Here is a 72,089-nt window from a genome sequence, read left to right as displayed (position 1 = left end):
TGCTAAGGGCCATGTGTAGACCTTGAGCCATATGTTGGACCACCCTGACCTAAAAGAAGAGTTTTAAGGGTGCTGGGGATTGTAGCTCTGTGAAAGGTAGGGGGCATGGGCTTGATAAACGTACAGTGTGTCCACAGCCTCTGTCATATACAAGACACAGTAGGGGAGGGCTCTTGGCATTGTCCAGGAGGAAATTAAATGCCCTGGGTGGGTGGTAAAATGGGAAGAGGAGACCTGGAGAAAGTGAAAAGTATTATTAAGAACATAGAAAGCCTGTTGGATCTGACCAGAGACCCACCAGGTCCAGCATCCTCTTCCCACAGTGGCCAGCCAGATGTCTCAGGAAAGACCATGAGCAGCAGATGAGCACAACAGCACACTCCCAGGCAGAGAGTGCATCTTGGCAAGCACAGCACAGCATTCCGACGGATGCTTTATTGGCCTTTAATAATCATCAATGAAGATGGTTCTTTTTTGATGCTGCAGAAGGCAGATGGAGAATATGTGCTGATGCAAGCAGCTGGCAACATTACAGGAACCGAGGAGCAGTTGATGAACAAGCTTGGGTTTGATAGTGAGGAAGAGAAAGACAACTCTTAAGAAAGGAGCCAGGAGCCTGCAATGCAGTTGGATAGCTGTGTGCGCTTATTTTCACTGGGAGTACAGCACTGTACCTTACATTCATAAAAGGTGATGGATGACTTTGACGGAGATGATGACATTAATTATCAGCAACAGAGACTTACCATGGTGTGCACATAGTCATCTATAACATACAGAGGCAGCAAGGAGAACTTTCACCCCTTTTTCTCTTCCACATATTTCTGATTTATTCAGGGTGTTGGAAACTTGCCAAGTGGTTATGTGTGCACCATGATGAGGTCATCCTCAGTAAGTGGTTCTCTGGAATTACCCAAGAAAGCCTCTGTCCCTGTGGGAGCTCTCTGAGCTTCTTCAGGGCTCCATGGAGCATTGAACTCGACTGATAGCTTCCAAGTAAGACAGATGAGTCTTGATGGCGGCGGGGGTGGGGGAGACTCCAGGATTAGGTGCAGTCAGCCTACAGAGAAGAAAAGATGCACCCATATCACAGGTACTATACCTCTTATAGATGTGCAGTTGCAGGGTGTGAAACAGCTCAGACTGCTCACGGTAGACTGCTTCTGTCTGTCTCCCTCCCTCCCTTGCTCCTTCCACCCTACTTCTCTCTCTCTCTGTCTGGCTGCTGACATAATGAAGCCTAAGATAGGGATGCTTAAAGAATTTGATATTTGTGAATTCTGATATGAACTGACATGATCTGCACACCCCCCCCCAACTTATCCACTGGCTTTTGTGCTTCTTGAGTTTTCTGACGATGTTTACAGCACACACATATACACACAGTATCAAAGTATGGAAGTACTATAGAAATATGGTTTTTTAAAGAGAGATAAAATGTCTTTTAAAATGCACATTTATGAATATATATTAAAATATCCTTTTAAGCCAATGCGGTGGTGGTTTTTAAAGTTCACTGATCTATGCCAAAATGGAGCAAAACAGACTTAGGGGTGAACACATGTAAAAAAAGGCCACAGACTGGAAATATACTGATTCGCTCACCCTTAATGTACCAGCCTCAACTCCATTGCTGTCTTTCCCTTCTCTGAAAAGTACATACTGTTGGGTGTGGAGGACTCCCAGGACCTAAATGGGGTAATTGTCCCCCTGAAGGACCAGGTGTGCAGCTGTCCATGGAGGCGCAGGTCAATTCTGTGTCCAGGGCAGCTGTCTACCAGCTCCATCTGGTCCGCAGGCTGAGACCCTACCTGCCCACAGACTGTCTTACAGAGTGGTGCATGCTATGGTTTTCTCCTGCTTGAACTACTGCAGTGTGGTCTATGTGGGGCTACTTTTGAAGGTGACTCAGAAACTACAACTAATTCAGAATGCAGCAGCTAGACTGGTGACTGGGAGTGGCCGCTGGGACCATATAACACCAGTCCTGAAAGACCTACATTGGCTCCCAATACTTTTCCGAGCACAATTCAAGGTGTTGGTGCTGACCTTTAAAGCCCTAAATGGCCTCAGCCCAGTATACCTGAAGGAGTGTCTCTACTCCCATCGTTCTGCCCAGACACTGAGGTCCAACTGCGAGATGTGAGGTTACAGGGAACCAGGCAGAGGGCCTTCTCGGTGATGTCAAGGAAACAAATAACTATCTGACTTTTAGAAGACATCTGGAGACAGCCCTGTTTAGGGAAGTTTTTAATGTTTGATGTTTTATTCTGTTTTTAATCTGTTGGGAGTCACCCAGCGTGGCTGGAGAAACACAGCCGGATGGGCGGGGTATAAATATATTACAGTGGTACCTTGGGTTAAGAACGTAATTCGTTCTGGAGGTCTGTTCTTAACCTGAAGCACCACTTTAGCTAATGGGGCCTCCTGCTGCCTCTGCGCCGCCACTCACAATTTCTGTTCTCATTCTGAAGCAAAGTTATTAACCCGAGGTAATATTTCTGGGTTAACGGAGTCTGTAACCTGAAGCGTATGTAACCTGAAGCGTATGTAACCCAAGGTACCACTGTATTATTATTATTATTATTATTATTATTATTATTATTATTACATGGAGGGAGAAGTTGAATGAGTGAAGGCTCAACTTAATTCTGTCAGATCCTACTTTTACCTTTGGGAAAGTAGAGAGTGTATACAAGCGCTTTCTCTGTCTCTCTGTAGGAGCTGATCCTGAGGGGGGAGAAAAGTGACTAGAGGGGGTTGCGCTCAAAGCACTCCCTCCAAAATCTGTATGTGCCTTTAAGGTTGTTGCTCCCTACTGCAGAGGTTAATTTCTAGGCGCGAGGAAAGGTTTACATCTGCCTTGAAGTTATTGTCATTTGGCAAGGAAGCCCTGCCTCATAATTCCAGATATATGAGGGTGCACTTGGGTTAAACTAGAATCCATGGGACTTACTTCTAAGTAAATCTGTGTACGTGCGAGTTGCCAATCAGCATGAAGGCCAAGTATTTTGGCTGAAAGAGTTGTCCAGTAAGCTGATACAGTTGTACACAAAAATTGACTCTCTTGCTCTTTTCCTCCCTCTCTTGCCTTGGGAAGCCAAATTGTTTCACAAGACCCAAAGCCCTTCCCAACCAGAAAATCTCCCTGTGGTTCTATTTGACATTCCTATCATTTTAACAACAGGGAGCCTGATTTCATTCTGCTCCTAGCAGAAAAAAAGAAAGGGAAAGAAGGAAAAAGGTTTTGTTAAACTTCACTTGCTAGAAAGAGCCAGTGCATTGCATCCCACAGATCAGCCCATCTTTGTATTTTCACCAGAGATAACCCCGATTGGTTGGCTTAAGGAATTTACTGCAACAGAATGTGGTGATGGTCACTAGCTTAGATGCCTGAGAGAGAGAGGTTGTGACCAATTAGGGGATGATAGATCTATCAATGACTGTTAGCTATGATAGCTAAATGGAATTGCCATGTTCAGCTGTACAGTATAGCGCTGCATGCCATACATGTAGCCTTGAATACACTGCATGAATAATATAGCCTTCCTGCACTAATCAGAGACTTTGAACCATAGGACCATAAAATTGTAGAGTTGGAAGGGACCATGATGGTCATCTAGTCCAAACCCCTGCAATGCAGGAATCTTTTGTCCAATGTGGGGCTTGAACCCACAACCCCGAGATTAAGAGTCTCATGCTCTACCAACTGAGCTATCCAAGCTTCCCAGAGTTATCTGGCTGGCTCCTCCTAGAAGCCGGATGGTAGGCTAGATGGATCCTCTCTCTAATCCAGCAGGGCTTCTATTATTCTTAAATTTAAATTATTCAAATTTTAAGTTACCCTTCCCCATCAGGTGTGATCCTAGGTCAGTTTATAAATCTATATATTTACAACATTTAAATGATATTACAAAAACAATAATAACCTGCAGGAATAAAACCAAAAAAGTCTAATTAACCATGGACGATTGTTCCAATGGCCTGATTACATGGTGTGTCTTGAGACCATGCCTATACTGAGACAAACAGGCAGACTTCAGGGTGGAGCCAATTCCACAAATGGGGTGCCACAACTGAGAAGCCCCTCCATCCCCTGCTTCACCAATATGGGCCTCCCCAGCAGATCTTGAGCCCCAAACCAGTAAATATGGAGAGATGTCTTCCTTCAAGTAACAGGGACCCAAGTCATTCAGAGTTTTATATGTTAATGTCAGGACCTTTAACTGGGCCCAGTAGAATGTACAAGTAGCTAACAGAAGATCGGAATGATATGGTTCTCAGTTAGAAACATTGTTTAGATATCTAGCAAATGCACAAGTGCAAAGCACTCAGCTACACTTTTCAAGCTCTGGGTGCCAAGCAAAGGTCAGAAAGGAGGACAAAAGAGGTCAACGATTTGCATACAATTCACACATGCATTTTCCAATTTACAGTTGCAGGTGCAAATTTAGAAAGAATTAACAGAATTAAAATATAAATATAATGCATCTCACCTTGGAGAGGAAAACTTTCACCAGGTGGCCTGTGTCACCCACCCAGTTGCTGGCCAGGTACTGATGATGTGCAACTTCAAAGCCCTTCCTTTCCCTTCATATGCATTTCATGATCTTATACCAGACTGAAACCAGACAGCCTTTCAAAGCAGATTGTCCTCTGCAAAGTTAGATACATGGCCATCATACTGCCAAAAGCAAATAAATATATAAGTATTTGAAAAGCAATGCTTTGTCTAATACCCCCTCTCCCCCCAACTGGCAAAGCTTTTGTTTTCACATGAAAGAAAGAAAGAAAGAAAGAAAGAAAGAAAGAAAGAAAGAAAGAAAGAAAGAAAGAAAGAAAGAAAGAAAGAAAGACTTTCTGCACTGTATAAACCTCTATATAGGCTCTAATAATTATATCATTTCCCCATACAAAAAGTCTGCTAGAGAAACAAGGGCACTTTATATTTACTTTAAAACAGTGGACACTGCTGAACAATAAAAAATACAGCCTTTGTTTCCAATCCCTGGCGAGATTGCATAATAACCCCACCCAGTTTCCAAAGTTCATAAAGTTGAATTTCAGTAAAGAACAAAGTGCCTGGGAACTCCTCTTCGCATTAGTTCTGTCTGTAGAGTAGTGAACTTTGTCCAGAGCACAGGGCAGCCTGTTGTTCAAAGATGTGTGTGTGTGTGTAACTGATTTGGCCTCTAGGGTAAAGAGACAGCAGCCTTTGGCTTCCTTGCTATTGTCAGTTCCTTCCCTCAAGTCACCTGGAGGTGTTCCTATGATTCATTTAAAATTTGGCTGCACTGTACGCCCGGTGGCATTAAAATAAAACCAAATTAATTTAAGAGAGGAGGTATTTCAATGGGTTGTATCCTTTACTAACCTGCCAAAATGAGGACATTGAGGTTTTAGGGAATGTATGGGTGAGAAAGGTGAATGCAGTAGCATGAAAGATGAGTTCCATGGTATGAATTGCATATGCAGTTGTTTGTATTCCAAAAAATGATCTCTCTATCTAACCCAGGACTGAGAGGGGGCATGTTGGGCCAGGCTTAGTGCCAGCATGCTGCATCCCTTGACAGTGCACACTGAGGTCTATTGCTGCATTGATGCTTGGAGCACTATTTAAATTCCCCACTGTGCCACAGAGATACTTATGGCACTGTAAGAAATTAAAATGGTGGGCTCAAGCCACACCCAGCTGTCATTTCTCCTCAGGTCACTGCTGTGGATACATGACCTGACTGTCTCCAGGTACTGGTGAATGGGACAGAACAGCAATATCTGGAGGCCTACATGTTCTCTACCCTTAATCTATGCAATGTTGGAAAGTGTATAACTGTAACTACCTTGTGAAATAAAAGTGTCCTCACCTCCATTGAGATTGTCCTCTGCACTCTTGTCCAGAAAGGTGGGGTGAACTATAAGAGAGCAGAATGCAGTGGACTAAGGTTTCCTCAGTTGATAGATTCACCACTGCGGTCACATTTCTGGTGAGCCAATGGCAGAAACAAAGCTTCAGCTCTCATACAGACCCAGCATGCCACAAATTACTAGGAGGACAATGCGAGATTTAAGGCAACGTGGGCAGTGCACAGGGCACTGAGTCGAGGGGGCACAGAAATGAGAAGATCCATTTTGGGGCACCAAATTTGGGCCTTGCACAGAGCACCATATTACAAGTGATTATCAAAGTCAGCCCCTGATGAGGAGTCCAGGAGGGCTGCAAAATGAGAGGTCATTTTCTTGGGAGCAAGGAGGGGTAGCTTAGGAAAAGTAAACGCTTGCTCTAGTCTCCAGTGAAGGTCTGAAGTGCAATTCTGAAAGACCTAGACCTAGAACCTTGCAGTTTCACTGCATGGAAGAGATCAGTGCAAAGTAATAAGGAACAGACTGAAAAGATCTGGAAGTCATTACCCATAATGATTATATTAGGAGGGGGAACTGGCGCAAAGTCCACAAAAAGCCCAGCTTTGGTCCTTTCTCTTTCTCTCCCCCTGCCTCCACCTCCCCGATGCTTTCAAGTAACAAAGAACAACTGGCACTCATTTTGACTTCTGTTCTGAGTCATCAAAAACGAGAGAGGAAGAAAGGCTGGCCTCCTGTCCAGCTGTGCCTTGTCCACTTGCTATGGAAACACACACCTGGGTTAGAAACAACAAGGGACTCCAGAAAAGCAGAAAGTGCTGCAGACCAAGATGGGAACACCTTTCTGACTGGGACGACTGAGCCACTATATCCCCTCCTTCAGCCCAAAGTAAGGGAGGATGTCTGAATGCTGCACATAGTTATTCATTAAGAAAGCAAACCTTGTGGTAACTTAAGAGCAGGGAGGGCCAATATGTCAGTTTTGGTTCCTTCCAGTTTCTCATTTTTCCAATCCTAAATTCACTCCTCCTCTTTTCCCTGTCTATTTGAAATTTGTTTATTCTTTAAAAGTCCTCATGAAAATTCCTCAGAATTTCAGTTTGGATTTCTCCTAATATAAACATGCTTCTGTGCAATTTTGCATAATATGCACAAAGATCTCTCCTAATATTGCACATTTCTGCATGTTGTTTTCATCGGCATATGCATTCTTATGCACACTTTACCCTAGTTTACCTATTGTATGGGGTGTTTGGGGAGGGGCAGTACCTCTGGTGGGGGACATGTCATGCTCCTTCTGGAGTAGTTTGTCCACCTTTGGGCCTCCTACCCTTGGCAACAGCAGCCACACCTCAGGAATGGCTTAAACTGGCCAACTAAGCCTCTGTGTGCTGCCTCTCTGTGTGTAGCAGCCTTGTTGCCCAGGAATTCAAAGAAACCAAAATGTGAAGTTTTTATATCAGTGGTTAAAATTTGTGCAGTTTTGAAATGTTCCATCTGCCACTTTGATTCAAAATGTCTTCCAATTGTATACAAATAGACAAATACCTGCTCCTTGATCTCAGGAACCATCATGTAAAAGTCGCTTATGATATCTCAGCAGGTGCCCATATGCCTAGTGAACAGGCAAACAATGTTCCAATATATCTATTGTGTGCATGTAAGTATCTATATCTATCTATGCATATGTAAATTTTATGCAAATCAGTTTCCTCCACTTTGGTAATGTGTTTCCTCTTTGTAGGGAGATGCAGAAGTGGCCACCCAACTAGACTGGGCTTCAGCAATGTTTATAACCATGCCTTTCCTTCCCATCAGTTGCCTTCTGAATGCATATATATATATATATAGAGAGAGAGAGAGAGAGAGAGAGTGTGTTTCCATTCTCCTGAAGTAGGGCAGATGACAAGGAGCATTGTTATGCCAGTCTGCTCACCTACCCAGTCCCCCCAACTCTTTCCTAAGCATCCACAATGAACAGATTCCTTTTCTGCATCGTTAAAAAGGAAACATGAACAATGTATTTGGAAAATCTGCAGTGTTCCTTCTTCCCATGTCACATAAAACACAGCTACAGAGGAACAAAAAGCACAGTAGTGCCTTGGGGAGTGGGGGTTTGGCTTTGATTATGCCAATATGGAGGAAAGTCTGAAACAGGTTACTCAGTTGATGGGAGCAAGGAACCAGTGAACTCAGCTCTGGGGCTAGTAAAACCTGTCTGAATTAGAGACAAGCAGAGCAAGATTAATGCTTTACTAGGTCCTTCCCTCCCTCCCTCCCCTACACACACACATTTGGCCAACTCGAGACACAAATGATTAATTTTTCTAGTTGCAGGGGGTAATCGAGTTAGCAGATGTAACTAAAGTATTACAAGTCATGCTCTCAGTTACAAGAACAGCCGCTTCCCTTTGCCAGGTACATGGAAAGATTTTTCTTTCTTTTTTGAATTGTATAGTTAACAAAAGTACTGAAAATGGAAATGGCTGCAGGGGAATATAGGGAGGTTTGGATGGTATTTTCATCAAATGGTGTTGGGCTTTCCATGGTTGAGAAAGGTTTAATTGAAAATCACAAACTTTAAGCATTTCATGGAGTAGTTGGGCGAGTGGCTGTTCCGCATGTAACACGGTGAAGATGAAAAATGGGAGTGCAAGTCACTCATGGTTCCTCCATGGTGGAAACCATAATAAGAGTAATTATATTTCAAGTGAAGAATGTTTCAGACAATCTTAGGCTTTTTAAAATAAAAATTAAAAAGTTGGACACTCTGTTTCACAAGGCCTGGATCGTGCTGAGTTGTGAATGACTCCCTTACTGCAAAATGGGATCTCTAAGGACTGTCTACAAGGAAGGATTTGCACCCTATTCAGGTATTTGGTACCTGTGGGCACCAAATGCATGAAGGGTGGTAGTGTCAAGTTTGGGAACCTAGCGTGGCACTCTAGATGTTGCAGGACTCCAAGTCCCATCAGCCCCACTCAGCACGATCAATAGTCAGGGATGATGGGAGTTGGAGCGCCATCTGCACTAAACAATTCCGGCAAGTATAGTTTGTTAAGGGTTCTGAGAGTTGTTAGGAAACCCCTGTTCCCCTCACCAAGCCACAATTCCTAGAGTGGTTCAACAGTCAATCCCTCTTCCCAGGGAACTCACAGCACCTATAACTTCTTATTAGTTCCCATATTTCATGATTTTTAATATATCATGGAAAAGTTCAGGTCCCCCATGTTTTGAGGATAGCAGGTTATCTTGCAAACAAAGCCTTCTTGGAATGTAGAGTCATCCCAAGAGTCATCCCCTACCCAAGACAATTAGCATTGTGTTTGCTGGAGAGCAGGGACAATTCAGTTGGCATCCCCCAACACTATTCTTGCAGATCCCCACATATTGGGGGCTGCCCTGCAGTGGGTTTCTTGCTGTCCTCCAGAAGTATTCCTCCATACTTTAGAACTCAGATCCCCCAGGGTTCCAAATGTGCAAAGAGTTTACTTAACTTGAGTAGTCTCCCTGCCACAGGTGTTCAGACCCTGGCACATGGGAGGCTGTAAGAATGGCAACTTGGCTGTATGGGAGGGGGTGAGGCCAATGAACTCATTCCCATTTCCCCCCTTGTGCATGTGTGTGTGTGTGTGTTGGGGGTGGGGGTAGATGAGCAAATAGGGCTATTGCATCATATGGCTGGCACTGATCAGGTCAAATCTTCCCAGCTTTTCTTCCACAGCGCCATCATAACCTCAACTGTTATTCTTTCACAGTTGCATCTTTGTCCAGAGCCATCTAAATCTCAGCTTCCTCATCAGCCAGAGTTGCCTCTGGGGGGCTTCTGTGTGCCTTTTCCTCCCCAAAAGCCAGCAGGAGATCCAAGTTTTTTGGATTGCACCAAGCAGAAATTTATGGATAGACAACAAAAGAAAGCGTCTTGGCATGTGCAAGTGTCTGGGAGGATTAAAGAGGCAACAAGATGCTCCAAATCTAGGCTTAGAAAGAGCAGCAGAGATGGGATTTGCAAAGAAGACTCGGCTGAGAGGCTGCCTGGGGGCAATTGCTTTTGATTCACATTGCAGCACTTTCTCACCATGTACCAAATAGCCAGGACTCCAATATTGTGCGCTGACACTGACACAAAAAGCCACAACAAGCCTTGACTAGAGAGGCCATGCAATTTAGAAAGGTTTGTGGTTCAAGCCAAACCCAAGCTTTCACCTCACATGACCTGTGCTGCTAATCTAGATCAGGCACAGTGGGAACCTGAACAATTTCACCACATCATTGCCTGTGTGCATGTGTCTCTGCAGGTACACAACTTCCATTTGCCTTGTTGCTAGCATCACAGCTGACATAGCAGTGGCGGAGACAGTGCTGCCATCACCATGTGAACCCACTAATAGGATGCTTTCCCATAGCCGCACATCTTATGGAGAATGCTGCAATGTTTAGTCACTTACTTTACCAGAAAGGGAAATAGAGGACTTCTTACAATGTCAACATCATAAAAACAGCCTTGCTGGAACTATCTAGACTAGCCTCATGTATCCAATCATGGTCTGTTGGAATTTCAAGTGCACAGAAAGTTGCTCCCAATACCAGTCACCACACAGAAGCAGCTTATTTACTGTTGCAGAAGATAAGGCTTGGTACAACAGTTCTGGATGTAGATATATACAGATACAGATACAGATACAGATACAGATACAGATACAGATACAGATACAGATACAGATACACAGAAGTACAAAGCATCTCAGTTGCTCCAAATAAACTCCAGTAATTCAAGATGTAGCACTGAACAGGTAACACAAACAGGCTGATAACTCACAAACTGAGCTGACATGTATTAATCACAGATATAGTTGGGGCACTGGGTTGTTACCATAGCGACTGGCTTGACTGACCCCTCCACTCATCCATTGGGCAATTTACTCTCATGAAGGAAATTAACACTTTCCCATGTTCAGTTACTCCAACATGGTCAACCGGATGCATATGAAAAGGCCACATGAGAAGCAGAACAGAGCAACAGCCCTGTCCTGCTTTTGATTTCCAGGGACTGGTAATGGGAAGCACAATCCCTCTGATCCTACAGGTAGAATACAGACATCATGACATGCAGCTATTGACAACCTTGTCCTCCATGAATTTGTCTAATCTCTGTTTAAAGCTGTCTAAGCTGGAGGAAATTTCAAGAAGCAGCAAGTACATGCAGGAGCTTTTGGATCCAGAGGAACAGTTTGTATTTTGACCCTAACATTTTAACATGAAGATTTGTAAATAGCAATCCAATTGGAAAGCAAAGGGCAGCAGAGTAGAGCAAAAACATCTGACTCTAATCTCCCAAAATATTTGTGAGCCCAGAGCTCCCATCCTGAATTCTGCATGCCTTGGTCCCGCCAACTGAATGTTACTCAATACAGTAAGTTCTAGTGGAGCCAGAGGGTTCTCTGCCATTGCAGGCTACATTGCATCTGTGCAAAAGCATCCTGTGCTGACATGGCATGATACTATAATTGTGTCACTTTGATGCAGAGAGCTTCTGTTCACATACGGTATGACCTACAATGTTGGAAGAGGCTTATGGACCTGCCAGATTCTAGTTGGTCCAGGTACCATTCAATTTTGGAATGCCATGAGTGAAATCACAAATCCAGTTCTGAATTCCACTGTTATGTTTTCTGAAGCAGTTTCCCTAAAGTACACTGGGCAATATAAAGTGGAACACTGGGCTACACTAGTAGGCAACAACAACCTCCTGTTATTCCGGTTTGGAACAGGCTTTGGAGAAAGCTTTTTAATGTTCAAGGAAGTAATTTTTTAAAATTCGCTTTGATCAAGAGCATTTACCTGCTGGCACTCCACTGCTTGCTGTTAGATGGGCACAAGGAGAAAGAGAGTCCCGCCCCTGCTACCGCCCCGGACATGGAATGCCACAAAAAGATGCTAAGCCAGATTTCTCCAGCCTTGACAAATAGCACAGTGAATGGCCAAGGCACATCTCATGCCAGGATTCTGCTTAGGGAAGGGTTTCCAGTTGGAAAACACGTTTTCTTGTTGGCCAGGGTGAGAAGGCACTGTGGAGGATTCCATCACTCAGCCCTGCCTTTACACCACACAAACGTGCCTAGTATTTTCATCAGCTGGCCAAGTTGCAAAGAGCTCTAACAGAGACCAGTGCTGTGACCAAATTAGCTGAGGATATCTCCTCTTGTGGCTATACTTGGAACAGAAAAAAATATCATTGTGCTAGTAAGATGAGCAAAGTGGCTCCTTCCTGCTGACCATTTAAAATGGGGGTATGAAAGAACTAACTCTGGAACATTTTAAGGCCAAGTTACAGGTAGGTAGCCGTGTTGGTCTGCCGTAGTCAAAACAAAATAATAATAATAAAAATTCCTTCCAGTAGCACCTTAGAGACCAACTAAGTTTGTTATTGGTATGAGCTTTCGTGTCCACGCACACTTCTCCCAAGTTAGACATTATATGTTTTTGTTTTTAGTTTAATGCAAACATCAGATGTGATGAGCAGGGGTGAGGTTTCGTGAGACTCCCGTCATACAGTTATGGGAGATTGACTTTCCTCAGCAGCCTTTGCTGCTGGAGTGGGGCTTATGACTCAGTGAGAATCAGTGGGAGGTTCAAAAATGGGTGGGGGGTCAGGGAGTGAATTTCATCAAAGATCCCCATACCCCACCCCATTTAACCAGGGCTTTGTGCCTTAAAATTGCCAGTTTACACATTTTAAGGTTATCAGTATACAAGGTAGGATTCAGAAGGAATCTTTCTAAGGTATTTGCCTGAATATTTGAGAGTTAAAAGTGTGAAGAGTGGCAGGCCCTGTTCACAATTGTCCCCTGGCACACCGACTGTCCCCAAACACATTAATCACAAAGCTGTGAATGATTTTGTTTTGTTTTGTTTAAACAAAACAAAACAAAACAAAACAAAAAATCCTTCCAGTAGCACCATGGAGACCAACTAAGTTTGTCATTGGTATGAGCTTTCATGTGCATGCACACTTCTTCAGATACACTGAAACAGAAGTCACCAGACCCTTATATATAGTGAGAGGGTGAGGAGGGGTATTACTCAGAAGGGTGGTAGGAATGGGTGATTGGTTGATAGGTGTGGTAAACCTGCTGACGACTGTTAATGACTGCAATTGGTTTTACAGGGGAAACCAAGGGGTGAGATAGCTAAAAATAGCTTTATCAGGTATAATGAGATAAGAATCCAATGTCTCTATTCAAACCAGGTCTCTCCATGGTTTTAAGTTTGGTAATAAGTTGCAATTCAGCAACTTCTCTTTCCAGTCTATTTCTGAAATTCTTTTGTAATAAGACAGCTACTTTGAGATCTTGTATAGAATGTCCTGGGAGACTGAAGTGTTCTCCTGCTGGTTTCTCTGTCTTGTGATTCCTGATGTCAGATTTATATCCATTTATCCTTTGGCGTAGGGTTTGTTTTGTTTGTTTGTTTTTATTTAACATGAATTGCCACCAAACATGCTTAGAAGCCTCTACTGGATCCCCAGTGACACTGAAGCTTCTAAGCTTAAATCTTGAATTTAAACCTGCCTTTTCAAATTACTTGGTATTAGTTTAAGGACAAACCAGAATTGACATTATTCATTTCATTAGCTGTGTGAATGTGTTGCCCTTCCTAAAGTACATTGTCTCCATGCAATCTGGAGCAGGCCCTTCACCAGCTTCCAATTGCAGCAAGAGGAAAACTCAAATTACTGCCAATAGGAGATTTCTCCCCATGCAAATAGAAGCTATGAGTGTCCTGATTCAGATCAGGCATTCTCTTTAAAATAACCAGGTAGGTTGATTTCTATAGCTGTCAGAACGACTAAGCTTAGCTTAAGCTCTTATACTTCTGAATATATCTAGCCCTGATTAAATAAGGTTGTGTATACATTTAAAGCACATTTAAAGCATGTGACCCCCCCAAAAAAAACCCCACTGGGAACTGTAGGTTGTTAAGGGTGCTGGGAATTATAGCTCTGTGAGGTTCCCATAATTCTTGGGGGAAAGTCGTGCATGCTATGTGTACAGCGAAAGTCAAGGATGAACCTATGGTTTTTTCAATCATTGCCTATAGCTTTAGATATGATTATCAAGTGTGTACAGTAAAGAGATACACACATGTTACTCTTTCTCCACATTGGGGTTTTGTTAATACCAAGCTATCAGCAACATTGGGGAGTTTCCAAGGAATGATTCTCTCTGGCTGCGTAGGGAGCAGAAGGAGAGGAAAGCAACCAGACACACTGAGACTGGAGCTTAGCCTTGCACTTAGAAGGTCCATCTCTGGCTGATGATATGAGACTCCAATCCCCAGCCTGGCCGAAAAGGCATAAAGAAGGAGCAGTCCATGCCAGAAGAACAGACCATATAACCCCTCAAAGGCCCAAAGAGAATAGGAACTACATCTCTGAAGCTTCTGCTTTTTGGAGCCTATTACCCAAATACCTCCCCCATCTGCATGGAACAGCCTTTTTAAAAAGATGAGAATTGCAAGATTGATGGGGAGGAGGAGTTGGCCTGGCACTGAATGGCCTGCAGCTGTTTCAAGTGAAATTTGGGAAAAGATTTAAGGACGTGAAGCTTTGGCTAAAATGGAAAAGAAATGTTTAGCTGAACAAGTGCAGCTTTCTGTGGGATGGAGGTCAGAAGGGCCTGCATGGGCCAGAAGTATAGGATCTAAATCTGCTCTGGGAAACTTGGAAATCACATTTGTAACTAATCAGATGTTCCTCTGTTTCTCCTTAGCCCAAAGAACGGGATTAGGCACCTGTGGAAAGGAGGGAACTGTTACAATCCTGCTGTTACCATTGCTTGCTAAAGAGCAGAATTGACTTTGTGATGCTTGGCAAGGAGGAATGTTCCCAGGAGAAGTAGTACAAAAACACAGGCTGCAGAATGGGCAAGGTGCTTCTGAGGAAAGCATGGTGAGTCGCAAGATGCGGAAGCCCACCATAAAGAGATACTCGCAACACCTTGCAGGTGCAATGTTATGCTGCCCAAACTGCATAAACGTTAGTGAGTCTGGCATCACAGTGTTGCCGAATAACCTAAAATGGAAATGGGGGTGCAAATCAGCGCCTTCAAAAACTCTTCCTATAAATTATTTGGAATGGGTTTGCAAAATCTGGAAAACACTGTAGCTTTTTGTCTGACAGATAACAACATTGTTGCACTGAGCATCAGTCCAGGTCAGAAACGTATACTGGAAAAGCCCTCTGGTAGTATCACTATCTTGTGATAAGAATTTTAATGTGTGTTTCAAAAGCTTAGGCAAAGAAGACAATATGCATTGGGGTCGAAGAGGTGACCCAGGCAAGATTTGCTTCAGGATTTGATATCCAATATGGGGTAGGGCAATTTGGTGGCTGGTGATGAGGCTACTCAAGTTGTGTTCCAGAGGGAATCTGGAAATATGGGATGTCCCTCAGGGCACAACAGCCAACTGCCTCGGTGGCAGATCTGGCTCCTGAAGAGACCATGACTGGCAACGTCTTGTGGAATTGCAAGGTCCTGGGGAATTAGGAAGTCTTACAAGAACCAGAAAACTTGAAAGATCCTCATGGTAGAGGCCATGCCCAGCTGGAGTCCTTATAATGTTCTGGGGGGACTCCGGTGGACAGAAATAGTAAGAACTTAGGGAGAACACCCCAGAGCTGACATACTGCATGAAATCAGGGTTAGCACCATGGTTCCCCACCATCACCAATGACTTAAGACTTCTCTTGGTAGAGGATGAAAACTTTCTCATGGGCTCATCATAGCATGTGACAGGGACCTAATACATTTCTATATAACACCAGAGGGTCCTGCCATGCTTCTTTAGGTAAAGTGCCTATATGGAGGTAAAACATGGCCAAGGCTTAAGGAAGGTTTCTTAAGATCAATTTTCAGCCAGGTGATTTTGGACTCCCATCAGCCCCAGCCAGCATGGTCAACTATGATGGGAGTTGTGTCCCTTCAGATGTTGCTAGATTACAAGTCTCCCTACCTCTAAAAACAAAGCAATTAACACTAAGCAAAGGGTCTAGGAGTGAAAGAGAACCGCAGGTGCACTCTTCACATTCAACAACGTGAGGCCTGGAGATATTGAATGTGTCATAATATTTGGTTTTTCCTCTTTTTGAGGAGAGAAAGAAAGAAGTGGGTGAAAAAGGGCTTCATATTATGTAACTTGCAAAAATGTGTTTCCACTTATAGGCTAATTGACATCTCCCACATCAGACCATGTTGTCAAGTGGATTACCCCTGATCTGCGCTTTGTCTCAGCTGTGGATTAAGGAGTGTAATGCTATCCCATTTAATATTTTAACCGTATGGGCTGCAATTTCACAGGCAATTATATGACAAGGGAAGAATCCAAGCAGCCAATCACAGCCCAGAGAGCGGTTATTTTCTCACAGAAAGCTTCAGTGATGCGATAGGCAGTCAGTGCCATCACCCTGCGGCTACTCAATAACTTCTTCCACACAGAAGCTCACCAACTCACACAGCTGAATCCCTTATATCGCTTTGGGATATTAGCTGTTTTCTTATTCTAAGGCTCACCTTGCATTATGCAATCTTAAACTATTGCTTTTAGGGTAGCAATAATACCATCAGGTGTTCCACACCAGCCAGGTAATGATGGAAAACCCAGGACATATTGGAGCAGCTCAGGCTGTTGCCAACTCCCAGGCCAGTGTTGCCTCCTCCAAAAAGTATAGGATTGAAGGCATGGGGCAAAGTTCCAGCTCGGGATCCTCCTCTGTGGCTGGGATCAGGTGGTGCAGTACATCCTTTGCCTTAAACACTGTTTCCCACAAACTGGTGGCCTGATGGAGTACAATTTCCATCAGACTAAGTTGGAATGGCCAGTAATCAGGGATGATGGGACTAGTGGTCCAAGAAATCTGGAGGGCTATAGGTTGTGGAAGGCTGCCTTAAAGGTGATGTCAGAAGGAGCCCTGTTGGCTGAGCTGAGCACAAAATGGAAGACTAAAATTATGTTGCTGATGGGGTGCACATCAGATACATTGAAGTATAAGACAAAAATCTGTTAATGTGTTTTTTTTTTTGTAAGACTAATTGTGGTTGAAAATGTGCACAACGCAGGGTGGAAACCTCATCTTTCATTACTTTCGTTAACAAATCAATTCATGATTACTATAGATCCTGGAAGCATAGTAGGTGTTCTCAAAGATTAAACATTATTGCCAAAAGCTGCTTATAATGATATGAGAAAGGGATCATCTTGGGCAAACAGACAAGCCACTTTGCCCAAGTCATACATGAGACTCTTCTTTCTCTGGAGGAGAATGAAAATCGCTGGACATAAAAAAAATGGGTAAGTCACTTTGGTATGCCCCCCCCCAATTCTTCTTCCATTTCTCCATTAATCTGCCATTTTTTAAATTTCATAAATACCCTGAACATTAATATATATTCAAATGTTTATTTTCTTTCAAAATTCATAATTAAATGTAATTTCTCTCTCTCAAAATACCTTCCTTAAATGTGCACTTTCTCTCAAAATAACCAATCTGTACCCCCCCCCAAAAAAAACAACACACCAGCCAATACCTATGTTACACCATTTGGAAAAATATGCAGTTCAGTAGATAGCTAAGATCTGAACAGCACATCTGTCTGAGAGGGGCAGGTCAGATCAATTTGAATGGGAATTGACAAAGAGCAGATCCCTCAACCTTCCCTAAGTACAGTGGTACCTCGCAAGACGAATGCCTCGCAAGACAAAAAACTCGCTAGACGAAAGGTTTTTCCGTTTTCGATTTGCCTCGCAAGACGAATTTCCCTATGGCCTTGTTTCACAAGATGAAAACGTCTTGCGACTTTGTTTCCTTTGTCTAAAAACAAAGACATGTTTTGCTAATAAAGTTAATTTATTTTCCCTTCAATTTTTGAACTGCTCTTTACAGTATGTGTGACTTTAAAGAGCAGTTAATAAACTGTTGTTGTACCAAATTTGGCTTTGTTTGGACTTTTTTTGACCATAGGAACGCATTAATTGATTTTCAATGCATTCCTATGGGATTTCGTGATTCGCAAGACGAAAAATTCGCTAGACGACAAAACTTGCGGAACGAATTAATTTCATCTTGCGGGGCACCACTGTATGCTTGAAAGTATACTGTTGAAATCAGTGGACTTTAAAGTGCTTGGTTTGGGATGAATGCAGTCTAGATTTTGAGACTGGCATGGTGTATGCAGCTTGGTTCTGTGGTACCAGGAATGAACCAAAACAGAGTATGGAGGGCAGACTGTGAATATTTTATTCCATTGCAAAATGTGCCCACCCCCCTTTCTGAGGTTTTTCTTGGGGGGTGGGTGGGCATTTTTGGCATTTTGCTTTTCATTGGAGTAGCTGTACAGAGGTGTGCCAACACCCAATGCATTTAAGAAGCCCATGCCTCTCTAATATTCCAGCATCTGCACTCCACTGTGAACCTTATGGTAGAATCATAGAATCATAGAGTTGCAATAGACCACAAGGGCCATCGAGTCCAACCCCCTGCCAAGCAGGAAACACCATCAGAGCACTCCTGACATATGGTTGTCATATCAACATCATCAGAGCACTCCTGACATATGGTTGCCTGAACATGGCTATCATATCACCCCTTAACCTCCTCTTCTCCAGGCTAAACATGCCCAGCTCCCTTAGCCATTCCTCATAAGTCATCGTTTCCAGGCCTTTGACCATTTTGGTTGCCCTCCTCTGGACACGTTCCAGTTTGTCAGTGTCCTTCTTGAACTGTGGTGCCCAGAACTGGACACAGTACTCCAGGTGAGGTCTGACCAGAGCAGAATACAGTGGCACTATTACTTCCCTTGATCTAGATGCTATACTCCTATTGATGCAGCCCAGAATTGCATTGGCTTTTTTAGCTGCCGCGTCACACTGTTGGCTCATGTCAAGTTTGTAGTCAACCAAGACGCCTAGATCCTTTTCACATGTACTGCTCTCAAGCCAGGTGTCACCCATCTTGTATTTGTGCCTCTCATTTTTTTTGCCCAAGTGCAATACTTTACATTTCTCCCTGTTAAAGTTCATCTTGTTTGTTTTGGCCCAGTTCTCTAATCTGTCAAGGTCGTTTTGAAGTGTGATCCTGTCCTCTGGGGTGTTAGCCACCCCTCCCAGTTTGGTGTCATCTGCACATTTGATCAGGATGCCCTTGAGTCCATCATCCAAGTCGTTGATAAAGATGTTGAATAAGACCGGGCCCAAGACAGAACCCTGTGGCACCCCACTAGTCACTCTTCTCCAGGATGAAGAGGAACCATTGATGAGCACCCTTTGGGTTCGGTCAGTCAGCCAGTTACAAATCCACTGAGTGGTAGCATAGTCAAGACCGCATTTTACCAGCTTCTTTACAAGAATATCATGGGGCACCTTGTCAAATGCCTTACTGAAATCAAGGTAGGCTATATCCACTGCGTTCCCTTCATCTACCAGGCTTGTAATTCTGTCAAAAAATGAGATCAGGTTAGTCTGACATGACTTATTTTTCAGAAATCCATGCTGACTATTGGTGATCACAACATTCCTTTCTAGGTGCTCACAGACTGTTTGCTTAATGATCTGCTCCAGAATCTTCCCTGGTATTGATGTCAGACTGACTGGGCGTAATTATTTGGGTCCTCTCTTTTCCCCTTTTTGAAAATAGGGACAACATTTGCCCTCCTCCAGTCTGTCCGGACTTCGCCTGTTCTCCAGGAATTCTCAAATGGTAGCCCCAGTGGGTAGCAGATTCAGCATCTGTATAGGAAAAATACCCCTTTGGCCAGTGGCATCATCACACAGGCATTAAGAGAGTTGCTGCTGCTTCTTTGGCAATTACTCGTAGCCGAATAAGATTGTCTTCCATAAACACGGTTTTAACAATGAGTCCGTAAGTGACTGTGGAGGCCAGTTCTGGACCCCACACGTCCTTCCACAGTGGGACATTGGTTTCCGGGCGGGAGTTGATCACGGGGTGGATTTTCCAAGCGTGCCTTCATCTTAGCATGTTTCGCCCATGCATCCTGAGTTCAGGTGTCTTCAAAGCCCATGACACCTTTGGTAAAGGCTGTTCTCCAACTGGAGCGCTTGCAGGCCAGTGTTTCCCAGTTGTCAGTGTTTATACTACATTTTTAAAGATTTGCCTTGAGACAGTCTTTAAACCTCTTTTGTTGACCACCAGCATTACGCTTTCCATTTTTAAGTTCAGAATAGAGTAGTTGCTTTGGAAGACGATCATCAGGCATCCGCACAACATGACCAGTCCAACGAAGTTTATGTTGAAGAATCATTGCTTCAGCACTGGTGATCTTTGCTTCTTCCAGTACACTGATATTAGTTCACCTGCCTTCCCAAGTGATGTGTAAAATTTTTCGGAGACACCGTTGATGGAATCTTTTGAGGAGATGGAGATGGCGTTTATAAGTGGTCAATGTTTCACAAGCATATAGTAAGGTTGGTAGTAGAATAGCTTTGTAAACAAGCATTTTGGTTTCCCTGTGAATGTCCCGGTCCTCAAACACTCTGCACTTCAATCGGGAGAAAGCCGCACTCGCAGAGCTCAGGCGATTAAGAGAGCAAACAAAGCTATCTGAGAGTGAAGCCAATGCCTATTCAGCGTTGCCTTTATTCTAAATTGCCTTTGTTCTCCATTAGTGATGACATCATCCAGCCCAATGTGCATTGTTCTCTGACAACCTCATGGTTTCTAAGTAGAAGAGCTATTTTACAGACAGAAATTGGCACTGAAGCTACAGCTCATCTGAGCTGCAAACAGTAGTGAAATACTATGATATATGTAAGCTTCTGTAAGGTCTTTGGGGAAACCTTTTGGCCCCACCAAATCTCCCTTCAATAGAGAATATTTGGCTCAGCCTTATAGGTCCCCCCCCATCCTGTCCTAAGGAAGACACTCAGCTATAACTCTGCAATAAATTCAGTATTCTGAACTCACCTGGGATCCACCACAGCAAATTCCAAAGCTGGATATTTAAAACTACATTTGAGAAGGTGGATTTTCCTCACTGCAAGTTCTTATATTTCATATGGCTTATAGTGTTCAGTATCACCCATGGATCTGATCCAGTCACCTGTCTAGTCAAGGATTTAGGCCTGGAACCCTTAAAGTGAATTGATGTTCATACCCTACTTAAATTGGGTTACACTTGTAGCAGTTTAGGCTTCAATTTTCTTTACAGGTTTTTAAGAGGGGTGATGTTTCAAGTTTGGGAATATATTTCATACAGGATTATGTAGATATGTTGTCAATTTTTTGGTACTAATTTAGATTAATTTCTCCTGGTAATGCAGGCTTGTCTCACTAATTATAACAATTAATAATCCAGAAATGAATTCAGTTGATGATGTCTGTCCACTTTCCTCACACAGAAGAGATTTGGTATAATTAAAGTAGGACATGATGTCTCCATATTTAGTAGGAAATATATTGGCACACAGGGCCTGTGGCTTTATAGCTATGTAAATAAAATTGGAACTGAAGATAAGAAGACTTTGATCTCCCAGCTGCCACCTGCAGGCTCATAAAACAGCTGTGACAAAGTAGCAGCAAATAAAGGCACATCAGCCCAAACTTTAACATTCGTGGTGATGTGTAATGATCAAAGCCAAGTAGGAAGCTTAGGAGTAGGGGCAATAAAAGCCCCACTTATTTCTAAGTAAAACTTCATATCATATAAGGGTGCAACAATTGGGTGGCTCTGCGAGGGGAAGTGACCATTGGATGTCCGCATGCTTGGAATGGAGGAAGAAATATTGTTTTGGTCCTGCTTTTTCAGTGTTTACCCTGAACTGATGCTCCCAAATAAGCTTGTGGGTTGGAACACAACTCCTAGCTAGGTTATGTGCTTCTCTAGATTTTGTGAAGGTGCACAGAGGAAAAAGTATTGCGTGTTAAAAATGTGTACAAAATGCTTAATATACAAGGAAGTGCTGCGTGGTGATGAATGTTGCTCATCAGTTGGCTGTCTTTTATACCAGTAACAAGAATGCACCTAAAGCTATAGAGACATCAGGAGTTCATTTTCAGGTTATGTATGAGCATCTGCAAGAACTGCTGGCAGTTTTACTGGCACTGAATAAGATAATGGACAACCTGAAAGATCACTGGACTATACACAAAGGGTTATTAAAATCTGTCCATCAGAATCCTTCTAAATTTGGTCTCCAGGAAGGTAAGGGGGAGCCATTTGAGAAGTTACCGTATTTAAAATTTTAAAGCCAATTATTGAATGAGACAACAACAACAACAACTATTTATTATTTATACCCCACCCATCAGGCTGGGTTTCCGCAGCCACTCTGGGTGCCTTCCAATAACAGATTAAAAATACATTGAAACAATAGTCATTAAAAACTTCCCTAAACAGGGCTGCCTTCAGATGTCTTCTAAACATCAGATAGTTGTTTATTTCTTTGACAGCTGATGGGAGGGCGTTCCACAGGGTGGGTGCCACTACTGAGAAGGCTGGTTCCCTGTAACGTTGCTTCTCGCAGTGAGGGAACCACCAGAAGGCCCTCGGTGCTGGACCTCAGTGTCCGGGCAGAATGATGGGGGTGGAGATGCTTCGTCAGGTATACTGGGCTGAGGCCATTTAGGGCTTTAAAGGGATGATATTCGAGGCTTATATATAACAGCAATTTGATTGCCTCAATGGTGGAGTGTCAGTGTTGAACATCACTTTTGCTGAGAAGTTCATGCATATATTCACAATTTTTTTTGGCAAATGTGGAACTAAGGTGGACCCTTTTTGCATTCACATTATTGTTTGTAAAAGTTCTTATATTTGTCTAGTGGCAAACTTAAATATTCTTTGCTGTGTTTATTTGCTCAGGGTGGAACCCTCAGGAATAAGTATGTAGGAATTTGTGGGCTCTTTGTACTGCATTTTCAGATTTTTCAGACAGTAGACAAGAAATTTACAAATTGTTACTGGGCATTTGCAAAAAGCTGAAGATTTTCTAATCATCCTCTGATAATTAAATTTCACAAACAACATAAAAATAAAAGTTTTTTTTGAAAAAAAAATCCTTGTTAACCTCCTGTTCATGTTTATCTCTGCTGAAGTCAAGCTATGCAACCTTGCTTGTAATATTGTGTTGCAGTAATGAATTTCTAATATGCAGTTCTGTTGCAGTGCGTGAGACTGACTGATTTTCTCAGCAGTATTAATACACTGCTTACAACTGTGGCACACAACACTACAATAATTATTTCTAAATAAACATTCATAAATAAAAATTAGCATATAGAAGTTTAATGAATAAATGTGTCCTTTTTGTGGAAGTTTTTCACAAGCCAGCACGTTCCCCAAATTCGGCATTGTGCTGGCCCAGGAAGTGGGTAGAAGACTGCCTACCAATTGGCCAATCACAGGTCAGCTGGCCAGCAAACTCCACCCCTGATGTGGACCTGAATGGGCCAGTAGGCTTCACTCCAGTCAACATCTCGGATATTTAAACCTATCCAGCCTCCACCTCCTTGCCCATTCCCTCATTTAAAAAAAAATCTGTCACTGAGGTTCATTTGCCTCCCCTGGACCCCTGGCTGGTCCACTTCCAACACTGGGTTTTAAACTCTCTCTCTGTGTGTGAAAACTAAAGAGAACAATGATTTTGCCTTGTCCTTTGCCTAGTCTTGGCTTCCCTTTAAATCTGATTTTATATTCTCTTCCCCAAAGGCAGTCCTGGGCTGGAAGCTGATGATTTCTTCATGGAAAATGGGCCATCGTGTGCAAAGCCACACTCTTAACAATCAGTGGTTTTGAGCTGTTTGTTTTTCAAATACTTTAATTGCATGGTCTGCCCATAAGTGATCAGTTCTGAAAATTATATCTCCGCGCTAAGTGCAACCATATGGATGGGAAAAATAAGACATTTCTTAAAAGAGCTAATTCTTCCCCCCATAAGAATAAAAGCAAACAAACAAATACCCATATGGGTGCTCACTCCATCATTTGCTTGGATTTTGGTAAATTTCATATAAACATTTCCCCTGTAATGGGATGAAAGTAAATCTAGATTTATATTGTTGCATAGGGGCCGCAGCCTTCACATTCTGGAAGGCAACTCAGATGTGTTGATTTCAGACGGGCTGCTGAACTGATGTGGAGGCAACTTCTTCTAGCTACTCTGAGGAAACTTAAAACTCATTTTCAGAGGCAGTTTACTTTTGTTGCACATTTGGGTCTGGCACTTGGTTTTCATTAGCAGCTCCCCTGTCCCCGCTGGTCAAAAGGGACAGAAAAAGAGAGAGATTCCTCATGTTCTGTGTTCATCCTCAAATGGATTAAATTACCTGTTTGTATAATTTGGAGGCTAATGGAAGAATATGAGGTGCCATGCGGGACATAATTCATGTTGGAGAAAGACACACAGTGCCATATACTGGACTGAAGTGGAATAGAACCCAACAGATAAAGCTGATCTTAATCCTTGGGAAAAATCCTTATGAGAGGGTGGTGCATGGTTCTGTTCTTCTATCTGGAAAAAAGCAGATTGTGTGCCAGTGGCTTGGAAGAAGTAAACTGAACATACAGAGTGATAAGACTGAACTGCCAGGTTCTACTCTATTTGAGCAGGATTGGATTTTATATTTTTTTTTAGTTATTTTCTGAGTTTGGATTCTGCTCAAATGTCAGGATTAGATCCAGATATTCCAGGAAGGCCAGCACAGTTCAGCAGAACACATTTGTTTAGTCTGGATGTAAGAATCACAGGGATTCATGAGTAGCCAACAAGATTCCAGAAGGACTGTTCTGGGCTCCATTCAAAATGGCCCTGGAATGACTGCTAGGCCTCTTCACATATTTACAGAGACTTTTAGTCTTCTGTATGTCACCACACCATATCAGCATGGAGGCATCAATAGCCTCAAGAACCATGAAAGAAATGAACTGGATTTGGGCAATGTGCCCATTTGAGTGCTGTTTCGACATGGGCAGAATGGTTAGCTGCTGTTTCAAATCTGAACACCACTTGAAGCAGAATTTGCTGGCAATTTGATACCAACCAAGAGGTTCTGGGAAATTTTCTATGCGTGTAAACGGCGGGTCTTTAAACTCAAGTGGCTCATGCCTTTCATTTATATTTTGGAATCAGGAAAAGAAAGGCATACAATACCAGAAAACCACTATATCAAAATATTTCACCCTTCTGTAATTCAGAAGACGAAGTATTAGAAAATATTATATGCTTTCAGGAAAAAATATTAGAGGCTTGCATCGACTCTCAGTGAATAATGAGGTTTATCAGGGTAAATTGACAGGCTTCCTCAGCTCCTGAGTCAAAATACAATACAAATAACAGTAAATAAATAAAAAAAATAAATAGCTCTCCTCCCCAAGTCAGATCAGAGACCCACAACCCTATTGTTGCTCTGTAGTTTCTAAACATTATAGCTCCAAGTTTTCATATGGGCATGTGTTTTCCAAGAAATGAGGCTGTCCAAAATATTGCATAATACAGTGGTACCTCGGGTTAAGAACATAATTCGTTCTGGAGGTCTGTTCTTAACCTGAAACTGTTCTTAACCTGAAGCATCACTTTAGCTAATGGGGCCTCCCACTGCTGCTGTGCTGCCAGAGCACGATTTCTGTTCTCATCCTGAAGCAAAGTTCTTAACCCGGGGTACTATTTCTGGGTTAGCGGAGTCTGTAACCTGACGCGTATGTAACCTGAAGCGTATGTAACCCGAGGTACCACTCTCTTTCTGTGTGTGTATACACACACATACTCTCTCTCACACACACACACATGTACATACACATAAATATATGTTAAAGCACAGCAGTGGAGCATTATTTTTCTTTAAAGGTAAAGCTTCATTTTGGTTTTTTAAAATCTGCTTTAATGACAACAGCAACAACAACCCCAAAGCCCTTAAGAATTGTCCATACAACATTTGGACAGTGACACATTGCAAGGCCTATAGGAAGCCAGCAAGGCCTGTCTAAAGACACAAGCACCAGAAAGGCAAGGTCAGCCTAAGGGAGCAAAGTTTTTTTAAAAAATGTACAAGCAAGAATATATACTACTCAGCTACTTCTTAATTATTTTAAGGTTAGAAAGAGCAAGAAATGAACCCCATATTCTTCTCCCTGCTTCCGCTGCACCACAAGGGATTATAAAGGAAAGTGAATCCCTTTTACGTCTCCTACAAAAAGTCCCTGGAACTATTTGTCTCAAGTTTGGCAAGCATAATCTGCTCTGTGCCTGTAAAGCTGTGCCTGTAAAGTTCATTCCTTTGGCCAAAAGGGGTGGGGGGGGAACTTGGGGCCTTTTTCGTTTCCTAATTTTAGTCAGCTTCATTTTGTAGAGAGCAGCTTGGAACCCAAAACCTAGATCAAAGCAGAGAGAGTGCGCAGCCACTGAGAAGCAAATCAGAATTTTAAAAAATGTAACGATACAAGGTTAATCTTTGTGCCTTTGCACACCCCTAAAATCTACTATATATTTTAGAAAGTGGTTTGTTTGTCTGATTTCTACACATTCAGATGCCTCTTGAGATATCATCACCAAATTTGGCATGAGAGTTCCCAAATTGGGAATGGTGCTCTTCATTGATGTTTGGATGCCAGGCACTATTTTGAATCAAAATGGGGGACTGAAATATCACTTTGACATGACTTTGCCCATTATTTACCCATTTCCTTGAGGTATCACCATCAAACTTGAACCGAGGTTTCCTGAATTGGAGGTAATGGACTTTGTTGCTGTTGGATGCCATTTTGAATCTTTGGTGTGACTGCACCCATTTTATAGCATAGATCTAGCTCGGCATTTTGAAGCCTTGTTGAGAAAGAAGACTCTTCAACACATCTTAAAAGACAATAAAGAAACACCAGTCTGATATGTAACAGCCTGATTCTGACATGGTGCAGAACAGACTTCCTGTTAAGATGTTATCTGCAGGAGGTGCTCTCCAGTGATTGCTTGGTCAGATGCTCTTTTAGGTATCTTGATTTCAAGCTGTATAGAGATATGTATTCTAGCACCTTGAAATTAGTCCCGTCACTGATTAGCAGCTAAGGCAGTTCTTTCAGCAGCAGCATAATATGTTGGTGATTTTCAGCCCTGGTGAGCAGTTGAGCCCACCACATTGTGGACTAGCTGAAACTTCAATGGCAGTGGACATTGGAGATTACCAGTGCATGGGCGACATTGGTCAGCCTGAAATAGCCATGCCAGTCACGGCTGGTGAAAGGCATTCCTAACTGCTGAGGACAACTGGGTCTCTAATTATAGAGCTGGATCCAAGAGCACTCCCACACTACAAGCGTGTTCCTTCAGGGGTAGTATAATCCCATCCATAGCTGCTAATTGACCATTTATCTGGAGTCTTGAACTGCTTACCCTCTGTCTGAAGATGCTGCTAGCTCTCATTCAGTCCACCACCAAACCCAGGGTGATCTAGTCTGGCCACGTCTGCTGTGGCATGCAGGCAGCTGTCGGGATGCTCTGGCAATCATGGTAGAGGGTGAAAATTGCCCTCCAAGCCTCCTGCCCCCACCCAGGCACAGCAGGGGATGGCAGTGCCCACAATATTGGGGAGCTCAACCCACTGCCTCAAAATATTGAGGGGGCTGAAGCCCCTTCTGCCCCCTATAGCTGGCACCCCTGGCAAGAATGGCTCATCTCTCTAGTGGAACCAGTTAAAAAAACCACACACTTCATGTCATAATCATGGAACAAGATGGGAATCAGGGGGAGGGAATGCATTTAAGTTCAACATTGAGATTATCAGAAAATTCCATCCCTGCCAGCAGCACAGTGATGTTTCTTGGTATCAATATTTGAAATGAGGGAAGCTTAGCTAGAACTGTCTATAAAGACAGGTTTGTGGAAAGAATCTTGCAGAGTATTTCAAGTCATTCTCATCCAGAAGTATGTCTTTAACACTCACTTGCCATCTTGGGATCATGAGTAGAGAGTAGCAGTCATCATGTATACCTGACTTGGGAATTACAATCTTTGCCTCTACATCTGGATCTTATTACCTTCATCCAGACCTTGCTGGCTTTTAAAATGGATTACTGCTGAGCTCTTTAATTGGATTTGCCCCACAAAAGACCATTCAGAATTTGCAGTGAGATCCACCCACATGGACTTCTAAAATGCACCTCTTCCACTAATGAGGTATCCAAGACCTGTATTCCTTTGGGGAGCCTTTCTCCTCCACATAAAACAGAGCAAGGGGTCATCCTCACTGCACTGATAGGAATACTTCAGTGCCTAGACAAAAATATCAAAATGAGTTTGGAAATTTAAGACTTTCACTCTGCCGTTGTAGAATGTTCTGACTAGGCTACCTCTTGGTGATGTGTGTTTTCACGGTTTTGGAGGAGAGCAAGGGTTGCTAACCTGTGGCCATCCAGATGTTGTGACACTCCATTAGTCCTAGCTCACATAGCGGATGATCAGGGATGATCGAGTTGTATCCCCCCAAATCATCTGGAGCACAACAGGTTCCTCACCCCTAAAATAGGGGATAGGACATTGTGAAGTTTGTTTCTTTGAGGAATAAATGGATTTCCCTTTTTCTATCTGCGGCTTCTTGTTTTGTCACAACACAGGTAGGTTGCTCAATGAACAATAATGAACAATACAAATTACCAGGGCAGATTCTTTTACCTAATAAATTATTTTTTAAAAAATGGCCCAATGATCCAAGAATACAATGATACTGTCTTACAAGCTGTGCCATGTCAATAGAACCACCTGCTTGACAAGTGTTCTGTTCTTCTCAAAGTCTTGCGTGTACGTGCTTATGTTAGGACAGACTGACAGCAACAGACCAGTAGTCTTCAGCCTTTTCAGACCCAAGATCCAGCTATAAAATATGCATTTTGGGGACCCATTTCTTCTTCTTCTTCTTCTTCTTTTTACCATGTATTTGTACAATAGTGGTTCTGCTGTTGTGAAGAACCATAGACCAGGCTGCAACCACGTAGTGAGTCCTGACCCACCAGTTGAAGACTAATGCAGTCGACAGCCACATCAGCTGTGGCCTCTACTGGGCAGAGATGACTTGACTTTTAGCATCCAGAACATTTAGACTTGAGTGCTGTAATGTGTGGTACATGGGATGATTGTTTGGAAACACCAGCCAGTTCTAAATGCCGCTGCCAGGCTGTTGACTGGGACTGGCCAGTGGGAGCATATCACGCCTCTCTGGTGTGAACATATCTTGCCTAGAGTGTTGTTGTTGTTTAGTTGTTTAGTCGTGTCCGACTCTTCGTGACCCCATGGACCAGAGCACGCCAGGCACTCCTGTCTTCCACTACCTCCCGCAGTTTGGTCAAACTCATGTTCATAGCTTCGAGAACACTGTCCAACCATCTCTGTCGTCCCCTTCTCCTTGTGCCCTCCATCTTTCCCAAAATCAGGGTCTTTTCCAGGGAGTCTTCTCTTCTCACGAGGTGGCCTAGAGTATGCAGCCCCTATTGTGAAGTGTCAGAACAAAGAATATCTTGGAGTGCTTGGAGGCAGTCTTAGAAGTGTAAATCCCATGGGGAGGGTTGGGGTAGGAGATTCTGAATCATGACCCAGAGGAAGCAGACGTCAGGAGAACAGGCTGTGACAACATAGACCTTTCTTGAGTAAGGAGACTCTCTTCCCACCCCAGTGTCAGGTTGATTGGAACTGAATGCAGCACTTCAATTTGGGTCACTTCTTATTTCATTCAAGTTGGCTTTGCTTAATCCTTCTTGAGGTTTACCAGTTCTTCTTGAACCTCATTTTTCTTCTCTGATCCTGCCGCCTCTGCCATCCATCAGGAAAAGTTGTTTAGATCTCTAAATCTCTGCTCTGGAATAATTTTTTAAAGGTCTCTGCAAGGGGATAGGTGCCAAACACCATCCTGGACTCCCCCTTAAAAGAACTGTTCAAAGGAACAGCTTACACTTTCGATGGATGCCTTTTTCCAAGGGAAATAGAAAAAAATAAAGCAGCCACCAAGAATAACATCCGATTTAATGCTGCCAGCCTATTTTATGTTTTTTTTAAAAACCAGTAAATTTTATCCAACATAGTTTCTGGGAAAGAAAAAAAAAAGCTTAAGAGAGAGATCCACATATTTATAATCATTTTCAAGAAGGCGCAGACTAGTGCTAGCTCCAAACCAACCGTGGTGAGGACTGGCTTCTTACCATCATAGAAATAGAACTCAGAGTGCAGCTGGACCTTTCTCATGAGAAGAACATGTCACTGATGCTGAAAATGTGTTCGTTCAAAGTCCTGTGACTTCACATGGAAAATATTGTGCTGCTTAATTAACGGCAATAAGGAGAGATGAGGCATTGCCTTGTAGAAAAAGCAACCCAAACACTCAAATCACTCTCCAAAAGGAAAACAAATATGGCAATATAAAGGTCCGGGAGTTTCAAACTGTGTGTGTGTGTGTGGAGACAGAGAGAGAAGAAAATGAAGCATTTGGGATAGAGTGCCCATCGAGTCCAGCATCCTGTCCTCACAGCAGCCATCCAGATACCAACAGGAAGCAAGATTTGAGCACAATAGTACTATCCTCACCTGCAATTCCCAGTAGAATCACACCAGGAATTGCACTTTGCAATAAAAGAGACTTTTCATTATTAGGACTGTGCAAGGAACTCCAGACTTGGTTTAGGGCGCAATTCAGTGGTGAAGAAGAAGAAGAAGAAGAAGAAGAAGAAGAAGAAGAAGAAGAAGAAGAAGAAGGGGAGGAGGAGAAAGATATGTTGTGTGTGTTGCTTTCCGCTTGCTCACCTATTGGATACAGCCCATAAAAGTTATTACAATGGATACAAGATACTGCAAATGTATGACTCATAAAAGTACACATTCCACTTCTGCAGGAAAGAACCCTCATCTCCTTCACCTGACATATATGGCTGAAAAAGCAATGAGATTGACTTGTAAGCAAAGGTTACAACAGATGGGATCCAGCATGGAACTAAAAGTAGCCAGATGGAAGGTGTTCTGGTCTCTGAGGCCCTGTCTGAACTATAAATTGAAAGCAGCCTCATACCACTTTCAACAAGCCATGGCTTCCCCCAAAGAATCCTGGAAACTGTAGTTTCTTAAGGGTGCTGAGAGTTATTTCCCTTACCTTATTCACTGAATAAGGTGACCAACAGATGAGTCATTATTTCCATTAAAATATTTTGTGAGTCCTTGTGTATTCACAGTGGTGCAGCACCTGGAACCAGCTATGTGGTCATGCAACATTGCAAGGTCATGTTCCAAGAAATGTTACCAGACTAAAAGCAAGTATGCAAAGAGTCCTGGGCCCCTGAAAACACCAATGAGGCTTTTCTAAATACTGCTGTTAATATTGCTCTCAGAACTTTAGGAAGGCCCTGTTCACATTCATCATTGCTCATCAGCAATCCAGAATGCACTTGGAACCAGTGTCCAAAGGATCATGTGCTGGTACGACTATGAGCAGGGCTTTTAAGACCATTTTAAGGGAAGCACAGACCCCTCAGCCACCTCACCTCACCTTTACTGTAGTAAACAAGAGCAGCACAACCCCTCCTCCTCCCGATCCCATGAAATCACTACAAAGTTTTCCAATACTCCCTGAAAGCTGCGTAAGTTTTCTCACCAAATTTGCAAGGGGTGAATGGACTTTAGGAACATTTTTTGACCCATCTTTGGAGCACAGAGTCCAAGTGCTATTAGGACAGTTCAAGGGTCTCCCATCCCTGTAAACTTGACACATTCTCTTTGCAAGCTCAACTCACTTTAATTGCTTCCTGTCGAACAGAGTGGAGGGATTAGTGATATACAGGCTTTGGTTTTAATAGCCTTTCTGAATTGCCCCAATGTCAGTTCCTTTTCCTGTGAGGAAGGGGGGATTAAATACATACTTTCTCTCATGATTGCCTGCCTCTTTTTCTATAAATAGTGCTATTTCAACATTTTGTATAGACAAGACAAAAAAATAAGAGGAATTCAGTAACTAAAGCCTCCATTTTCCTCCCAGGGAGAGAACTGACAATAAGTGGAATTCAGATAAGTTACTTCAGGACAGCAGCAGAGGCTATCTGTCATTAGCCCCAAAATTCAGGTAAAAAAATGCAAATAGGAGATTTCCAATTAGCACAAGAAAATAACATTGTAAAATTAATTAGATGTTATAGAAAAAGATATTGACCTTGTAGAAAGACATCACTGGATAATACAGGGATATTTATTTAGTGTTACATGGAACGTTTCTTTCAATTTCACATCCAGGAAACAGAAAAGCAGTCTTGCAGCTACAATGGTGGGCTTCTATGTGGAAGCCACACTAGGTTTTAATTGTCATTCTGTTATTTCAGAGCAAAACATCCAGATTATCTGACTTGATTACTACGTAACTTTCCCCAAATGTTATTTTCACAATGATTTCAGAATGACACATTCTACATCTGAATAGAGTCACTGGCTGATACTTTGTATTTAGGTGGGTTAGTACTGCAGGGACACGGGTGGCACTGTGGTCTAAACCACTGAGCCTCTTGGGCTTGACAATCAGAAGGTTGCCAGTTCGAATCCCTGCAATGGGGTGAGCTCCCTTTGCTCTGTCCCAGCTCCTGCCAACCTAGCAGTTTGAAAGCACGCCAGTGCAAGTAGATAAAAAGGTACCACTGCGGCGGGAAAGTATATGGCGTTTCTGTGCACTCTGGTTTCTGTCACAGTGTTCCATTGTGCCAGAAGCGGTTTAGTCATGCTGGTCACATGACCAGCAGACAAAAGTCGGCTCATCAGCCTGAAAGCGAGATGAGCGCCACAACCCCATAGTTGCCCTTGACTGGACTTAACCGTCCAGGGGTGGGTCCTTTACCTTTACCTACTGCAGGGAGTTTGCCAACATTTGTATTAAAAATAACCCATAACTTGGCTATTCTTTCAATACTAGTGTAATACCACCATGGCTTTTGGCATTACACTGGCACAAACAGTCAGTATGCACCAAACCACCTGAAGGACCTTTTGGTTGCTTCAAGAAGTCCTAGGGTCAGTGGTTCCCTTGCATTTGCTTTGATGTGGATCTAGAGTTTAAAGTCATTCTTAGGCCAAATGCAGTTGCTTTAAAAGTAAATAGCTTGATAGACTTCCACTCTACTTTTGACCGTGTCCAATTTGTTCTCTTGGGGCCAAATCCTTTTTCAGGAGTCCAATCAGCTAACAGAGACATCTAGTGGCTGAGTGACACATTGCAGGATGGTCAAAAGCCACAACTCTCCTAAAGAGTATTTTCAGTTTCCTTCATAGGTCTATCTATGGATAATGCATAAATGTTATGCATTTTAACATTTGTATTGTGATACTGTGTGTTTTGTTTTTAACTGTAGGTTGCAACTGTAAAAAATAATCAATAATAACCAGGCAGAGGGCCTTCTCAGTAGCAGCGCCAGTCCTGTGGAACGCCCTCCCATGTCAAGAAAATAAACAATTATCTGACTTTCAGAAGACATCTGAAGGCAGTCCTGTTTAGAGAAGTTCTTAATGTTTGGTTCTATTTTTAATATTCTGTTTGGAGCTGCCCAGAGTGGCTGGGGAAACCCAGCCAGATGAGCTGAGTATGTATGTATAAGTAAATAAATAAATAAATGCAAACAAACAACCAATCATGTAAGTTCCTCTAATGTTTCTTTAGCTCATGACACTACCTTCAGTACTGGGCTGTGATTTGGGAATTTATTTCAGATGTAAAAGAGACAAATAAATCTTCAGCATGTGAAACTACCATTCAAACTTGTCTGAGAACGGGTAGCAAGTAACAAACCAAGACAACAGACCAAATTCCTGCATCCTATGCAGTGCTATCCTGAGACAGTAGAACCTGTCTCTGATTTTTTAAAAAAGTTGTGGCTGTCTTTAATTATTCTGGGTTTTTTAAAAGTGATCTAGGTGTGATCACTTTTAAAGTGATTTTAAAAGTGATCACACCTAGATCACTTTTAAAAGTGATCTTAAAGTGATCTTTTTAAAGTGATTTTAAAGTGATCTGTATTCTGCCAATACAGCACCATTTGCTTTCCATACCAGTGCCTGTAAATAGCTGCAGCCAATTACACTGGGAGGAAAGGCACAGCTTTCAAATGATTGGTTTAATTTGCTTTTCCGGATGAGATGACTGCAGATCTAATTTTGCTTGGCATGCCATTGGAAATACTTGCCAGTTATCTTTCAGGGTGATGAGGAGGAGAAAATTAATCTGCAGTTGGAAGTTTTGGTTTCTCTGTGAGTGTGAGTGTGAGTGTTTAAATTTGCAACCCTGCTGTCCATCAAAGTAAGAGATGTAAAACAACAACCACAGCAATTCTCTTCTTGGGCCACACCATCCTAGCTCTTCAGCAGGCCTGGTGTCAGTGGTTGGTATGACTGGACATCTGCTGGGGCCCACACACCACTGGAGGGGCTCATCATCAGCCAGAGTCCCCCACACCCAATTGACCAACCACTGATGTCACCGCTGCTTCCATTTCTGATGTCATTATTCTTGGGTGGGCTGCCTTGCTCCCCACATGTGCACCAGCTGCCAAACTGGAGACTTCAACCTGCCCCTCCATATTCTGGTTCAGCTGCTCCACCAATAAGAGGCAATGACCATTTCCAACTAGGGGAATAAGAAAGTATTGGCAGCTTTCCCCTTTGGCTCAGCGCTGCATGGCTTGTTTTGTACTAAGCAAGTTTGGAAATTAAGGAGCTGATGGTGGTGATATCAGTGCCCTATAACTGCTTAGGAAATATTTTCTCTTTTGGAAGGATGTGTGAAATACCTTTAAAAAGAAAAAAGAAAAAAGGCAGGGCTTTATTGTGGTTTTGCAACCAATTCAGCTTGCTGCAAATCCCTTAGACCAACAGTGAATTTAGCATTGCTACCATAGCTCGCCTAGGTTATTTAACAAGACGCACTCTTAGGACACAATCTTGGAAAAGGAGCTTCAAATGTTCCAAGACGCAGAATGTTTTCAGGTGTTTGGGGGGCAGGATTGCAATCTGGAGCTCTGCCAAGCACGTTTGCTCCTGCAAGAATGGTAGCAAAAGGTTGTGCAATGCAGGTCTGTGTTTCGTCATGCCTTTCAACTTTCTGTGGATACCTCTGTCTGCAACCTCATGAAATAAACTAACAAATGTGAAAATACACAATATGAAAAGAACTAAGACTATCCAGCTCCACCAGCATTTCCTCAATGGGTTTGCATTCCAAACCCATGATCCTCTTCCTTCCTCACTACCTAACAACACTCTAAATCTTCCCACTGTCTAAAGCTCAACTTGCAACTTGAAAAGTGGACACAAGAGAAACGTGAATGAATGAAAACCTTGCTGAGGCAGCAGCCAAGGTCATCCCAGTTCCTGAATCTCACACATTCTTTGCCTTAATTTATTTTTTTATCACACCACTTAATTGCAGTGGAGGTTGTTTATTGGCAGGATAGGCTGAACTTCAAAATGAGTGTATCGCAAAGGCAATTAAATGGGAAAGCGAAACATGCCAGATGAAGTGAGCACTGGAAAAAGTTCCTCGATGTAATTCCCACAGGGAAAGTGTGGGCTGCTCATTCAGTCTAATCTTTTCGCAGAATGTTTAATCACCAAATTCACAGCACAAGGAGTCTCAGCTCCTTCTCCCCCCACATCCTCCCCATCAGTCTGGCGGTTCCCAGGACTTAAAAGAGAAGTCACAAACACCAACAAGATATTAGAACCATTGGGAACAGAAATTCAAAATCCACATTAGGGCAATACCAAAATGTCCCCATTTAGGTCAGAATATGATTTATTGAATCCAAAGCTCTGTTCCCATTCACCCCCAATTGTCTACAATGGGAATGAAACTCTCTTTCTTTCTTTCTTTCTTTCTTTCTTTCTTTCTTTCTTTCTCAGCAGTATTCGGGGGGGGAGGGGAGGGAAAGAATGAAGTTTGCGGCATTTGAGCTCAAAATAATTTAAGTGCCAAGCATGGATTCCTCCTTGTTGAAAGGTCCTATTCCCATCCCAGCATTTATCTTGACATTCATCATCCTTTGTTCCCGAGGTGCTCCTGGACTACAGCTCCCATCATCCCTGACTAAGCTAGTTGGAGATGATGTGAGTTGTGGTCCAACAGCTTTAGAGGACCCAAGGCCGAAGAACAGTGATCTAGCTCATATTCTCAGAAAGCCCTTTGTACAGATTACCTTCAGCTTCGTGGAAATCAGCCATATACTTTTCCATAGACAAACCACAGCCATCACATTTGACCCATAATATTACTTGTAAGATCACAACACCCCTTTTTGAGGCTCTTTTTCTCTCCACCCCCCACAACTCCTCCATCAGACATGGTCTTCCTCATACTGTCAAGCTTCTCCATCTGAAGTCTCTGAACCTCCACACTCCATTTATGGCTTTTCATTGCAACAGAGATATGTTCGTTGTCTGTGTTCACCATATTACAATAAGCCTGGGCTACTGGCTTATCATATTTTATTTTGAATGAGCTGTATAGTGGTTGATACTCCACTGTCATTCCTGCTTTGCTCCTTTCCTGGCATGAGTTGGAGAAATGAACCATGACACAGCTTCCTTTTACATTCATTTCCAGGAGCACGAATCCCCCCCCCCCATACCAAGCCAGGATCCATAAGGCAAGGTTTAAGCTTCACAAGCCATTCTAGCTATTAGGGAGCAACAAACCATGATATAGCGGGAAGTCAAGTGAAATTGTGGATTCCTGGTTTGTTGCTTTTGTTCACATCAGGGACAGACCGAAGGAGGAGTGTTCAGGAAGTGTTCACCAGTAATCAAGCTGCTCATGCATAAGAAGGCACAAGAAAACAGCAATCCTGGCTTTTTGTGACATATGAATGTGCCCGGCATGTCCAACAGGTAGATCGTGATCTACCAGTAGATCACTGGACGTCTATGGTAGATCACTGGTAGATCACCGGCTCCCCCCAAAGAAGCTCAACAACTTTGACCTGAACTCCCCAAAAGGGGGTAGATCACTGCCAGTTTTTAACTCTGTGAGTAGATTGCAGCCTCTTAGGAGTTGGCCACCCCTGATATAAACCATGTTTATTAGTTTTTCACAGACAGTTTCTGCACCGATCATCATTCTCTGCCTTTTACTCCTCAGCTGTTAAGTGAGCTGGACAAAACCAGAACATCATGGAAATGGATATTTTAGCAATGTTACCAAGGGGCGTTGGGACCAATGAATGAAAGTTATAGCAGAGTTATATTGCTATTTGGTAACTCACTAAAAGGGACAGATAAATAGAAAGTATACCACTGTGTACTGCTGGAGGCTACTTGAGGCTGGGGACCATATTTTTTATATTGTAGTTCTTAAACTGTGGTCTGCATTTTCAGAATGTCCCCTAAACCACAATGAAAATAACAGAAAAATGCTTAAGAGCCAGAGGTTTCTTTGAAGTTTCCATTATATACCGAAGCAGTGATCTACTTTACCTTGGGCAGGGTATGTGGAGGGGAACCAACAGCAGCTTGACCATTTAGTAGTATATGTTGCCACAGTAGAAAACTGAAATTCAAAGACACTCACACACTATCCCTACCTGTTTGGACAGTTCTGACCTGTGCACACTTAATTAGATGATATACAATTGATTAAATGGTTTTTGTTGGATTGTGTGCATAACGGATAATGAAGTTATATTTTAATTTGGAAGCCACTGAAGCATCCCCTTTATGTGGTAGCTTTACGATAGGAAAATATGGCCACTTGCAAAACAAACAAACAAAAACGATCAAAGCAGAATAGTGGTGCTCAAGGCAGAAAAGTTAAGTGCAACAAACAGCTGATTGTGATGGATGGTGCTCAGTTGTAAAGCTTTCGTGAATGTGCCTTAACTCACTTGAACTAGCCGTGATGGCTATGCTCTGCCTCCACCGTCAGAGGCCGTAATGCTTCTAAATACCAGTTGCCAGAATCCACAGGAGGAAAGAGTTCTCTTTTGCTTAGGTCCTGCTTGCAGGCAGTGGCGTAGCGTGGGGGGTGCAGGGGGGGCCGGACGCACCGGGCGCAACATCTGGGGGGGTGCTCGCACTCGCAGCTCTAAAATCCACGGGTTAGGGGGCGCAAATTACTTGCCTTGCCCCGGGTGCTGACAACCCACACTACGCCACTGCTTGCAGGTTTCCCACAGGCATCTGATTGGCCACCGTGAGACGAGGATGCTGGACTAGATGGGTCCTTGGCCTGATCCAGCTCTCCTTATGCACCAGTATCTGAAGGCAGAGGTTGAGTGGATGAGAGCAAACAAATAAAAGCTGAATCCAGGCAAGTCAAAGGTGATACCGGCAGTGAATCTTCAAGCCTCAGACAGAATGCGACACTTTTCCTATCTGAAGAGGCACACAGCCCAGGACTGTTCCTGGGCCCAGTTTTGCTTTTAGAGAAGCAGCAAGTAGTGACAGCGGCCTAAGGAGCTGGGAGAAATGTGTTTGCATTATAATGCAAATTTACCAAATTTGCACTTCCAGTGCACACACTGAAACACAGCTCTCCTGTGAACTTCCCTGTTCTCCAGATGCTTTGCTGCAGTTCTCCCGCTAAATAATGTGTGGAGGCATCAACAGACCAATGTTTACTGGGTGAGAGAAGCATAACGTGTCATCCAAGAAAAACAAGAGAAGAACTGCGGGGGTGGGGGGTGGGGGTGGGGAGGCAGCCCTATCCTGCATTAGAAGATGCAGGCAAAAACACCTACTATTTAGGTATGCTGGAATCAAGAGAGGTACTTTATTAAGTGAAACCCATCCATGTATTTCACTTGGGGCAGACACTCTCTGTGAAGCCAGCTGCTTGCTAGATGGGTTGTGGTTGCTTATAATTTCACTTGAGACGGGTGTGTGGGAGGCTGCATTCTCTACGTGCCATTCCCTTCTACCTCTAAGGAGGCAGAAATTCAGAGCACAAATCAGGAAACATCCTTTTCCTGTGGAATACTTGGTCAGATTAGCCTAGATTCAACATAACTCAGTGTCTCAGTCAATTGACGACAACCGTGTTGGGCTGCTGCCCATGTGATGGATCCAATGACTCGGGAGTTTTGCCTACTGGTATATTTCTGGATGTATTCATGCATTGCCTTTTGCAAGCAAGAACTTCATTCTGGAAGGAACAAGAGAAGCAAATTCCTCCCCCCCTCTAAAGTCATATTGCCCTTCTTCACTCCCATTTCAAATGAGAGCTGGAAGAAAGGTTGCTTAGAGTCTCAAGCCTGTCTAAGATCTAAGAGAAGTGTTAGCAAAAAGACTGGATATGTCCATCTAAGTGCTGGTTTGTGTAATGTAGATTTCCTTATTACAGCTCCAGTAAGGAATCCTTCACTTGTGAGTTATTATTGTCCTCTGTCATTCATTTCAGTGATTCGATTGCAAAAGCCTTTTATTGAGAGGCTATACCATGTATCCAGTAGGCCAGTATTCAGTATTGCTTTAAAAACTAAGGGTTCTGGAAGCATTGCTTGATATACATGATACATAGCTGGTGGGCTATTCCATTCTCATTCCAGTAGGAGTGAGTGGAGAGATGTTTTCTTTTGCCCAGACATTTTCTGCTGCCTCTGTTCTGTATCACATGACAAGTCCAGGAGAAAGTCCAGCTGAGGAAGTCATGAGTTGAATTGCTGTGGCCCCCATAGACTGCAACCCTCAGAAATAGCAGGCATTGAGATGTGATGTATCAAAAGCTGAGGGTAACACAAAAGAATATGAGAAGAGATTTACACCATGCACAGGGCAGGGATCCTTTCATCTTACCAGTTCCAGCTTGCAGATTCCTCCAGGTCCTCATTTATTGTATTCCAGAACACTGCATCTCTGTTGCATTCGCTGGCAGCTCATTTCTAATATAATATTGAAAAAATGGGAAGGTATGGGGGGAATAATAAAACCTGGCATCATTGTGTATCTGGAGTTTGGAATATACAGGGATCATGCAAGTAGCTGGATTAGCCTTTCTTGCATCTATGTTCTTACACAAAGAAGCCAGATGTCTACCTGATGAAGGCAGTGGTGGTGGGGGAAGGGGGAGGATTTAATAAATGCAATGAGAACCTTATGCCAAGACCTAAGTCTGCAGCAATTCTAGAACATGGATCCTGAGGGATGGCTCATGAGAGTTAAGACTGTGTTGTATCACCAGCTTCTGGCCAAATGAAGGGAACAGCAATAGATTACCACACCTTTTTTAAAAAAAAAAGCAAAAGCACTCCAGGAGGGAGGAATTCAGAGAATGGAAGTGGGGGAAGGACACTTATCACTTCCTTTACAGCTTTCCCATATTCCCTGCTTCCCTGGTTTGTAAGGGGAAACATGCATGTGAAACCCAAAGGGTTTGTAAACAAGAGTGTGTAAAAATAAGAGGCAGGGAGAGTTAAGCAGCCTTCTCTTATCCACCACAACTTCTCTGATCTAATTAACACCCACCTTAAAACAAGTGTCTGCAAGAAGCAAAACAAAAACACCAGGGCACCATGAAACACTTTACTGCATTACTGTAGCTCATGCTAAGAAGGCACAGAACAAGCAATCCATGATGCTGCCATGCAGATTTCCCCTGACAAGATTATTGTGGGTTTTCATAGACTGCAGGGTGTAGACCATACATCCTGCGAGGTTGGAAGGTAAGTGCTTTGGCTGAGGTATCCATAGAAATCAGACCAATGTTTGCAAGATGAGCACTTAAGATAACAGGAAGACAAACCACCTTCTAGCTACCTGAACCAACTTACTAGCATGCCCACTTATACATCACCAAAAAAGAGGGCAAAGGCAGACACAGATTTGCATTACATGTGTTTATGATAATTTACATCTGACTAATTTGTTGAAATACAGCACATTTCACCATCATGGGGGAAACTGTGTGCCTGATCAGTTTTTCTGTCCCAGTGCTACTAACTGTTGATAGGCAACTTCAAGCCCCCCCAATCCTGATCTTCCTCCTGAGGGTTCTTGACCATTAAACTGGACTTGGGCCAGACAGCACTTCACAAAAGAAAAAGAAAAGGAGAAAAGAAAAGAAAAGGGAAAAAAGAGGACACATTCAAAGAGAGGACTGTTCTCTGACAGCCCTTAAATAGGAAACAGTCCTCTGAAGTATGACATGTGGCCACCCTAACCACAACACGTTTGGTGTCTCTGTGTGTACACGGAGGGAGTAGATTTCCCATGGAGGCTGGGGAGACAACCAGCATTAGTATCTCTACCAGTCATTGGTTCTGGCTCCAGTTACTGTTGGTCTTCTAGCCTTCTGCCCTACCCATCCCAATGGGCACCAGCTGCCATTGGCAGTGGAAGTTAGTCCATTAGGGTAGTTCCCTATCAAGCTCAGTCTGCCCTCAGCCAGCCCCTACCTGCCTACCTCCTCACTTACAAGCATCTATTCTTCCTGATCCTCCTTAGTCTCAATGTTGTCTTTGTGGGACTCAGGAGGGAAGATAATGGTGATGAAACAAAAATGGGCAGGCTCTGCCTCTCACTGGCTCTCATTCTGCCAACATTTGCTTTGGCTCCTGCTGACCTCTCTGTCTGTCCTGATGGGGGCCAGCCTCCACTGACTGCTGGTAATTGTCCACATGATTAAAACCAAATCCAGAGTCTTATGACTATGCCAGACCTTTGCCAAGGTGTCTTCTCCATTCCTAGGCCCCAGAATACTGTGATGAAAACACGGAGGGCCTGAAGGAGAGCAGCAAATGTTGCCTCTTCCTCACCTACCCTTGTGCTCAGGCAGAGGTCAGCTGGTTAAAGGGAGGTCCCTTCCTCTCCTCCTTGTCTGTCTCCTACACAGCTGGTTTCTCATTGAGGGTCCTTCCCTTCACACAGTGTCCCCTATGCGACCCCTTGGCAGGTTGGGGGAGTGAAGAGAAAAGGTATGTTAAGGGCTTCTCTGTTTCCAGCAGACCACCCAAAAGCACAACCAAGGAGGCTGGATAGGAGAATGATTTCTTACTTTCTTTTCCTCTTGTCCTGCCAAAAATCTCAGAAAGCACCAAACCTCTTTCTCTCCACCCCCCGCCACATCAGAAAGCTCTCCCGCCTCCCCCATCCCCTTTTTTTTGGCCTTATCCTGGCATGATATAGCAAAGGGTAGCATTTCTCAAAGGGGACCCACAATCACTTTTATCTGATGGCAGATTTAAAATTAAGAAAACAGGGAGGGGGAACGACACCAACAAAAGTTCTCATGATCTCATCATTTGATATGCAAATTCTGGGGAGGGGGTTGTGTGGTAGCCCCTCTTACCGCCAAGGAGCGGAAGTCATTTGTCAGCTTCATTGCCATTTCGTCTAGCAAAAAAGAGAGAGAGACAGAGAGGGTGCCTATAAAATGTGGCGACACTCCCCGCCTGAGATGAAACAATATTCTGAAAGAGACATTTCATTCAAATGCAGTCTTAATAGGTGCGGTCTAGCTGCAGCCAGATGCAGAAGAGAATTTGATTGGCTGGGGCTAGGCGCAGGGGTTTGGATGGAATGACCTCAGCCTTCTGATTTTAAAATAATGTTGCTTTGGAATTTAAAGGAATCAAGGAAGTAGGGATAAAAAGAATGAATGTTTATTGTGTGCCAGGAAAGACTCCCAACCCATCCATCTGTTCCACTTTGCTGTGTCACACAATGAATGTCCAAAATTTTTGGTGAATGTTGAATTGATGCCCACATGGGAATACTGACAAACCCAGATGTATAACGAAAATGTTTAGATATACTGTATATACTGGCCAATTTTTCTGACATGCACCAATGAATGTTGATGATGGCATTTAGGCGATATCTTTGAGTCTGTGGACATTCATAACATTTGTCCACCAGGGATTGTCAACATTCCTTTATGAGTATCAACTGTTACCAAATCTCAGACATTCAGTGAAATATAATATAGAGTGTGTGTGTGTGTGTAACATCATCAGGATAAATGCCATCATTCTTACATACTAATAGAATGTGGATAAGACCATCAGTGGCTATACAACGGCTCTGTCCTTGCCTCTGTACACCAGTTGCTGGGAGTGGGGACAGTACTTTTGCACTCAGGTCCTGCTTGGGGGTTCCCCATAGGCCTCTGGTTGGCCAATGAGAACAGAACACTGGACGAGAAGGGTCAATGGCTCCAGGACCTGCTGAGCACCTCACTGCATAGATTCTTAACATAGCCAGAGACTGCAACCCGCAGAGTAGAAGCCTTTTGTGATGGACTCCCAAGTGTCTGGCTGGCATGCTAGGAAGTTGTTGAAACCTCTAGCACACAAGCTGGCTTTAGTTTGGCTGCCTACATATCACATCTTTGAAAAAGAAAATGCATCACCAAGACAGAGGACAAAGGAAGACAGAGAGTTGCATGAAATTTGCACATTTCATTTTAAATGTATAACTGCAACTGTAGAAATAATTGCTAGTATTTAAACAGAAATACAATGCATCTCACCACCGGGGTGGGGGAAGCTTTGTGCCTGCTCAGTCCAGGTGCAAATAATTGATGGGTAAGGGCCCCCGCTCCTGCATTTAAGTTTTCTTGATCTTTAAATGAGGCATGGACTAGACAGCCCCTTGAAACACAGGGCACTTTCAAGCAGAGGATTGTGCCCTGTAAAGCAGAACACATGGTCACCCCGGTGAACAACCTACACTCCTCACTTTGATTTTAGGCAGCCCCCAGCCTAGTTAAATGGGGGATTCTGGTCACTTTTGGCTCTGACCCCACTCAGCACTGCCTGTTGAGGCACCTACGTACTACCACTGCAACTCCCAGTAGACTACCCAAAATAGAATGAGACCCTCAACAGGAAAAAAGGCTCCCCACGCTTGCTCTAGCACAAAAGTAGATCTTCTTTCTTTGAGTATCTGGGCTATCTATCTTTAATATTATACAGGTGAATCCCTCCGTGCATATGTCTTCTTTCAAAATACAGAGAAATGTTATGTGCATGCAAAATCAATGGTCAGAAGCATAACAAATTAGTCATTTCTCTGGCACTCTTCAGCGCACAATTAGAAGTCTTACATCATGTGTCCTCTCTATAGTCTTCTGACTGAGGTTGAGAAATAGTGACTGCCCAGGACCACCCAGTGAGTTCCATGGATGATCTCACTTGAACTGGGTTTCCCAAGCCTGACATGATTTGAGTGTCCCATTTCAGCATACCAGCCATCATACTGGCCTAAATAAACCAGTACCGTCATCGGGGTGTGACTACAGAGCGTCTAAGAGAGCCAGTGGAGGTGTGTGGCAATAGTAATCCCAGTGATCAGGACATAGATTCAATGCTTTTAACACTATCCCCACCCTCCTACTTATAAAGACTACACTGACATGAAATTCTTCTCATCCCACAAATCAGAAAGGGACCTGCCCTTTTTATCTACCCTGCTGGAGTTAGAATCAACAGTCATCTCTACAAGTCAGCATTGAAGCTGTGAGCTTGGAACCTTGCCAGAGTACATGCATCATGGTTGAATAATGTTCTGTTGTGACTAGTATGGAGAAAGGAGAAAGGTGTCCAACCATGGAGACCAAAGAGTAGGAACAGTCACGCTCTCCCTCCATCCCAGACAATGTTGCCTCTTAGTTCCACCTTTTTTATTTCCATCCATGTATACTGAACTCAAGATAAGAACATAGGAAGAGCCTTCTGGATCAGAGCCTAGCATCCTATTCTCACAGGGGCCAACCTGTGGGAAACTTTCCAGCAGAACCTGGGCACAAGAGCACTCAGAAAAGGTATTCAGAAGCAGCTGTGGAGGGAGAGCAATGGCCCTCATAGCTCGTAACCATTGACAGCCTTCTCCTCCATCAATTTGTCCAATCTTCCTCCATCAATTTGTCCATCACTGCCTCCTGTGGGAGCAAGCTCTATAGTTTAACTAAGTGCCTCCACATCTCCATTTCTTTTTTTGCACCACAGCTTGGAAGCTGTGATGGAAAACAGTAGCAGCAAACATACTGTCAGCTGTTGTTGTCTCGTCAGCAGTCCCTATCCACAGTCCCATGCATTGGAGCTCCGTGAGAGGGCAAGATTCAGGGACAGTGGTCCAAAAGAATGATTTCTACAAACACTGATACCTATTGGCTGAATTCAGGGAAGTCAAGTGCAAACAATTTTCACAAACAAAGGCGATGGGGGTATGGGAAGGAGCAAGGTTTGACTCAAGGGATCTTTTTCACAGAGCGATCCTGAAAGCTCAGACCTAACCCACATGCCTCTTACGTATTTCATGTAATTTACTGCACACATGGTAGAAATATATCTGACAAAGTATAAAACATTTTTGTTAAACAACAACCCCCCAAAAAGAGAATAAATGAAAGGAAGAAAAGAATGCAAAGAAAAGAATTGGCCCATTGTCCTGCTGTTTAAAATATGAGACACCATAGCATAGACTTTAAAATTAATAGAATGGGCTGAAAATATATTATGTGTCATCCTGTATAATATATTTGAAAGAGCATGGCAGAGGCCCTGGACTGTAATATGTTCCAGCTATATTCTAAATGCCGGTGTAATATACCGGTATTTTATGCAGCATGTGGCATACCAATTATATATGCATACAGACTGAGAGAGATAGTAAGGGAGAACCACACTGTGGAAAAAACTCTCTAACGCAGCCATCTGATTAAGATAAAGAAGGCTGTGAGTAAAACCACCACAATAAACATGGTAAACTTGCAGTGCTTTTGTTTTGCGTATGCAAGTCCATATGGGGATTATGCACACCATTTCTGAAGTTAATCCATGGTGTGTATATGAGCCTTCAAAAGACTAGTTACAATTAGGAGGACCACCTTTCTACACTCAGATATCGCCACTTTATGCAACTGGAATAAAGTATGTGGATTAATAATCCATGCACTCCAAGATCTATAATCTTGTGGTGCAGAGACAGGTAGGTAGAGTTGAAAAATTTGCATTATAAGGGAAAGATGGGCCTATGGGAACTACGAAAGCGGGGCTCTGGTGCCTGGAGTACTCAGGCAGTGAGAGAGGCAAAGTAATCATCATAGCTATGGGAATTTATTTCAATATACACATTTTGTGTGCACTTTTGCCTAATACTCTCATTTTTAAAAAGCAATTCCCCCAAAAAATAATTTATGTATGTTACTTTTACTAATATATGCACACTTTGCCCTATCTGTGCATTTTGTACACGTTACTTGGAGAATTACACTGCAAAATTCAGAAAAGTGTGAATTCCGAAGAGTGGCTGTCTTTTGGTTTGTGCATTGTTCTGGAAAATGCAGATTAGGGAAATTTGCCTTTAAATGCAAGCAGAATCAAATTTCTTCCTCATCCCTTGTTTGACCAAGCGCAGCAAAACATACTTTGGCTTGGGTGTGATTGGGGTTGAGAAATAAAGGTTTATGCTTCAGGCTTCTGAGAAAAGGACTCGTCTTGAGTGGGGAAAGGGCTGCATTCTCTCAGGAGTAATTCATCATGGAAAGTGGAGTAGATCAAAGTTAAAGGTAAGTGGGTCCATTCCCTTTTCTCTTTCTGTCAGCCCTTTGCCCCTCTTCACCCTATTTTCCCCATGCTACCCACATGCAATTGGATCAATGGCTGCATGAAATTCAGTCTAAGCTTTCAAGCTGCCACCTCTGGTCCTGAGAAAGAGTTTGAATGAAGAGAGGGGTAGCCACCACCAATGTTTTCAGGAACAGGATTCCAAATGTAAGGAATAGCAAGGGTGGAGTGATTTAAGAGAGCTTTTGGGTGATTGAGGGATTTAGAGGAGCAAAGTCAGTGTTAGCAGCTTGTAGACTCCGGCATGAACCCACATGCTCCTTTTCGATATGGTCAAGTCACCATGATATTTTCCATCAGTTTCACATGGCAGATATTTCTGATGCATGCACTTCCTACATGGGGGACAGCTGATATGTACACCATGTCATTAGAAAAGCATGAGGACTAGCAGGCTCACAGACATAGTAAATACCGGCTGTCAGCATGAGAAATTGACAAGATAAAGTCATCTTGTAAGGATTCCACTGTGTCAAAAGTAAATCAGGTCTTAGTTACAGCTATTCAGGTCAAGACTAGGAGGGCTCCCAGGTGAGTTCAGGTTGCAGCTTTTGGCATCTATCAGTGCACAGTGTCCAACTGAATGCCAAGGTTTAGGGTGAATTTCCTGCTGCATATCATGCTAAAGTTTGTTGAGAACAAAGTTCAGTTCAACTAAGCATTAAGTGCTAAGTTAGTAATGTGAGCATGCACTGGCCTGTGTTGCCTTATGCAACAACTTCCCATTTAGCTCACATTAAGATTCTAAAGGAGCACAGAGGTGGTGGTGCTCCACAAAAGCACCTCCCCTCCAAGCAACATCTCAAATATCAGAACATAGTGAGCAACAGTAGGAGGAAAGCTAAACTAGACTTGCCATACGCATGTCCTGGTTTTTGGGTGTAAAAATGGCGCCTGGGGGGAATTTAGCCAAATCGGCAAAATGTCAGGGAAAACCCGGATGTATGTCAATGCGATGGAAAAAGCAGCAAAAACAGCTCAAGAAGCTTAAAATCACTGTAGATCCCCCCCAAAAGCTCAACAATCCAGGTTTGTTCCCCCCAAAAGCAACAACTTTGCAGGTGTCAGACATTTTACTTCAAATATGGCAACCCTAGCAAAACACTCCTCTCTCCCAAATTTTACATAGCTACAGGAGACCAATTTCAACTTGGACAGGAGAGTATAGAAGAGAGCAACAAGTATACTGGGGTATAAACTCTATTTTCATGCTGCAAGACTATCACATCCACCAAAGCCTCCACCAGCTGTTAGAAAAACATTCGAAGTCCAAGATGCAGATTATCACAGTAACTAAATTAAACAGTCATGGCTCGTGAAAGGGGACACTGCCGCAGAGCTTCCCTCATAGCTCTGGTGGCACTACTACTTACTGGGACTGGGATGGGGGCAGGATACTGTGGCAGCAAGAGGGGCAGCACTGGGCTGTTATTGGTGGTGGGCCCAGATGGGCTAAGGGGCTTTGGGGAGGGGGGGGGTTGTTCAGGGATAGGGGGTATGTGGGATTAGTAAGTGGTGTGGAGCAAGCAGAGATGCAGCCCCCAGTATTGACATATTTAGGATGTGGGTACAAGCCTATCCTCTTTAGGAGATATCCTTGTATTCTGCCTATCAGTGACATTATTGTTGTTTCTAACACACATGCCAACTACATGGAGGTTGAAAACAGATTTTTGTTGCTACTGGAGCCAATTTCTTAAGGTTCTGAAAGTAGATATTTCATATTTTGTATAGCAAAAAATCATCCCCATTGAAATACAGTGGTACTTCAGGTTATAGACGCTTCAGGTTACAGACTCCGCTAACCCAGAAATATTACCTCGGGTTAAGAACTTTGCTTCAGGATGAGAACAGAAATTGCATGGCAGCGGCACAGCAGCATTAGCTAAAGTGGTACTTCAGGTTAAGAACAGTTTCAGGTTAAGAACGGACCTCTGGAATGAATTAAGTTCTTAACCTGAGGTACCACTGTATGCAAAAGACAAAAACAAAGTAAAAAAATTATAGTGATGTGCAAATGACCATGATTTTTTAAAAAGCTTTTTTGGGGAAAAGAAAGTAATTTTGTAAAAACAAAGCAACAATTACAGTGTTGTTTGGGGCTTTTCAAACGACATTGACCAGGATCCTCAGAACCCTAAAATTAATTTTGTGAACTCATGGGGTGTGTGCTAAACTTATTTTTCTCAGACAGTCAAACCCCATGCTGCATGACACATTATTTTTGGATTTGAAGAAGGAAAAGTCAAAACTCCTCTGGGCTAGGCTACCACAAATCCTTTCTGTGATTGTCAGCAGCTCTTTGGATCCCAGCCATTGTTTCAACATTTGTGGCCCTCCAGATGTTCGTGAGCTACACCTCCTACAATCTCTGAGCATTGGCCACACTGGAAGTGGCTAAGCGTTGGAGTTAAACAATATCTGGTGGGCTACAGATCACCCATTCCTATATTCAGGCAAAGCTCAATGCATATCAAAAAACAAATACTCCAGCTTTTGAACATTAGTTTTTGAAATGGTTTGTTAGACTTATTGCAAATTGTGAAACAATGTTATTTCATGGTGGGGACTCCTACTATGTACTCTTCTGAATAATGAATTCTAAAGGTAAGATGGTATGTAGGTGTGAAGGAGAATCAGTCCATTTCTGCACCTATGGAAAACCCACCTTGCTTTTCCAGGGACAAGGTAAGATCAGGAGGGATGCTCACTTATAGGTGAGGAGATGGGGCTGGCAAGTGGGGTGGGAGAGGAGGGAGCAATGAAGGGAATTGGACTGTCCCAACTCACAGATTCATGAGGTGTTAGAGGGACTAAAAAACTCCAACCAAATAATTTCCAGATGCATCTTTTGCCATAGCAGCCAGATCCATGTTGCCTCCTGGGCACATCAGGTCACTTTCCCATCAGGTCTTGGGGGGAGAGAGAGGAAAAGGAGACAATAGCAGAGCTTCTCAAGCCTCATCCGTCTTCTTGCCGTCAGGCCTCTGGCAATGAAAGCCAGATTATGCTGGGGTGGACTCATAATGAACTAGCTGCACTTCACCTGGCTTGCAGGCACATGGCAGATCATAAAATCAAATAAAAATCAGATTTGATTGGGAAGCATGTTTTGCAGAGATGGCCCTGGCATCCAAATGCTTTCCAGCAAAGCACAGCAAGATCTGTACTTGCAACAATGGTGCTAAGGGGATGGCTGCAGATGTTCTTACTACTTTCACCTGGGATTCTCAGACTCTGACAACCTCCAAGAGTTGCATACTGCAAAAATCCTAGGTACAGTTGGGAGAGGCCAGCTCAGGCAAAATATTCCCAGCAATGGTAATGGAAGTTATTGGAGGTTTCCTTCATTGGAGGCTTTTAAGCAGAGGTTGGATAGCCACCTGTCGTGGATGCTTTAGCTGAGTTTCCTGCATTGCATGGGGTTGAACTAGATGACCCTTGGCGGTACCTTCTAACTCTACAATTCTATGATTGTGCTGAGCACCTTGAGTTGGGAGGACTATCTTGGGACATCCTTGGTCATCACAGTGCAGGTTTGTGGCTGCTGACACCAGTGGGGACTCATTGCAAGCCATCAGCTGGGCATTTGCAAAAAGCTGATGCCAGCTGACTTGTAGCCCCATGACCATCCCATGTGACCCACAGGGAAAGGCATCTAGCTACCCTCCCCCTTGGGCACCACTCGGTGGTTTATTACTTCCCAGTATACCACCCCACTGGCTGCAACTGCCAGCCATTGTATATTAAAACATAGCATCACAAAAGAGAATCTTCCCTCCCTTCTATAGTTCTCCAGAAACTAAATGATAAAAGGAGCTGTTTTGTACTGAGTCAGGCCACTGACTCATCTAGCCCTGTATTGTCTTTCTTTCCCAACTGGCGTTGGCTCTCTGCAGGCTCGGGCAGACTACTTTCCTCCCCTCTGCCCTGCAACCTGATAAACATTTAACAGGAGATTCCAAGGGCTGAAACTGATACTTTATATAAGCAAAGCACTAATTCTGCGACTGAGCTATGTGCCCTTCCTTGCAACCGCTCCACTTTTACAACACATGAGTGTTCCTGGAGTCCTTTAAAATAAAATGAGCCATGCCTAGCATAAGCAGGGCACATACTCTCCTGAAGTTTCCAGACCCTAAAACAACAGCAGCAGAGTGGCAAGCAGGCATTTTCCCAGCTGCAGAACGCCTTGTCCTTCGATGGACAGTTATAATGTTACTCCTATAGGACTGGGGCTAGAGGTATGGTAGCCTTAGGGGAGACTTCCATGGCTTATCATCTGCATAAGTCGCTAGTGGCATCTCATGATCAATTGCACACAGACGTTCTGTGCAGACACTATTAGCATTTCAATTTTTTACACAACTGGGAATGCAAAGCCGCTGCTGACCTCATGCCATATGATAAAGCCGCTTTCTAGAGCACATGGAATTTTAAAGGAGCCCAGCAAAGTAAGCTAAAGTGACAACAACAACCATCACTTTTCTTTTCCCAAGATTAATGCAGGCTTTGCTTTATTGTATACTTAGCCTGATGGTTAATCTAGTCCTGTATAAGAAAAACTGGAAACAAGGCACGCTAGCCTCTCTCTTTGATTTCTCCTTTTATCTTCTCTGCTCATCCTCCCCGCAGCCTTGTTCTGGTGACATGAAAGCTACTAGTCTTCACTGAGGTCTGCTGTGGGAGGATTTAAGATGCCTGCGTCTTGGTTTGGGGGCATTACAGTTTTGGGACCATCTCTATTCCACCTTTCACTATTGAGAGGGAAAAAAATATTATTGTTTGACAGAAGTAGGTGAAATTTGCAGGCATATTGTATCATTCATTGCAGATAAAGCTTGACAAATTAAAAGCAAATACTGGTAAATATGGGAGTTTTGTGTTGGATACCTCTATAACATGCTGTTTGCTTTTCCCAAATAGGAATCTTCTCTAACCTTCTTTATCTTTTTGCCAGAATTTGATGAAATTTGCAGGGAAGGTCGCCCTACCTGAGGATCTGAAGCCTGCTAAATTTCAGAACAGCCTCAGTGGTTTTTCTGCAAGCAGCAGAGGGCGTTCTGTGGATTATAGGCATGAGAGGTGCTCCTGGGTAATAAACTTGCTGAATAACACACATAGAAGCTTGATAGATTTTGTGCTAGGTACCATTCAAGTTGATTTTCCTGTAGGAAGAACCAACAGCAATTTGCTTTCTGGGTAAAAATCATACCTTCTCATTACAAATTAGACTTGTCATTCATGAAGGAGCTCCTTCTCTTTCCCCCTTCCCACCCTGGTGTCTTCCTTAGACTCAGAGACATACATTTTGCCCTGGAAAAGCTGCTCGCCAATCCCAAAAAACAAGGATTGAAGAGCACTGGCAAAATAATTCCTTCTGATTGTAAACTAGACTTATCAGTCACAATGGAGCTCTTCCTACACTCTCTCTTCACACTATGGTGTCTGTTCTCCCTTCCTCTATCTCTTACCCTGGCATTATGGTACAGTGGTACCTCGGGTTACATACGCTTCAGGTTACATACGCTTCAGGTTACAGACTCCGCTAACTCAGAAATAGTACCTCGGGTTAAGAACTTTGCTTCAGGATAAGAACAGAAATCGTGCTCCAGCGGCATGGCAGCAGCAGGAGGCCCCATTAGCTAAAGTGGTGCTTCAGGTTAAGAACAGTTTCAGGTTAAGAACGGACCTCCGGAATGAATTAAGTCCTTAACCCGAGGTACCACTGTACTTTTGGAGACATTAACCTTCAGCAGATAAATGTCTGCATCTTTTTTTTAATTTAATGTGGATCTATGAGGTGCCACAGAGCACTTCAAGGGTTCCTGTTTTGTTTAATGCCCATCTTCTACAGATCCCACTTTCCCTCTGACAGGCCCAGGACATACATGTGAGGCATCCTGCTTCACATCGGGATTCAGGATTTATCCAAATCTAATGCACACCTTTTTCTAAACAATACCCTTGTCAAGGACAGATCCTGAAGCTGAGGCTCCAATATTTTGGCCACCTCATGAGAAGAGAAGATTCCCTGGAAAAGACCCTGATGTTGGGAAAGATGGAGGGCACAAGGAGAAGGGGACGATAGAGGACGAGATGGTTGGACAGTGTTCTCGAAGCTACAAACATGAGTTTGACCAAACTGCGGGAGGCAGCGGAAGACAGAAGTGCCTGGCGTGCTCTGGTCCATGGGGTCACGAAGAGTCGGACACGACTAAACGACTAAACAACAACAAAAACTAGCTGGAAACCATTTTTAAGCAAATCTTATCTTTAAGTTTCCCATGTGAAAATTGTCTGTATCAGAGTGCTCAAAAGAACCCTGACCCTGGAAGCCAGAGTCTCCTTATTTTAATCTCTGCCTGTTTTAGTTGAACATCCTCCTCCTTCATGTCTGCTGCTAAGGACTTTTGCAGCATGCATTGCCAAACACCTCACCATTTCCCTCAGCACATAACAGAAGTGCAAGGCCTGAGCTTTGAACACTCCTTGCTCTATTTTAGTATCAAACAGTTGGGTCACTGTGGTCTTGCATAGCTAAAATTAGAAGAGATTAAAGTAATAGGAGTGGAGCCTGGGAAAGACTAAGACAAAACAGGTTTGCAGAGTAATCAATAGCAAACAAAAGAAAAATACATGTGGACTCAAATGCTCTTGGGAGTAGGGTTTATTCTTGTCTCACCTTGAAATGTGAAGGGGGGACCCTTTACAGAAATGGAATCAAAGTTTGTGCCTTGGTTTCAGTATATCTATCTGCTGCTGAAGGGATGTATTTTACTATTTTTGTCTTTGTAAAGAGGACATAAATGCCAGCCATAATCTCATGTCCAATTAGACTATTTAGGCTCAACTGGTCCTGCAAGCTTCAAGTCTGCACACCCTGCCAGATCTAGATGAACTGACCTTTCAGCTCCACATTGACAAAGTCAATACAGTACATTGTATGTGATCAAAAAGTGACGGTGAACTTCCAAAGCAAATTCTAAAAACTGCTGGGCATCCTTTTCAGCCATTGTACTTGTCTCCTCCTGACATGCTGAACTCTGGCATTCACACCACAACATCATTTGAGCCTGGAGAAGCTACTTTGTTGCTTGCCACCAGTGATGGAATGGTCACTTTCCAACAGATTCTTTTAAGACTTACACAGCAGTCTGCATAAACCACTCCAAATCAATCCTGCATCTCTTGTTCTATAATTCAGCCATTTAGATCAATGCTGCCCGGACTCTAGAAACCCATTAGTCTAGGCCATGCATTTCAAGTTTTGTGTACCAGAGCAAAAGCAATAGGAAATGAAGCCTCAGCCTATGCCACTTCCTGTGTAACTCAGCAACATAAAACTAAAACTCACACTAGAGGGCCAAATATGTCATCGTCGTTCCCAAGCCTTTCTATTTGCATACCATCCAACATTTCTCTGATGACGATAGGGGCATCCCCCTTGAGACACCACAGCCACACACATCCAAAACTCTGGTGTACGTACCTCTCACCAGCCTTGCTCCTCACCCTCCTTGAATGTTTTTGCCTGGTCAGAATGTGTCCTTGAGCTCAGATGGTGCCTTTTCCTTGCCTGGGTATTCTTCACACTTTTTACCTCTGGCCTTGCCAACAAGTGGCTTTTGGAAGGTTGCTCAGAAAAGAATGTGACCCACAGGCAGAAAAAAAAATATCCCCACCCCTGGCTTAGGGTGTGCCTAAATGTGCTTTCTGCTAAAGAAAAAAGAGTTCTGGGTTCTTGTGATAAACCTCAGATGATATTTGGCAACCTGGTGCCTCTCATGGCCTGACTCCTACATTGATAAGAGGTGACATTTTGGAATTCCCCATCTTGCAGTCCAACTGGCAAATATCAAAGTGAGCTTAGAATGGCCAGCTCCACTGATGACAGATCCAGGTGAAGCAATGGGGAGGTTTATCTCAGCCTTGGCAGCAAAATCTTGTGTTCTCCACTGTACTCCCACACCCATTCCCCTACCATACAACTTGGGCAATGCTTGATTTCCAGCCTCTTGATGGGCTGCTGTCATGCTCTTAGAATGTTGAGGAAGAAATTGCTGGAGAGTGACAGAAGCATTCTAGGCAATTCAAAATCAGCTGAGAGAAGCTGAGGGAGAAGGAATGAGATTCAGTTAGAGTGAGTTGAGGGAGTTAGATGGAGGGTGGGCCGAGGGTTAGCCTGAGTAGGACTTCATGATTAATGTTCATTGTTCCATTTGTTTCAATAGTAATTCACAAATCCTTTGATGACTACTGTCTCTGACTCCTCTGTAAGTGTGAAGTAAGTGTGCCAGTTCCTCTGACTGTGCTGGGGCATGACTAACACCATTGTATTATGTTACTGATGGTAATAACTTGTCAACAGCAGACTTTTTTTCACACAAAAAGAGCGTAAGGGATGCAGTTTATGTGTGTTCCCAAAGAGTAAGCTTTATTCCAGAAGATATATCATTTATCTAAAATACAATTTATTTTTCATCATGCCTTGTCCAAACTTTCAAGGATCACAGTATACTTTGGGCCAAGCCTGGTGAGACAACAGCCTCTAAAACTGCTTAGGAAACTAAGTTTTGTATTCTCAGCTGTTAACATCTTAGGGCGAAGGTGAAGCTGAAGCCAAGTTCTCTCATATCTTCATTCCTCAGTTTAACCTGTTCAGTGTCAGCTCAGAGGCCACTTTATTATCCATATGTATTTATTTGTGGAAGAACTTGAATCTCACAGTTCCCTTCAAAAATGTGAAAGTTCAACCTGTGGACAGGGGAAGCGGAGTGCAGAAGAAGCCCCACCTCCTTGTGCACTTATCCTTGTGACCATCAGCTCTGACCACCCTGTGTGGACCATGCTGTTTCATTGGTGGTGATGCAGGTGTGCTGGTGAAACAATACTTACCAGAAGTGCAACTGCATGGCAGATAATTCTGCAAGAAGAGGAGTTGGGGAAAAGATGGCATATCAGGAGGTTGGCACGGGCATGCCATGTCCAAATCTCGAATTTGCTTCCTCAGCATGCTCACAGAACCAGCACAGTCTGAGGCCTGTCCTGGGGCAGGGGCTCTTAACTGTCTCCCATTCGAAGCACTTCACATAAGCTATCTCAGCACCCCTTACAATCATCACGTAAAATAAGCCCACAGTATTATTTCCATATTGCAGGTGGGAGTCTGAAGCCAAGAGAACAGTGGAAATTGTAGCTGAATGAACTGTTTAGAGGAATGAGACCTCAATAGTCTGGGCAGATCACAACCTTTATCTAAACAACTCTTACCTCTTACAAATCTTCTCTTGCAAATCAAAATTGGCTGTCATGCAGTAACCTTTTTTTAAAAAAAAAAACCCACAAAACTGGTTTATTGGTAAAAAAGTAACCAGTTGTGTTTTGTTAGCAGACCTTGTTTTCAAATGACAAAAAGCAGTGTTAAAGTATTGGTCAAATTTATTAGGACATTTATTAGGGGAAAATTCTACAGTGCTTGCAGTTGGAAAGCACACAACAAGCTGCAGGTCTTTCTTTCACGGTGTTTTCTGAGCCCTTCATAAAAACTTTCTTGTGACATCACACAATGGTTCATCATTTGCACCAAAGCCCTGTCTCCAAGAGTGGACTTTGGCCAAGCTAAGATGAATCAGAGGATTGGAAAGAGTTCTCTTTTTCCTTTCTGGTTTCCAGCAGCTCCACAGACAACAGATACCTAACACTCTATGCCACTTAAAACTGCATCTGCATTAGAACAAACTTATTGACCAGCTGTGTGCTGGAAGCAACCAAAGGCCAGCTGACCCATGAAGAGAGCCAGTGCCAAGCCTTCATCATAGATCCTGATCTACACCATTGGTCTTCAACTGGCAGGTTGGTATCTATCACCAGCTCGCAGCCTGATCAAAGTTCAGTTGCATTAGCAGCTGCAGCACCATAGACATGTATGGCAAAAGAAAGAAAGAAAAAGAAAAGGGTTTCCAAATGCATGCTTGGATTAAAGGCGGATCCCAGGTCTGAAAAGATTGAAGACTACTGACATCCACAACAAACAGTTTTGAGTGCAGTCATAGTGTCACTGCCCAAACCAGAGCAATGCTATCCTGAAATGTTCTGGACCACCGAGATTCTAGCTGAAGAGGTGCTATCAGTCTCATGACTCATCCTTGGTCTTGAAGGAATCATGACACAGCAGATAAGGCCACTTAGCTGCTAAGACCTCCACAACCTTTTAATCTGCTTTTAGCAAAATAAGCAATTGCCATCAAGACATAACAGAGAGCCAGTGTGGTGTAGTGGTTAAGAGCGGTAGTCTCGTAATCTGGGGAACCGGGTTCGCGTCTCCGCTCCTCCACATGCAGCTGCTGGGTGACCTTGGGCCAGTCACACTTCTTTGAAGTCTCTCAGCCCCACTCACCTCACAGAGTGTTTGTTGTGGGGGAGGAAGGGAAAGGAGAATGTTAGCCGCTTTGAGACTCCTTAAAGGGAGTGAAAGGCGGGATATCAAATCCAAACTCTTCTTCTTCTTCTTCTTCTTCTTCTTCTTCTTCTTCTTCTTCTTCTTCTTCTTCTAACAGCGAGTCCCAGAAGATGTGATGTAGCAGTCAACATGGCACCCCTCCAAATTAGCTGGACTTCAGCTCCCATCTTTTGTGACCACTGGCTGGGGCTGATGGGACTTAGAGTTCAACAATTGCTGCCCCTGTAATATAGATTCTTTACCAACAAGGACAGCAATATTCTTATTCGATGTGATCTGATAGATGATATGATCGTACACCAACCCCCTTTCACATACTTACAACCTTGTTAAGCCCTAAGATAATTGGCCCTAAAAAGATTAATGACCCACACAGGGGTTGTGGACCGTGGGTCAGACAATGAAGTCTTTGAGCACCCCACCCCTTGCCTCCTTTCTCCATGGGTGCAGTAGCCTTTTGGTCCATTTTTTTATTTCTTAAATTGAAAGTCTCACTTATTCTAAAGCTGAATTTGGCAGCCAGCCCAGAGCCAGATGGAACTTAACTGCTTTCTAAGAAAAATGTGAGCAAGGGAATTGCAGTTGGATGCTGTAATTTCTTCACCAGGGCATTAATTTCCTTGCACGATCTCTCCTCTCTCCCCCTACCCTCCGCATCTCCTGTTTTCCTCTCATCTGTAAATTTTTGTGTGCAAAAGCCAAGAAAACTATCAAGCCTCTTATGATTATTATTATGATTATTGTGATTATTATTAGGGGAAATTAAAATAAAATGACAGCTGTGTTTAAGTTTGGAGAAAAAAGGCATAACTGGCAGAGGTGGAAAACAAAATATGTGCTGTATAGTCATGGCAAAAGAAGAAAGTACACAACAGTCCATCACTTTGCTTCATGTGTTTGAATTATTGTTGCTAAAATATTTGTTCTTGAAAACAGAGGAAGGGCTAGGTTGACCCACTCACTGGTCTTGCCAACCCCAGGGAGGCTTTGTGCCCAAATTGGTCTCTGAGCAAAGGCGAGAGCAGAATTACCCCTGAAGTTCTGCCTGAAGCAAGCTTTGGAACAAATGCAAAGTGAAATACCGGAAGATTTCCAAGGGAAGGTGAAAGGGTTTCAGCAAGACCAGCACAAGGGTTGGTGGAGGTCTGTACTACCCTAGATTTCCATGGGAGTTTGCCCAAAGCACAATCTGAAGATAATTGCCAGAAACCAAACAGCTGGGAAATTTCGAGAAAAGTCCAAAAGGTCTAGTAAGGATTTCTATGGAATTTCTCTGAAGCTGGATTTCGAACTTTGTAAGGGAGAGGTTTCTTTCCCATATGAAGAGACAGAAGGTGCGCTCTGTGTGTGCTTGGGTGGGTGGTTGCACAGTGTTTATGTGCATTTGTGTGTGTATGTCTGTGTGCAAGAGGTTAATAATGCCTGAAACAGAAGCTGTGCCTTCATTCTAACAGCAGTGGCAGCTGGTAAAGTGACTTGCTGGTGGGAACAGTGGCGTGTCTCTGTGTTGTAGCAGGGGTGAGGGAAATTCCTTCCATCACTGGGAGTTAGCAATGTAGGCAGGGTGTATCTCTGTCAGCCCCAAGCTAGTGTGTGGTTCTGACAGGCTAGCTGTCCCTGCTGATGTCATCAGCAACCATGTACTTCTGTGGTGCTGTTGACTGAGGTGTACCTCAGTCACTATGCGTGATGTCCAATACTTCCAATTGTGTGTCGAGGTCCCCAAGCCACCCCAATAAAACACAATTCACACAGATTTTTTTGTTTTAGGTTTTTGGCATAATTTTGGCCACAACTTAAAATTAAATTAAAATACAAATAAATGTGAGTGGTTGCTTAGGCATTGGTTACAACTATCTGACCCTGCCCAGGGACAGACTGACATTCACACACCTGCGAAAATCAGAAAGGGAAAACATTTGGGGGAGAAAGATGCCCTCACCTCTCCCCAAATGCTCCGAGGGGCTCTTGCGTGGCCCTAGCCCCTTGACAGGGGTTCGGACAAAAGCTTGGCGAGCCCCTGGATTCTTTTAATGGAATACCCTTGCAGCAGCAGCATTGGAGGGGCAGGCACAGCTAATCCATGCCCCTCCACCAACCAATTCATAAAACCAATGCCTAACCGCAACCTTACAAGTTGTGACGATTTGCTATGCAGTAGTCATAAACCAAGTGGCACCAGCCAATCAGCCAAATGGACAAAATTCCTGCCAGGCTCCTGCCCCCAAAGCAGATGACCCCATGACAGGCATAGCAAGGTCAATGCAAACAACCCTAAATATAGGGAGGGTGGGCGGGTGATCCGATGTGTGCAGCTAAAAGAGGAAGCGCAACGCTGCGCGCAGGGAATATAAGACTTCTTGGCTGCCCATCACAAAATGGCAATACCAAATTCTCCCCAATGACTAGAAGAGCCCAATCACAATGGTGGCCAACTACTTTTACCTGCCCAGCAACAGTGGGATGTCTTGTTAAACCCCACCGCAACACATGCTCTCCATGAAGGAGAACACACTTTGGTAAAGTACATTGCTGGCCACTATGTAGAGTGTTTTCAAGGAACTTGCCACGTAAAGGTATCTGCTCGTCTAGTTCTTCTCTCACCTCCCTTTCCAGTACAAGTCCCTTAGAACTAAAGTGCTTTGGTTCAACCTAGTTCAACCCCAGCCTGCAAGAGTTGGGGGGAGTACAAATGTGTTCTCAGCATTACCAAATGTTGGTAATATGATACCTTTCAGCAGACCAGGGTATATCACGAAGACTGCACAAGCTTTCAAACTGCCACAAAGTTTGCACACAAACCTTTAAAAGAGGTGCTGGCTTGCTAAGAGACATAACATTTAACAACCTGCTTATCTAACACATTAAAAAATTGGACAAAGGAGGAGCTGAGGAGTTTTCTTGGAACTGTCCACTCAGTTTTTTGGCTTCTTCAACTTCACATTATATATGTACACAAATAATCATATTATGGATGATGGAAAGAGCCCCAGCATCACCAGGGGCTCCTTTGTCATGTGGATTACAGACTGTGGCAATGTTATAGTCTATTTTCAAGAGTTCAGAGTGAGCAAAGATGCACAGCCACAGGCCTCTGCAGTGTTGATGGAATGTGGTTATTGATTTGAAATAATGGCAATCTTGAATTAGTCCCATCCATATTCCATTGGTTTTGTGGCATCTCCATGTAGCCACATCTGACTGGCTATGTAGAATTGTGATGTCATCATGCTGATCCCTGACTAGCTGAGATCACATAATGGAGGAGGAGAAGCCCTTAGAGCCCCCAAGGCTTAGAAAATAATATGGAAGGAGCAATAAGGTAAGCAGGTGTTATAAACAATCACAAACAAAATACTTACATTCAAGCACTTCAGTGGAGTTTCATGCCCACTCTTGAGCACCACTTTCACGAAGCAAAGTTTTGTATATGCACATTTGGCGGAATAGACCCCTGTAGTGCCATACAGAATGCAACTCAAGAACGTTAGGCATTCACCTAACAGAGTCGTGGAGCTCCTTGAACTCTTGGAAATCAGAAAAGGCATACAAGGAAAACAATAACTAGGAGCCCACAAGGACAACTGTGGGCAGTGCAGAGCCCAGGTGGATTGCACTGTGTCTATTTATATATTAAAAGCTTGCCACAATTGCCTCAGGAACAGTTCATCTGATTCAGTAACATGACACTATCTCCCTTGTTTTGACAGTTGCCTTCAAGGAAAGCTTGGTGGTTTCAGTGCAGCATGTTTTGAAAACAGTCATAAGGATCCTACCCTGATCCTGTAGATTGAGCCAGGGAAAAAAGTAGTGTGTAATATCATCAGTGTCAGACTCTCATTCCAAAACTCGTGTTTCAAAAGGAGCAGATGAGCCCAGTGGATAAAAATCCCTGCAACTTGAAAATCAGGTGCCAGTTACCCGCAGACAAGTGCTCAGGTGGCTTTTACCTCACTCACAGATTCATGCTGATCCATGTTGTAGTGGAATGTGGCTGTTTCATTTCCTGGTGCCTGTTTCCAGAAGCCCTTGCACAGCCTGTAGCCTGAGCAACACAGACCAGGCCTTTCCAGCCACCACAGCTGAAGAAGGGGGCATGAATGGCAAAGAGGGCTGTATCTGCAACATCCAAACTATGCAGAAATGTTGCCTGATGGGAATTTTCCCAATGCATGGAAGCACCCAAAGCCTGTCAGGCTGTGGCCCACACATGGAACAGATTAAATCCTTTCATCCCGCCACTGACTTCCTGTGCAGAACAATGAGCTGGTCCTCCCCCTTCTGCTGCTGAGCAGTGAACTACAGAGGAGAAAGAGGACAACTGAGGTGAAAAGAGAGTCTGGTTTGCACTGTTCAAACACATGGGCCTGGTCTGCAGTCTGCTTTGGTGCAAATAGGTGGAGCCAGATGCAAATGAAGGCAGGACTCCTGCACCTTTCGCCATCAAAGAAATACTTTTGGGGCTTGTTGCTTAGGGATGAGAAAAGCTGCCCCTGTTGAAATCCTCTAGCAGGGAAATCTGTGGCTCATCAGATGTCATTAGACTCCAACTCCCATCAGTCCCTGCTTAGTGTGACCAATGGAATACTTTCCAATATCCTGGGTACCAAAATCAGGACACTCCACTTTTGGTCCTGAGAGCTGACTTGTGCCAGACCAGAAATGGAGCATCTTCCAGTCCAGCACTCTGGTGTGAGCCAACTGACTCATGCCAGAGTGCCAGACCAAAAGACAGAAGTCAGGATTGGCTTCTGTAATTCCAGGATGTCCTGCTTAGACTAGGACTGTTGAGTGGTATGGCAATGGTCTGAGGCAATGGGCGTTGTAGTCCATCAACATCTGGGGGCTGCAGTTTCCCCATGGCTGTGCTAAAATGTACAGGAGATCTGGCTTCGTCTGCTTCTGGGTGTGAACCAGTGAGGTGTATCTCAGTCTCGTTCTGTTTGCGCTGCCTTGTTCATTAATCTTGGTCTTTCCTTCCTGCCTAGATCTCACTCTCCTCTGGGAAGGGTTTGCAATTACAGGGGCAGGTGCTACTTTGCCTCTTATGTAATGAAAAATTTTAATGGTTTCCTTCCACACCTGTCAGGAAGTCTGGAAGTGTGATATTCTCTTAGTCAGAGCCAATCAGCGTTGCTGCTCCAGCGTTCTCTACACTGCCACTTTGCTACACAGACCATCTGCTGAAGACTTGCTCTTGCTCTGTGTGAGCAAGAGTGGACTTTGTCAAATAGCCTGCTCTGACCACCTCAACATCTCTGCCCCCCTTCCCCCCTCTATCTTCAAATCTTGCTTTTCTTTGTATGGAGGGTTTTCATGGTGCTGCGTCTTGTAGTTTTGATTCCCCTTAAATGAGTCAACAGAGGAATTTTGAAGGAAGCCAAAGGATTTTCAGTGTAAAATGCCTTCTGCCACAATGCTCCACACAAGCTTTCACCAAGCTGGTAACCTCTAGGTGCTTTGGATTACAATTCCCATCAGCCCCAGCCAATACAACAGAAAGCACTACATTGGCAATGGCTGTTGTATCCATTTACCTGAGATAAATGCTATTGAACTTCTTTTGAATGGACATATTCAGGATTGCTCTGTCAGTGGTCCCATCTGTAATATACATTTAAAGCAGTGTCGAGTCACTTTAAACAGACATGGCTCCCCCCCCCCCCAAAAAAAACCATCCTGGGAACTATAGCCTGTTAAGGGTGCTTAGAGTTGTTAAGATATTCCTATTCCCTTCACAGAGTTCCCTGGGAGTAGAGCTTGATTATTAGTCTACTCTGGAAACTGTAGCTCTATGAGAACCACTTTCAGTAGCAGTCAGCAAGGCAGGGTAGTGGAGCTAACCAGACCTCCTATCACTGGCATTGCTGTGGAGTTCTGGGAAGAGGAGGGCTCAGGCAGTGGTGAGGTTGGTGCAGTACACTCTTGTGCTCCTGCCAGACCTTATCACCACCTGACAATAGGAGGTCTGACCACTACTGGTCATCCTCCAATTCAGCAAATCAGGGCCCAAAGTGAATCTTGTGTTGAGTGCGCATTCCTCATAAATGGATGGCCTGCATACGTATGAATTCAGGCAAGGTATCATTTATTACAGCTTCCCAAGTTTGCTGGAGACTAAGCTATCTATGTTGTTCTTCATAAAACAGACTTCTGGCATGTATTCTATGCTAGAGTCGCCCTTGCTAATGTCACCTTTTCATCTGGACCCCGTAGCCAGGTCTTATGAGTGGCTTTCTCTACATAAATACGAATTGATACTTTTTTCAGTGACAAAGAGACAAACATCATCGTCATCACTGCAAATCCAGCTGCTGTCGAAGCTACAGCAACAGGGACTAGTTGGAAAATCGGCATGTACCATATATTTGTCCGGGAGTGAATAATATCTGTGAATCAGGAGTAGGGATCCTGTGACCCTCCTGATGTTGTTGAACTCCAACTCCCATCAGCCCCAGCCAGCATGAGCAATAGTCAAGGTGATGGGAGTTGTAGTCCAGCAGCATTTGGAGGGTCACAGGTCCCGCACCCCTCATGTAAAGTGTAAAAAAAGAACCATTCATTGAGTTCTCTTCTCTGTCCTTTCTTCTCTTCTATCAGCCAGTAGATGATACACAGGGAGGGGTGGGGGATGGGGAGACAACTCACTTGAAAGGTTATTCCTTCCAATAGAGGGAAGATAATATTTCCAGTGGGAAGGAGCAGCTCAATTAGTAATTCCTTTGCTGTTTCCTCTGAAGACCGCAACCTGGAACTTCAAAGTGTCCCCTTAATAAAGGCCAGCAGGAAGTTCTGAGTTCAACCTGCATTTCAAAAATGTAATGACATGATTGGTTGGTTTCCAGGAATTAGCTCATGTTGATCCTGCCACACACATCTCCACACTGTGTTCAGATAACAGGATCAAGCCAAATAAATGAAAACCACCTTTCGTCCAATATCACTACACGCATCTTAATCATAATGGCAGAGTCTTCAACCTGCCAGTGCTTGTCATTATCTGATAACTAGGCAGGAATACAGTTCAAAAGGATGGCCCTGGGCCATGTTCTCTGTGCATTTTGCAAGCCAATTGCTAATCACTGTAGTTCATTATTCCTGTTAGTTAATTTCATCATCCCACTGTGTTAGCCTAGCAAAGCTACACTGAGAGACTATTTACTTCCCTTGCGGAAGAGTGAATGAGGGGGAACCCCTGTTTCTCACCAAATGGTTTGCATTTGGTCAGTGTTATTATATTAGGTAATACTGCTCAAGGATATGAATGGAAGTTTCATAGTGTTTTCAGGCACTAGGCCTGTTGGCAGACAAACTCTGCGTTACAAAGATGTCTGCAAACATGGCATGAAGGCTGGCAACATCAACCCCATCATATGGGAATCTCTTGCAGACAATTGCAGTGCCTGGGGACAGGCAATCAGGTTATGTATCCACAGCAGTGACCAGAGAAGGAATGACAGCTGGGAGGAGCACTGAGAGAAGAAACGCCATGGGCCAAAAATGGACACCTTCATCTGCCCCACCTGCAATAAAACATGTCTCTCCCATATTAGTCTCTACCACCACAGCAGGCTCTGTAAATCTCCAGTGGTTTGCAGACTCACTCTTCCACTGTCTCCCGAGACAGACAGATGCCAACAACAAGTTCTCACCACCATGCAGGTTACCAGTTCAAACCTGAGCTGTTAACTGGCAGCCCAGTTGCTGTCCCAAAAGCTTGTAACTTAGAACTGCAGGCATGGTGAAAACCAATATGTGTTCAAGGACACAATGATTGCAGACAAACAACTTTCATAAAAGTTAAATAAACATTACTCTCCCATTGAAGCACAATAATGTTCAGACAGATGCTAGATTAAACCAGTCTCCCCCAACCTGGCTCCTTCTAGATACTGCTGGACTGCAACTGCCTTCAGCCTCAGCCAGCATGGTCAATAGTCACAGATGATAGGAGTCACAGTCCAACAACATCTACTTGGGCACCAAGTTGGGGAATGCTGGTTTAAACCCACTCAACCCTCCACTTCCAACTCCCCCAGGCCAATCTAAATAGGTTTTATTAATCAAGCTTAAACTTCAATAAGTCTCCAAGGGGATAAAGTTTCGTAAGTAAGTAGGGTCAATGCCAAGAATGCTTTTTCTGCCTGCCTTGCTGTCTGATGCTGGCACACCAGTAGTATTTTTGACAGAGCTCCGACATTTTATACTGTCAAGGCTACCTTTCCCCCGTATGTTCTTCTCTGAACATTATAGAACATGTTGGAGAAAGTGGCCTCTGCAGTGGAATGGACCATATCTCCTGAGGCCCAAACCAGCACCTTGAATGGTATCTAGGAAAATGGTGAAGTGCTGTTGTAATGTAGCCAGGTGAAAAAGAGGACATAATAATGGCTGTGCAGAAGACAGCATTTCTGTTGAAATCACTTGTAAGACAAGCAACACCTGCTGAAATTCCTTCTGCTGCACAACTCTCAGAGGTGCATCCTTTCCCAACCTTGTGCCCTCCAGATGTTGTTAGAGTCAAGCTTTCATCAGCCCCGCCAGCACTGGCCTTATGTTCAGGGATGATGGGAGTAGTCATTCCATTTCCCCGTATGGGTAGACTGCTGTGTTGTGAACCAGTTCCGCTTTGCCAAAAGGGGTGAACTGCAGTTGGCCAGATCCACAGCCACGACTTGCCATGATCACAACTTCGATTCTGAAGCCAAGCAGCATATGAAGGTACATATCAAGCTTGAGGTTATTATAAACCTGAGGAACCAAAGTGAGAGTACGAAAGGAGAAGGATAGAAGATAGAGAGGGGATTTATTTTGTTTGCTGCTAATAAGCTCTGGGCTTTGGGAGGGTTAAAGGGAGTCATTTGCAAGAAGTGTGCCTTGAAATTCATCGCCTGTTAATGGGTGTCAGCTGTCTTTCTGTTTGCCTGCTCAGAGGTGAGTGTCAGGGAGGCATTTCTGCCAGGAACTCCTTTAGCTGTTGCCTTATATGGTTCTCTCATACACATATACACAGGTGGCAGGAAACCCTAAGATCATCTTCCACTGAAAGATCTGGTGCTGAAATGCAGAGAAACAGAATAGTCTGAAAGGCCAACAAAGAATCAGAGATGGTCCAAAAGATTAGATCATGTTGTTGCTGTTCTATTTCTTCACATGGAAACACTTCAGGATGGCCTTGTTCCAGAGTAGACAGAGCTCCTGTAGAAGGGAGAACCTTGCAAAGGACAGCTCCTTGCATCATAACCGGGAAAAGTTGCATGGGGTAAAAACTCTTCCTCTTTATAAACCCTGGGTTCCCGAACGGCTTGGCTCCTGAACAAATTGGCTCCCAAATGTTGCAAACCTGGAAGTAAGTGTTCCTGTTTGCAAATGTTTTTTGGAAGCTGAACATCTGTTTCGACTGTTGTCATTGTTTCTGGGGCCAATCAGAAGCCACGCCTTGGTTTGTGAACATTTTGGAAGTCGAACGGACTTCCATAATGGATTGAGTTCAGGAACCAAGGTTTCACTGTAGTTTATTGACATTCTCCATTATAGCAGCAAAACAGACAATAATTCACACAGAACACTTCCATTGCTAATATACTGGAGCAATAGATTCAGGAACATTTGGGAGTTGCAGTGCCCACAAAGAGGAATTCTGTCCACAGTGTGCTATGATATTCTCATGATTTGCATCAGGGGTAGCCAACATGGTGCCCTCCACATATTTTTGAACTGCAATTGCTACCCCCTGTTCTGCATACTGCTGACCAGATGCAAGAGCCTGAGGCTCCTCCTCCTTTCATAGTTTCACATGGAAGTGACATGGGCTGCAATTCCTTCTTCTGTTCAAAGCTGCAGGAGCCCTGCTCTTTTTTTCACCCTAGCCCTGACATCAGAAATTAAACCCTCCTAAAATAAAGCAACACCTGGCGATCACAAAAGTAGAGTGTGAACCTGGCTGCTAGGAGCAGGAGTGAGATTGTGAAGCACCACACTCAAAGTACGAGGGATAATAAAACAAGGTTGTGTGTGGTTTGGTTTCTTTTTAAAAAAATCTTGAGGATTGGTGTGGCTGTTGAGAGGGAGAATAAAACAACCCTATCTATAAATACTTCCAAACAGGCCACATTGAGACAGCTGTTTGCTTTGCTTATGAGCTGGGACCTGTCTGTATTCTTAGGTGATTATTTCGTACAAGCAAAGGCTTTGGATGTTGTTCTTTTTGGAGGTGCCTCCCTGATTCCCCTGCTCAGCTCCCAGCTGTGTTGATGGTCTGGGGCCACTTGCTAGAGTGCACTTGTTAGCACCTGTGGAATATTTGTGTGTGTGAGTGTGTGAGTTTTAACCGACCCCATGCACGCCCTCAAATACACGCACAGTCAGTTTAGCATTCAGAATGCACAGAATAACAGGGATATGAAAAGGGACTACATTCTTTGTGATTTTTAGCAGGGCTGTGTCAATCAAACTCCTACCTAGGATTCATTTCGATTCTCGAGTATCAATTAGAGGGACCACACACAACCACTTCTCACAGCTTGCGCACCGCCAAGTCCTGACATGTTGCGCACTCTTCAGCTTCTTAATTGTGATCGTCTAATGAAGAAAGCTTCTGTGCTTCATATAAGTACATTGGATTTTAAACGAACACAGAAGAATAGGGTCTGCCCTGGACACTCTGGTGATGGAGACAGAAAATCCAAATTAGGGATGGGGAAGAAATTTGTTTCAGTTCACATCTGAAGGCAAACCTACCCAATTCACACTATGTGAAGCACAGTACAGTCATCTTTTGCAATTTGCACTTCTCTGATTTTTTTTTTTGCTGTGCAGTTCACCAGCCAAGCAATGTGCATGAAAATGCATATGCTAGGGTAAAGTAGGCATAAAAACGCACATGTTAGTTAAAATGGCATGCAGAACTACATCATTTTAGGACAAAGTGCTTTGCAAATATGCATATTAGGGGAAATTGCGTACAAAAACTGTGCATATTGGGGAAAATGCATACTAAAACACTGAAGATTTTTATGAGGACTTAAAAAAAAATTCACAAACTGATGTGGATGCATGGAGAATGGGACTTAAGACTGGAAAAATGAGAAACCAAGAAACCATAATTGACAGATTTGCCCATCCTAATCCAAATATCACCCGCCCTCCTGTCAAAATGTAACAATGCATTAGATAACTGACAATTTTATGGTGTCTAAAATCTGCTGCCAGAGGCAGGTTACTCTGACCAATGGCAGTACAGTCACCCTTGTGGAAGAATGGAATCTGGATGATCAAGTTCTTATGCAAGTAATACAAATGCAGGTAGGAACATCTGGCAAATTTCCTTGGAGTATTTAAGCTCCTTTTCAACTATATTTTAAAAGAAATCTGAAATATAAATGTATTAGCTGATAGTATGGGAGCCTTCTCTACCATATTCGAGGATATGCAAAACTGAATAGACCATTGCTGTCTGTTGTAGGTGATTTCAAAGGGTAACATTCCACTGCTACAATTTGTCTTCAAAGAGGAAATGTACCAAATATTCTGAGTAGCCATAAAGAGTTTTGAACACCAGAGGTCTTTGAGGCCAAAACCTTTTATCTTATGGTCTGGATATGATGTAGAATTTTAGAATTCAATTGTTTCTAACTCTAAACCTCACAGCCATATCTGCTCTGAGAGTTTTGGTTAGTGTTTCTGCCTCTGCAAAATGTTTTTGAAAGATTGCTGTATTTTGTTTGCACATTCCCCTGTCGTGTGTGATTTTATTTACTTATGTGCAGCTTGTTTCTTTTAACCATCTATTTATTTATCAATTTACTTTTCTATAATGCAGGTACTTCACTGCTGTATGTTTCTCCTCTCCTGTTCTCTTGCATGCTGAAGCCTGACCTGTATGAGTTAATAGACATCTTCACACACTCTTCCCTTGAAGGGGCAAGAAAGAATCTCTTTGGGTCACGATGTCACATCCAACGCTAGACATCCTCAGAGTAGACCCATTGAAATTAAGGGACATGAGCAACACAGGTAGATATTAGTTCAACCTAAGGCTTCCCCTGGCCCATCATATCTGGAGGGATAGCTTCTGAAACTGGGAGCATTTTCTCTCTGTGCAATTCAACATGGAAGGTCAGGGAACAATGAGACATGCATGGTTTGATAGATGGTGAAAGAAATCAGTTTCTGGTCCATGTCATTTTCACATGTGCTCACCCATAAGCCCATTCCATCCTGTTTCTGCATTACTCTGAGCTGCTTCTTCTTCTTCTGCTTCTTCTTCTTCTTCTTCTTCTTCTTCTTCTTCTTCTTCTTCTTCTTCTTCTTCTTCTTCTTCATCTTCTTTTCTTTTCAAACCATCACAATATGTGGTGGTGGCCACCAGCGTTCCTCCTGATTTCCCTCTTTGAACGTATGTTTTCTGACAAGGAAAGACAGGAGCATGGTATTGTGTAGCATGGTACTCAGTCCATAGGCATTACCATCTTGTGTGCCACACAGGCATTTGGTTATGGAGATTGGTATGAGAAGGGATTTTGGATTTGGTGGTGGTATGTATTCCACAGTGGTGGCTATGGAGAACACAGGTAGACTCAGCTCCTCAATCAGAGCTATGCTCCTCTTGGCAATGCACATCTAACACTTTTTAGAGCGAAGGAGGGACAGATGCATGGTTCCATTGGTGAGCTTTCGGCAAAAAATGTTCCATCATGCAAAAAGTTAAACTAGCATGTGCTGCTTTGACTGAACAAATACCTGAAGTTTTTTTTTTTTAAAAAAAAAAACCCTACTGTGTCATTCTAATCCAAGGTAAAATGAAAACGAACATTTAAGTGTTTGAGAACTGCTTTCCCTTGATCACGGTCTTTAGAAATTCATACACCCCAAAATTGCTGGAGAATGGGTGAAGATGTGGGTGTGTTTGGAATGAAAGAGATAGTGCTCAATGTGAGACACTGTCCTGTGCACAAGCTTTGAGAAAGCTCCACCAGACACATTAATCAGACTCATTTATGGCCATTCTATTCACACATAGCAAACACAAGCATCTGATAGTTGGCTGCTTACAGCTCCTTCCTCACATGCATTTTAAGGACATGACCAGCAAAAACAGCACAGAAATTGGCCTTCAGTATAAAGCCAGCATTCTGGTTAATCAGAGGAAAGAGGTAAAGGCAGTGTCATTACTTTTACGATGTCTTTTCTGTTTTATCTAGGAAGGTCACAGCTGCTTATAATATAGCCTTATCTCACTTCAGCCCCACAACATCTTTAATAGAGATTAGTCTGAGAGATAGTCTCTTACCAAGGCCACCCATTGAGCATCATTGCTGAGCAGGGATCTGAAAATGAAACAGAGATATATGCTGCACTGTCCCAGTTTCATTTGCCTCCTATGGTACAAAATGCAATACTAAAAGCAGCTGCCATAATGCATCAGCCTGGTTTCCATGTCACAAAAAGCCACACTTAATCTTAAACCATGGTTTTGATTGTGAATATGCCTCTCCCCGCAACACACCATCCATGCCACTCAAGCAAGTCAGACCATGGTTTGTTTTAAACTACGAGTGGTAAGTCAGAAATAAACTAAGTCTGACATTCATAGACTCATAGATTAGAGCTGGAAGGGACCCAGAGGATCATCTAATCCAACCCCCTGCATTGCAGGAATATGCAGCTGACCCTTATAGGGATCGAACCTGTAACCTTGGTGTTATCAGCACCATGCTCTAACCAACTGAGCTATCATGCTTCTTTAATCTAATTAATCAATTAAGGTTAGTGCTAGTGAAAGGGGATTTCCCACCATGTGTCCCCAGTGCCATCCCCATATCTGCTCCAGAGGGTTGGGAAAAAACCCAGAACAGATTTATGGGGCATATGAAAAGAGAGGACAGGAGTATTATGCAGTGCAAGCAGGGCCGGATTTAGGTTTGATGAGGCCCTAAGCTATTGAAGGTAATGGGGCCCTTTATATGCCCAGCTGTCCTTTGTCAACAACAAATTGTCACTGTTTTTGTGCTGAATATATGCTATATGGTAATTTATGGACCTAAAGACATTTGCACATAACAAATAGGAGCCTACACAATGCAAAACACTGTTGCTGTATGTAGGTTTTATTTTATTTGTTTTTATCTTATATTTTGGAAATGTACATCCAGTCCCCCCCCTTTAAATTATTTTGGGGCCCCCAAAAGAGTGGGGCCCTGAGCTAAAAGCTTGTTTAGCTTATACATAAATCTGGCACTGAAAATCATTGCGCTGACAGAACATTCACCTTAGCATTCTGTTGAATGCAATCCCAAGTTCTAAGTTTAGTTCCCCAACAGTCCACAGAGCTGAGAGGGGCTAGTGGAGGACTGCTCCAGGTCACGGACCCCAAATAGACAGCCCCATATGAAACTGCAGCCATATTCTTCCTGGCTCCCATTAGGCCTGCCATCTGGAGAAGGTCAGGTATCCAGGAGAAGCAGCTCCTGGTGCAAGCTGCAGGCAATAGATTTTGGATGAATTGTTTCCACTGGGGTGAAGTGGAGGGGGAGGCATTAAAAGGTGCTCTGCTTTGTGCATCCTCCTTGTCTTGTTTCTGAAGACAAATGCTCTGACCTTGGGGAGGGGGTGGGATGACGGGAACACTGAAACCTTCTTTCAGAGCTTAGTAATAGAAAATGAATCCTTTAAAGAGTCTCAGCGTGGACCCTGTCTGAGCAAATAATTAATCTTTTGCAGAAGTTCTTGCTTTTGACAGATCCATGCTGCTCCGTCCAGACTGGAGTGGAGAGCAGCGTTGCTGGATTTATGAGGAGTCGTCAGGCCAGAGACCCAAGGGGCATGTTGCACATACTTGTGCATTGTTTAATGTGCTTCTCGCATCCCTCTCTAAACCAGACTTTATTAAAATGGGAAAGACACACTTGAGAGCCCTCTCTTCTCATTTTGTTTTTCCCCTAGCAGAGTTAACACTGTTTACATGTGGTCTTGACAAGGCGTTCCCCATGGAGCAAGGAAAGAAAGAGCCGCAAAGTGCTTGTAGAGACAATCCTAAGGCCTCGAAATTCTTGCATTGTGTTAACAGCCAGTCATGGCTTCATCTTGAAAGGAAAGAGACGGAGTCTCAATTTGACCTGTATAAATAATCTCACAACGGAAACCCGGGTGAAGAGATCCCCCCCCCCCCTCACTGGCAAAAGACACAGGGGTTTGAAATAGTGCTTTGT

General features: G+C 43.5%; 1 long non-coding RNA gene across 1 annotated transcript; it reads right to left on the bottom strand.

Annotated features, from left to right (window-relative positions):
• Window positions 1-26,650: 26,650 nt before the first annotated feature.
• On the bottom strand, window positions 26,651-54,013 carry LOC308588819. The gene is made up of 3 exons (XR_014008901.1): window positions 53,911-54,013; window positions 39,649-39,734; window positions 26,651-26,718 (listed from the first exon to the last, which is right to left on the bottom strand). It is a non-coding gene; the product is annotated as an uncharacterized lncRNA (long non-coding RNA).
• Between the last annotated feature and the right edge of the window lie 18,076 nt (window positions 54,014-72,089).

This window comes from Podarcis bocagei (genome assembly GCF_964188305.1).
Source record: "Podarcis bocagei genome assembly, chromosome: 1".
Classification (NCBI taxonomy): Eukaryota; Metazoa; Chordata; class Lepidosauria; order Squamata; family Lacertidae; genus Podarcis; species Podarcis bocagei.
This window is presented reverse-complemented; position numbering and strand designations above follow the sequence as displayed.